At 51.4% G+C, this 69112-nt stretch overlaps 3 protein-coding genes across 18 annotated transcripts; 2 read left to right on the top strand and 1 right to left on the bottom strand.

Annotated features, from left to right (window-relative positions):
* Positions 1-3858: 3858 nt before the first annotated feature.
* On the top strand, positions 3859-7670 carry LOC309598893 (Krueppel-like factor 15; the record flags this gene model as incomplete). Its single annotated transcript, XM_082329920.1, has 2 exons — positions 3859-4839; positions 7493-7670. The coding sequence occupies exons 1-2, from the start codon at positions 3905-3907 to the stop codon at positions 7668-7670; spliced, it is 1113 nt and encodes a 370-aa protein (XP_082186046.1). The 5' UTR covers positions 3859-3904.
* Positions 7671-18559: 10889 nt separating this feature from the next.
* Positions 18560-40693, top strand: ELK4 (ETS transcription factor ELK4). Of its 16 annotated transcripts, none has more exons than XR_014230177.1 (8): positions 18570-18657; positions 20871-21101; positions 22325-23892; positions 27336-27551; positions 28964-29887; positions 31080-31196; positions 32375-32795; positions 33016-40693. XR_014230177.1 is itself a non-coding variant. In XM_082330204.1 (7 exons), the coding sequence occupies exons 4-7, from the start codon at positions 27345-27347 to the stop codon at positions 32471-32473; spliced, it is 1347 nt and encodes a 448-aa protein (XP_082186330.1). In that variant the 5' UTR covers positions 18570-18657; positions 20871-21101; positions 22485-23892; positions 27336-27344; the 3' UTR covers positions 32474-40693. The 16 variants fall into 16 exon arrangements, 9 of the variants coding, with proteins under 9 accessions (XP_082186332.1, XP_082186326.1, XP_082186330.1 ...); XR_014230178.1 differs by having other exon boundaries at positions 32375-32919; XR_014230179.1 differs by having other exon boundaries at positions 32375-34220; positions 34832-40693.
* A 1363-nt stretch (positions 40694-42056) lies between these two features.
* Positions 42057-62980, bottom strand: MFSD4A (major facilitator superfamily domain containing 4A). Its single transcript, XM_082330115.1, has 10 exons — positions 62705-62980; positions 55967-56165; positions 55595-55834; positions 49639-49807; positions 47825-47940; positions 46579-46752; positions 44541-44688; positions 43811-43881; positions 43491-43611; positions 42057-42800 (listed from the first exon to the last, which is right to left on the bottom strand). Exons 1-10 carry the CDS (start codon positions 62932-62934, stop codon positions 42736-42738), a joined length of 1533 nt encoding a protein of 510 aa, XP_082186241.1. The 5' UTR covers positions 62935-62980; the 3' UTR covers positions 42057-42735.
* Positions 62981-69112: the final 6132 nt, after the last annotated feature.

Below are 69112 nucleotides of genomic sequence, written 5' to 3'. Positions count from 1 at the left end.
ACTGTGAAGCTGAGGGACGGGGTAGGTGAGGCCCAGAGGCACAGCGGCGAGTCGGGGGAAGCTGTGGGTTGCCCTTTCCAAATGACCACGCACCTTCGTTGTTGGGGTTTTTTTGTTTGTTTTATTTCTGGTTTTCAAATGTGAAGCCTTGCTCTGGTCCAGGAGGTTTCGTTCAGACTCTCATGCCTCTAACAAAGCAGAGAAACTCTGCGCTCGCTCCCTTGGGTTCACGGGGCTCGCGGTGGCAGGTAAGAGAAGCTCCCTTTCCTGGAGGGGCACTGCCTGCCTCAAAATCGCCCTTCTGCTTGGCAATATTTAACCCCAAACCGCTGCCACCATCAAACCCTGCAAGCGGTTTGAGAGCGCAGAGGTAAACGCGATTCCTCTCCCTGATCCGTGTGTTTGCCCTGTGCGTGGGGCAGCACGCTGACGTTTTTGTTGCTCTCATGCTTTTTTCCGTTGCAGGGTGCGTGGCTCCCGTGATGCCGTCAGGAACACCGGGCGTTCTACGGTGACCCCGCGAGCCTGGAGAGCCACCGCTGCTGGCAGAGGATCGCTCCCAGGCGGCCTGCGAGTCTGCTCCTCTGCGGGGCTCGGTTTGGGTCTGCCAAAGGCAGCGTCTCAAGCTCAGCCTCGCAAGGTCCCTCGGGAAGCCCCAAGCTGCTTGCGAAGCCGCGGCGAGGACAGAAGACCTCGTGCTCCTCCTTATCACAGCAGCAGCATCCGAACGCTGTGGCCCTGCCAAGGCGGTTCCTCCTGAAATGAAAACCTGCGTCCAGGTGGATGCCAGCAGCAGCCACCATTGCGGCTGTCTGCTAGCGCTCGGCTTTTTCCCCTGAAACGTTGGGGAAATCTCGACTGTTGCCAGTGTAAATGAACAGGGAGAGGCAGCAAGGGCAACCTGCGGCAGGGTCCAAGGCGCCTCCTCGAGGGCCGGCTCCGGCAGCCGGGGCCCTGCGGCGGCCCGGGGCAGCGCGGATGCGGGCGGCCGCTGCGCCCTCCCCGGCCCGGGGGTCCCGGGGCCGCCCCGCCGGGCAGGCAGCGACCGGGGCCGGGCAGGCAGCGACCGGGGCCGGGCAGCGGCCGCCAATGGGGCCGGCGGCCGGAGCCGAGCCCTCGGCGGGGCGGGGCGGGCCGGGAGCCGCCCCCGCGCTGCGGGAGCCGCCGCGCCGGCATGGAGCGGAGCCCGGTAAGGGGCCGGGGGCGGCTCGGCGGGGCGGGGGCGGCCGGGGGCTGCTGTGGCTTTTCCCCCCGCCGGGGATGAAGGGAGTCGCCGGGCCAGGCTCGGGCTCCTCGGCCCCGGGGGGCTTCCAGCCCGCTCCGGGCTCGGTTCCCCGCGGCGGGGTCTGGGGGCAGCGGTGGCGCCAGGCTTTGCTCCCGCCGCCTTGTCCTCGGCCGGGTGGGAGCGTGGGGCACCCCGGTGTGGCTGGGGGACCTGCTGCACGGGGCGCTGGCTGCAGGTGTCTCGCTTGATTCGCGTGTCGGCGGCGGCTCGCAAGGTTTCGTGAGTCCGGGTTTGCACGGACGCTGAATGTAATTCACGGCTCTGAAGAGGTTACAGGTGTGTGTTTGTGCTGTGCAGTCACGAGAGCGGAGCCGTAACCCTCGGCTGCGTTCCCAGCTCCTGCTTGTTGGCTGACCTTGGGCAAATTACTTTTTCTCTGCGTGCTCAAACTGCACGTCTGCCGATTTCATACAGTAATTGACTGCTCTTAGGGACGAGGAAAACTACGGGAATAGAAAGGCGAAGTGAAGCTTGAAAACGGCATTGACCTTGTCTTGCAGTACGCTTCACTGAAGGCCAAAGTCAGGTCTCCATTTTCTTGCAGTAGCTTAGCTGGGATGATAGCACTGTTGACGTGCATTTTGCAAAAACGCGTTGGATTGGCAAGGCGCTGACATCTGTAACGGGCACCTGCAAAGTCTGTTAGTAATGAGGCATCCCCCCAGCTTACACATTTCCCCTTAGCACCGCTCTGCAAGGCAGGACGTTGCTATTGCCCCCACTTAGATGGGGCGCTGAGGCCCAGAGCACCCCAGCAGCTACCCTGAGGTTGCACGGGAAATCTGCAGCAGAGCAGGACGCCCATCTCGGCTCTCCTCAGTCCCAAGCTTAACCACCGGACCTGCCTGCCCTCCGGCTGTGCTTTTCTTCTGTAGTTCAACAGAACTGTTCACTCCGAATTTGCAAGATGTGTACTGAATGAGGCTCCTGAACCACAGAGTTCGTAGGTTAATTCAGTTGTCCTGGGGGCGTACTGAAGGGATGGAGGCTTCTGAGCTGCTCCGCAAGGAGACCTTGTTGGAAAATCAGGTTCTAAGGCTTTCTGGAAGAGGTAAACAGAAGTGTTCGGTAGCCAGAGGGGGAAGGCTTTTCTAGCCTCTGAAGCTTGTAGGAAGAGGAGACGAGAGGCAGAGAGGCAGAGATCAGAAAGAGATCATAAAATCAGTGGGGAGGAAGCAGTGGAATTGGGTGCTGCCTCGAAGGTGATGGTTCAGAGCATGAACTTGTGTTGTGATGAAAACTTGAAGCCTGAAGGTTGAGACTGGCCCCAACACCTTTCTTACCTCACACGCGAGCAGCGATGGTCTCTGCTCATCGTGAGCTGTTGATGCAGAGTTGTGCCACAGACAGGCTGCGGGCAGCAGCGCAAATGGCCCCGAGCAACGTGGCATCTTCGCTTAGAAGATTGTGAATGACGTGGGGGTTATTTCTTCTTAAGGGGAAGAGCCTTTATATTACATCCAGACTGCGCCTCAAAAATTCCCTTTCTCGGCACTCAGGACCCTGAGGAAGCACTGATAACAAGGACTGGCTTGACTGGTTTGCAGCTTTGCAGAAATTTCATGGACTCACTCTGGAAAAGGTTCATAAGGGACTTTGGCACAGGCTTTCTTTCTCTTGAAAACTCACTTTCTGCATTAAATGTAAAGAGTACCTGCCTTCTTGGGTGGCGGGGGTGCTGCAAGAGCAGGATGCGGTCTCCAGGGGCAGGGACGGTCTGGGGGTGCCCTGCGAGCCACAGCAGCGCCCGCGGGGTTTGACGCGTCGAATCGTGGGAGACCAGTCGCCTTCTGGAGACCGCGCAAGGCCTAACCTGGAGATGCTGTGATCTTTCTCGCCTGTTTTGAATCGCGGCGTTTGTGTCCTCAAGGGCCCCGTGAGCTGACCCCAGACAGTCTGTCTGCTGCTTTCTGGAGGTGTGACGGAGCTTGGGCAGACCTGCCTGAACGGGCTTTAAACTCGCTTGTTCAGGCACCGATAGCCGGCGTAACCACAGCAGCGTGGTTGCTGGTGATCACTCACCAGAGCCGCAGGCAGTTTGGCAGCACGCACTCTCGTAGCTGTCTTGTTATCTGCTCCCAAACCAGTTAGCTCTAATCCAGGCGGGATAGGTCTGCGTCAGGTTGTGGTTGTACCACCAGTTGCAGCGTGGAGAAACCAGCACCCTCTCTTGGATAGCAATTAACTCCTAGTTGTAAGCCACAAGCCATCCTCCCTGCCATCTAGCAGCACGTACCTGCCCTCTGGCGTAGGTGGAAGAGGGATGAAGTGTTGCATTGTGTGTTTTTACCTTAATAAACTCCCCGGAGAAGTTTGCTTCTGGGGGGAATCTAGCTCCTTGCAGCCTGTTGGCGTCCTGCATAGGAAAATGGTTAGCATGTGTTTTTGGCAACAGACTCTTTAAAAACAAAGGCCGCTGACTATTTTTGATGTTTTCTTTCTAACGCACGGTCCATTTTATTCAAAGGTTGAGGTTTTCTTGTTTGTTTTTTAATTTGGAAATAACCTTGGTGGTGTTCCCTTGCAGATGAAGGAAGACTGCCCCAGCTGAGCTCTTACAGAGGCTTCTGATCCAGCCCAGCCAAGAGCTTTGTGTGGGCAGAGGACCGGAGTCAACCAATGGTCTCTGTGAGCTGCCAGGAGCTGCTGCCCTCCTTGACCAGCTCTTCCCTGCTAGAGAGCTTTGCCAGCGCTCTGCAGCGCAGCATGCCGCCATCCCTTCTGCCGGGCCGCGGCAGCGAGAGGGCGTCCGGCCACCCAGAAGGCTCTGGCCACCTCCTCGCAGGCAGCACCAGCCACCAGGAAGGCACCGCGCTCCCCCTGCCCGGTGCAAAGGGGGAAGAGGCAAAGCCCCAGGTCGCTGTCTGCGAGGCTCCCCTCAGGCTGCCTGACTTCTGCAGCTGCCTCTCCCAGGACTTCATTCCCACCCTGGAGGAGATCGAGGAGTTCCTAAGGGAGAAGGCTGAGTTCCTCAAAGACGAAGCAAGCGAGCTTCACCCAGCTGGAGGGAAGGCGGAGATCAAATCTGAGATCAGCTTAGGTAGCTCTGGGGGACAGCCTGTCTCCAGTGTGGTTCAAGAAGACGTCTCAAACGCTGCTCAGCCTGGAGGGACAGCTGATGGTAGTGACCAGGCAGTAGCCGCTGGGAGCATTCCTGTTGTCCTCCAAATCCAGCCTCTCCGGATGGACAGTGGCAGCCCGCTAGCACAGACCGCTCCAAGCGGTGTCAGGGTGGCCCAGCTGGTTATCAGCTTGCAGGGCCAAAACCTGTCCCTCCTCCCTCAGGTCCAGCCCCCTGTGACCATCATGGACCAAAAGTATGTCAAAATTGCCCCCCTGCCAGTCGCCATGAGGCCAGGGGCACCGGGGGATGTGCAAGAGGTGGAGGCAACCCCCAAGTACCAGAAAGCTCCCCCTTCCCTCGTCCGCGTCCATAAGTGCTCGCACCCGGGCTGCGGCAAGATGTACACCAAGAGCTCCCACCTGAAGGCTCACTTTCGTCGGCACACCGGTGAGAAACCCTACACTTGTGCTTGGCCCAACTGTGGCTGGCGGTAAGTGGGAGCCGCGGGACTCTGCGGATGGGTGGCCCGCCAAAGGCCTGCCAAGATGCAGGAGAGCTCTCGGCTAGTGAAAATCCAGGATAAAATCACAAGTTTTCTTTCCCGAGTGAATTATAGGTGGGAGCTGGAAGGAGGCCTGGAGGAGTAAAGTTTGTTGAACGCTTTGGGTAGTTTTCACTTGGTCCAAAAGTGCTGAAAACCTCCCGCTGGGGAAGCGTAGCCGACACCCTCCCAACCCCCCAAATCCCCCTTGAACTGGATGCCGAAACACCCTCTGGCAATACAGCTTTTTCCAAGAGCCGACGTAATTTTGCAAGCTTTCTCTGTCTAGTTCAGGACAATTTCTGCAGTTGGGCTGCAAAAATGGCTTTTCCCATTAATTTCTGTCCCAGGAAATCGGAGTCTCGCTGCTTCTCAGGAGCCAGTGCGTGGTTCTGTGTTGGTTTAGCAACCCTTTGCTTTTGCTGGTTGCCTGCCCTGGCTGCTCGTATCCCTCAGACACCTGTGGGCCTGTAGCGTATCTCCGTGTTGCGTTTACTTTTGTTTGCTCTGCACATGATGGTGGTTGTCGTTTTCTTTCATCTGTGTTCCCTAAATTAACCCTGCTTTTTAATCGTGCTGCACTTCTCTGATTATTTTCCTGCTGTGGTGTTCTCTTCCTGGCACCGCGTACCTGTCCCGGGGGACGGGATGCTCCGTACAGCCTTTGGCAAGAAGGGCTAGTAGTCCTCAGGTCTTGCATAGCGCTTCTCACCAGCAGATCTCAAAGCAAATCACAAAGAAAACTGGTGCTGGCAGCACCGAGCTTTCCTGGTTTCTTATGCAATGCTTTGGCATACGCTCACTGCCTTGCTTCCCCGAACGGTGTGTTATGGCTTCTGTCTCAGGGTGGTGAAACTCCGGAAGGTCTGAGACCAGATCTGAATTTTGGGACTCCCTCTTGCCAAGCTGCTGTCCCTTTGCCATCAGCAATTGTCCCCCCGTTTCACCTACAACCACAGTACACGTTTATACACATCGGCTCCTTTTCCAGTACCAGCCAGTGCTGCTAAACCCTCCTGCACCTGGCGCTCGGAGCCTGGGGACTGAGGAAGGGGACGATGGCAACCGCACAAGCGTCACTTTTCCCGCTGGGAAGGAGGCGAGGGACGGTGCTAGCCTGTACGATAGCATCCTGCAGGCTCTCCCCCGAGCTGCCGTGCTCTGCTTCACTTGCTGCCCTGCCCTCCCGCTCCGTGGGAGCAGTTACACTATCGAGCGATGTGGGGCTCTCCGGGCCGTGCTCCCTTTTCTAGATGTGGCTCTAACTGTAAATATATACGTCATTTCTCCTGGCTCTGCTTTCCATGAGGAACTGAGACCTTGGAACTCGCTTCTCGCAATAAAGCTGGAGAAGAAGTCAGTGGTTTGCATGGAAGACCTGCGGGTGGCCTTGGGACGCGTTCGGTTGCCGCAGAGCCTTTTGTGAGCAGCGCGGTATTTACCGTACCAGGTGTGAGCTTGAAATCCTATCGCTGGGAGTCTGGGGCTGCATCTGAAGCGCCTTGCTTTGTGCTGCTTTGCGTGGGCATGTTTCAGCCAGATGGAAAAACCCTTCCATCCTAATGCTCCTGCCATCTGCGTTGGCTCCTTAGAGGCAGAACGGGAGTAAATCCTGTCCAGTCCTCCTCCCCAGCACGCCCCCGACGCTCGGGCGCGCAAGGCGCGCTGAAGGCACGCCAGCTCCCAGGCGGCACTCAGGAAACGGCTGCGGACCAGCGTGCTGCAGGTGCCCCCGGGTCTGGACCTGTGTGTGCCAGCTGGAAGAAAGGGTGCTGGAGAACGAAGCGGGGACACGCATGTGGTTACAGGGGCTTTCCAGGCTGTTCAGCTGATCGGCTCCAGGTGCGGGAATTACACAGAGAAGCAGTCTGAACATCCTCAGAACAGCAGTCAGATTGCTTCAGCATGGAAACCTCCGCGGCTGTGCTCCGGGCTGAGTGCGTTTGCTTTGCCTCCCTTGTGCTCGGTATTTAAACCAGCTCCCAGGCAGCTTCTCTCTCCCCAGCTCCCAGTCCAGCCCAGGCTGGCAGTGAGCACTCACTGCCGTTCTGAGAAACAAGGGGATGCACAGAGTTTGCCGGGAGAACCCCTTAGGAAAAACAAGCCTTCTCTCAACAGCAATGCTCTTCTCGGCTGGATGGGGGAGTTACAGTAAAGCCCTTCCACCCCGGCTTCTGAACGGTGTCCTTCAGTCGCTGCCAGCCTGGGCTGGTGCCCCGAAAAGCAATTTCTCTCAGCGTCTGGCCTTGGGGCTGTCAGCTCCCAAAAGGTTTCACCAAGTCTAAAACAAATGAGGGAAGTAGGTGGACGGTGTCCTTTAGGAGCAGTGGAAAGAAATGAAGATCTCAGTGGGTACATTTTTTTCCTCTTTCCTATCTCTAAATCACCCCTTGGAGGGGTTTCTGTCTTTCCATTCCTCCAGCAGGAGCTTGGGGTACCTGTGCCTGGCTGGTAGATTGGATGGAGCAGGGAAGCAACCTGTCGAGGGTCACCGCAGGGGGCTGTGGCAGAGGCAGACCGCAGCCTCCCACGGGCCGTGGGTCCTCGTGCTCCCCCGTCTCGCAGCGAAGGCTGGATCCACCATGCTTCCCTTCTCCTGCAGGTTTTCCCGGTCAGATGAGCTCTCCCGTCACAAGCGTTCCCACTCTGGTGTCAAGCCGTACCAGTGTGCCGCCTGCGAGAAGAAGTTTGCCCGCAGTGACCATTTAGCCAAACACGTGAAGATCCACCGGGGCCAGCCGTACAGCCAGCGGACACTTCAGGGCGGCAGCAGAAATTAAGTCTTGCTGCTCATCCTTGCGAGGCTGAGACCGGGAGGCCCTGAGGCCAGGCAAACGATGCAAAAAACCATGACGCTAATGAAGAGGGGGAAATGACGCTGTTTAACAAATTATAGGAGATCCGGTGTTATACCTCTGTTCAAGGGTGACCTATATTCACGGCCTGTTTCTGGTACTACTGTCCCTCTCTTAAATATACGTGATGGAAACCTAAGTTAACGCAGGGTGAGCGTGTGTGTGGGGGGAAGCGGGGCTGGGGTAGGGGACAGCTTTACAAGATGCCTTTGTGCAGCCCGTGGCTGTCACCCGTCTGCTGACGGCGGCTCACAGCCCTCCGGCCCCGCCGCGGGGCGGCCCCGGGGCTGCTGCAGCTGCGGGTCGCACCGGCATCCCAAGGCTCTGGGTCAGCAGCGTTTCGGAGGCAGCCGGAGAGGATTCGTTCTGGCTGGACTCGCTGAAACCCCTGTGCGTGAGCCCCCCTGGCAGGGCGGCACCCAGGCAGAACCGGGGATGGACGGGGGGTGTTGCTGTGTTGTGCGGCAGCTGCGGGGCTGAAGGCAGACGCTGGGGACGGCTTTTCTGGTGTGGGTGAGGTGGTGGTTGTGATGTCCCTAACTCTGCTTTCCTGTGTTGGTGGTTTTTCACCGGACCGGCGTTGGCTGGCATCCTTGGGGAGCGTGACGTTGCGGCTATGGTTTGAGGGAGGCGGGAGATGCATCCGTTCAGCCCGCTCGGTGGTGTGTGCTGAAAGGGGATCAGGAGAAACGCAGGCAGCACCAGCAAAGTCCTTTTATACGTGCTGGCATGAAAGAACAGCGGTATGGAGAGACACCGGTGTGCACAGACCCACGGCAGAGCCGTGGGCTCCGGTCGGGGGCAGCAGCGCAGCTCGCAGGTTGCTGACGTCCTTCTTGTATTTGACTTCTGGTTAATTAAAGGCCAACTCCTTGCTACTGTGCCAACTTGCTCAGCTTCTGCAAACATCTGGGAGGGAATTAGGTGCTTGTACAAACAAAGAATAAGCGTCAGGAGTTTGAGCTAGGCAGTGTGCCCTTTCTGTGTGGCTTTGCCAGCATGTCTCAAGCTGATATTCAGCGCCTGCAGGCTCTTTTCAACTCAGGTGTGCTCATGCCGTTCTGCTGTTACCCCGGTGCTCTTCCAGGATAGGACTTCACGCACTTGTCTCAAGCTGCCCTTGAGCTGGCTTTAGTGAGGGGTGTTGGGTTGTACCCAAAATAAGGACAGGAAAACAAGCTAAACTCTTTTCCCTGCCCTGTGGAGGGCATGTTTGTACAGCAAAGAGGTGGTTCTCTGGTCCCTGCAGCCCTTTTCGAGTGATGACTCTGGGGAAGGAAAAGGCCAGACTGGTGGGGATGGGTATGGGGCCCTGCTCTAAGGGCTGGTACAAGCACCTCTGGATGAGACACCAAACTTCGGTGCGAGAAACGCAAGCTTGGGAAGCAGCCCATCCTAGTGACAGCGTCGTGCGGCTGGAGATGTTTGCTGTTGGTGGCTGCTCCTTTCTTGGCGCGGTGACCAGAGCTCTTCCAGCTTTGTTGAGAAGCTACCGCAGTGTGACTTCAGGGGAAGAAGGAGCAAGGGAGCTGAAAATCCTTGATTTATTCTTAGTCTAGAATATTTGGGGATGCTTATGCTGCCCCTGAAGGAGATGCTGCTGCTGCGGAGATTGGAGACAGATGGGGTAGGGCACTTTCCACCACTGAGGCTCTCTGGTGCACTGAGGGTCCCCATGATGACCTTGTTTCTCCTGCTCTTTGCTGTTCCAGCGCTGCAGGGCCATGGTCCAGCCCAGGACCTGGCGGTGCAGGTCGCTATACAAGCACCAAAGAGAAGGGTCTGCTTCTCCCATGCCTTTGGCCCCTATAAACGGCAAAAGTTTCTCCTTCAGCGTGCAGAAATGATGTTTCCGCAGAGGAGAAACGTTCCTAAAGCTGGCCTGGGGTTTGGATTCTTTATTGTAAAAACAAGCAGGCCAGCAGCTGAAGGAAGGCTCGCTGGCCAGCTTCCAGCCCCAGCCTAGCGAGGAACCGACTCGTGGCTCACCCAGCTGCAAGGCTGCAGCAGGAGCCGCAGCTTATGGATCTGCTCTTAGGTTTCCGAAGAGCTGGCGTGCCCGGGATGCGTGTTTCTCGCAGAACACCTGCGTTGCTTGCTTTCCTAATCCCCAGGCGGGAGAGCAGGGTTCCCAACAGAAATAGCTGGAGCCACGCTGCTTGACCTGAGATCCAAGCTTTCCCCAAAGGTCTGGGAGGGCTGGTTTCTGGATCCCAGCTTAAACTCTTTCATCCTTAGCTCATAACTGGGTAGGTGTGGATAGGCTGAACGGAGAGTAGCTGCCTGCAGCGGGGTTTCTTTCCCGTGTGTGCAAGTGGAAGTGTGTAAGACCTGCAACCCTTGTGTTGGCTCTTTGGAGAGAGCTTTCCCCTCTGGGGAAGGAAGGCGGCTTTTGCAAGGACTAGCTGGAGATCTGGGCCTGTCCCAACGCCCCGTGAGTGCTCCCACCTCTGCGCTGGCCGAGCGTGACCAGATGCCAGCAAGAAACGCAGCCCGAGTTCGTGTGATGCTGAACCTTTAATGATGAGCCAGAGGAGACAGGTATGTGAGGGCCTATTTTGGGTTGCCTTTTGGTTTAGTGGATTTTTGCCTGACTAGGAATTTACTTCATACCCTCTTTGCTTGAGGGCTCTCTTTGGAGGCCATACGCCAACATGACTCATGCCCGTCTCGTGCTTTCATCTGTCCCCCTTTGCTCTTCTCCCTCGCTCCAGACTCTTTCACAGCTCATTTTGGACCTGCCCCATCCTGCCTCCCTCCGCTCTCAGCCGAAGGCGACCGGGGAGATTGCAAGTTTCAAACGGTGAAGCAAGGAGAGCTGTGCCTCATCGTTGCTCTGAGGCCCTTCTCTGCTCTCCAGCAGCTTATCCGCTGAGCAGCTCCCGCAGGGTCCGCACCGGTCCCGGGACGGGTCTGCCGTGCAAGACGGGGCTGGGAGCGCTGGCAGCGGTGACTTGCAGCTTCCCTGGTTTGTTTTGCCGTTCCTTTTAATAAACAAACTGCCAAGGGAGGGGAGAGATTTTTATAAAATGAAATACCCTAGATACGAATCTCTTGTGCAATGCGTATTACAGTCTCACCTGCTTCCCTCTGAGGACTTTGCATGAATGGCTTAAAAGGGTTACTGAAGGCTCTGTAATTACCTGTCCTTTGCTCCAGTGAGGGTATTACTCCGCAGCAGAAATGTGTGGAAGTACGATGAGATCTGTGGCATCGGGAGGGATGAGGACCCTTCTGTCTTCCCACAGACAAAAATAAAGCAGAGCTGCCAAGAGGTGACACAAACTGCCAGCGAGGCTGTGGGTTATAACCCTGGCTCCATCGCAGATGGTGCTGCGAAGCGAACGGGGATGCGTGCCTGCCAGCTCCCCGTTGGCGGAGCGGGAATGGGAGGAACTGGTTGCCCTGTGCTCAAAGTGAAAAGGCTGTCAGGTTGCTAAGCAGTGCTTTAAGAAATTAAATGCAAGCAGACAGGAGTTGTAGCAGGGCAGGACGTGGGAGAGCACAAAGAGAAATTCAGGCAATGTTTCTAAATTTGCAGCTGTGGCTCTGGAGATAGCAGTACGCAGTGCAGAGTCCTCCATCTTCCGCAGCCCAAGTGACAGCACTGACATCCCCAAGCTGCAGCCCACGTGCAGCTCGTGCTGGCTGCTCATCCTTTGAGATGAGATCAGGGCCAGTGCAAATCCACAGTTTGGTTTAAGGCCCCTTTGGAAATATATCTCCAAGATGGATCATAGCATTAGATTTTTCTTTTTTTTGTCCCACTAAAATCAGTACTGGATTTTTATTAACGATGCTCCCTTCCAGAGTCCAGTTTTATTTGGGGCAAATGCAATTCTTGGCGTAGTTTCTCTTTCTCCTGGTGGTTAAGCAGCAGAAGCTGGCTTGGGGCAGGGAGCAAACTGGAGCCTTGAGTTTTCTCAGAAGGCGGCTTTTGTGGGCATGGGACCGCAGAGGCTGGAAAACAGGCAAACATTTGCAGGAGCAAAGGGGGTCGGTTGAGGGTTCCTCAGCTGCCTCGCCAGCCACCAGCTGGGCCAGATCCTGGCCCTGAGTAGCAAAAGGTGGAGCTGGCAATGGGACAGGGGTGGAGAAGGTTTGCAGCCCTATCAGCAAGGCGTTAGCCCTCGGGTGACTCAACAGCACTTCTTGGGCCTGGAGCTGGAAGCAGAAGGGACAGGAGCCCCGTGTTGGTTTGCATGTGTCCCAGGACATGGTTCAAGCTCTTCTGGAGCTGTGGCTAAGCACAAAACACAACATTTTCTTGCAAAGAAGTGAGGTACATCATGGTCTGGAGCTGTAGCTGATGCAATAGCTCACACCTGATGCTCTGCTCTCCTCTCCGTCAGCTGGTGAGCGGGCTCTCGGGGAGCTCCCCAGAGCCACTGCCCTGGGGACAGAGGGGTTAAGGGCAACAGCAAAGCTTAATGAAGAAAAGAGGTAATTAAAACAGCTGGCTGGATTGACTTGGCCCAACCATGCTGGATGACTTACTGCTTCATAATCAGCTTTCTAAGTAGGCACAAGTGCACTCGCAGGGAGGCTGGAGCAGGGAAGAACATCTCTGGGTAGGAATAAGGCTAACGAGCGATTGGCTTTTGTTGGTCGCTTGCCCTGCAGGGCTCGGTGATCCCAACCCCAGGCTGGGTGCTTGTTTTTAGCATGGACTTCGGACAGGGTGTTTGCAGGGATGCACCTTTCCTAGAAGCTGCTCGCTGCTGCCTGTGCAGGTAAAACACTTTGCTTTCTGGTCTTTTGTCCAAGCTGCCTTGCTGGGGGAAGGTTCCCAGCTGATGTGATAAATTCCCTGGCTGGAGCCCGCAGGAGAGGACGGGGGTGACAGGATCTGGTCAGCCGTGCCGTTTCTTCTTTGATCTAGGAACTGGGCAGTGGTACAGAAAGGGCTTATCCTTCCCTGATTCCCTGGAAAATCCAGCCAGATAAAGCCTTTTTTGGCTTAGAAAGTATGTGGTGGGAGGGGGGGAATCAGATATGCAATTCGACATCCACGGATCTGTGTTTGTTTTTGGAAACGTCGGCTTTTCTCTGTGAATTACACCAATTTCTCCCCAACTGCAGTTTCACAGCTCCTTGCTAAGAGAGCTGAGCGCGCTGCAGTCTGCTTCTCACCTCTTCTATTTCAGACCTTGGGTTGTTTGCACAAACAACAGGCTCTGCAATGAAATTCTAGATGTCATTTAAATGGTCACGATGGGTCCTGGCTTTGCCCTGCCGGTACCAGCTGTGACGGTGCTGTTGGGTTGGGCCAGGAGGAGAAGCAGTGAGGTTTTTAAGAGTTGTATCCAGGATTTTGTTCAGGATGTGGGAACTTCACAAGGGGAATTGTGCTTTTAGTAGGAGAAGGGCTGTGTAGATAACGCAGTGGAAACGAGTTTGGCAACGTTGTGTAATAACCAGAGATCCTCTGGTGCGCAGCTTTAGGGCTTAACTTTCATAAGCACCTGCAACCACCTCCAAGCCTATCTGAGTCAGTGGAGGCTAGCCCTTCTGAAAAAAAAACAGCCTTTCTCCCACTGTATCTAGTTCCTCACTGTGTCGTGAAGTTCTGGTATAACTGGGTAATGCTGCTTTCTCCTGAAATGAAATATTGAGTGTACCTTTGACTATTAAGAGCTGGTGTGTGATCTAGGCATTGCATGTCCTGTCCAGCAAAGTATTTAACTCTGGAGCATTTCCCACGGCAGCGAGCTCCCCTGCACGGCTCTCTGCTCACAAGCCTCCGACGGGCCCCAGTCAAATATCTCCTGGGGGCGCGGAGCTGGGGGCTCGCGGGCTGGACTGGCCACCCTGCGCCTGCTGCAGGACACCGAGCTTCCTCCCTCCCTCTTATCTGCCCTGAGCATGCAAATTGCCCGGCCCTCAAGGCAGGGGCTCTTGCATTCGTAGGCTCAGAAATAACCAGGGTTTGAAACCAGCACAGATCTGTGGCTTTTTTGAGAGCATCAGCAAACACCAAAGCAGAGGCAGAGCTGCTCTCTGCAAAGGAAACCCAGAGAACTGAGTGCAAAAAGGCTTTATCGGGTCTGAGAAACACGAGATCGTTGGCAGCTTGGGCATGAAAGAACACGAGGATGGGAACCGAGTTACTTCTCCATCCTCTTCAAGGTGCTCCTTTTAGCTTCAGCAGAGGCAGCTGGTATCTGCGGACCCCTCTGTGCCCCGTAAGACTCCGTGGGCATCCTGCAGCATCTTCGGGAGCTCCGTGAAGCGATGACTTCCCGCGTGAGCGATTGCCACCGCATCCTGGGACGCTGGGGGTGGCATCTCTGCCAGGCGCGTGGTGTTTGCCTGGGTCGCAAAGCTGGGGCTTTGCTGTGGGTTGCGATGGTGGTGTGAAGCTGCTCTGAACCCCGTGACAGCACATTTCCTGCTGTAAAACTTGTCAGGTTGACGACTAGCACCATCTAGGCCTCGTAGGCAAACTAGCACTCGTGCCCACCTTTGGGTAGAGCTTCTGTAGGGTCAGGGGGCAGTTGGCGGCCCCAGAGCCGGGCCGTCCCGCTGCGCGTCCGCGCTGCGGCGTGACTTGGGCTGCTCCGGCCGCTCCTGTCCAGCAGCCCGGCTTTCCCACAGGGCGCTTCCGAGAGCGAGCGGGGGGCTCGCTTCCCCCCCTTTGACCTCCAAGGATGTCTTAGGAGCTGCGGTATGAGGCACTAACGTGGGCAACTGAAGCCTTCGTGATCCGAGAAGGCGTTAAACATGAAGCTTCCTGAGAGCATCTCTCTTGAGAGCGCCACGAGTGGATTTTCGTTGTGAAACTTTAAAAACCCACAAACAACCCTTCCCTGATCGAAAGGCTTTTCCCTTGTGAGCGTATCCTCTCGCTAATGAGGCATGGCACCTCTCGTAGCTGTTCTGCTTATTTCACGACTTTCAGATTCCCAGTGCTCTTGCAAAGCTTGGTCTCAGAGTTGGGAGCTGCATTAAGATAGCTCCTCCGAATCCTGGAACAAGGCCTCGTTAGGGTCCGATTACCTGTTGCATAGTTTTCTGGCTTTCCCAGTGCCTGTGCTTCCCCGCTCTCTCAAGCCAACGACCACGTGATGGCAAAGCCAGAACCTTGCCGTGAGAGAAGTCATTGCTTCTAGAAATCTCCGCTTTTCTGACTGGGTTGACCTGTGTTTTCCTAGAACTGGCAGTTACGTATCACGTCATGACTTTGTCCTTGCCTCAGAACTTGCAAAATCTATTTCTAGGTGCCGCCGTCTGACTAACCTTCACCAGAAATCCCGACTGAAACGTATTCGTTTGACTTCCTTTTTCTGCTGCCTCTTTAAAATGCTTTTTGCATGCGAGCTGCTTTTTAAAAGGTATTTACATATGAGCTTTTTCCAAACCCTGCCTTGTTGCCTGCTTTATTTTATTCCATCCCTTTGTCTGTCCTATATTTTTCCCCTTGTGATGTTGTCTAAGATAGGAACAAGCCCACGTTGGATTGCAAACCCACAGCAGGGGAAGCAGAACAAAGCGAGAGTTGCACAAAGTAGGAAATTTATTATCCCTCTAGAAAAGACACTTTGATTGATTGTCGGTGGAGTCCCCCCAGCCAATACAGCTGGAGCTGAAGCCCTTTGGGTCCCTTGGGTGCTCGGGCGGAGCGGAGTTGATTTTTTGTGTGTGCTGTTGCTCTTCCACAGCAGCCTGCGCCGTCTTTTTGGGTGCAGCTCAGGCATTGTTTCCTAACTGAGTGCTAAGGAAATAGGAAATTTTGGGGTGTGCTGGTAGATTTTGCTGATGGCAAGTGAAAACAAAGCCAGGGAAGAATCTGGAGTTGTGGTGGCGTGCTCAGAGATGGAGCTCTGCTGTTTGCCTTGCAAAATGTGTTCGGACCCTACTTGAGTCTGGCATGCGTGCTGAAACACCGGGTTTGTGTGATCGCGTATCTTGTGAAATGTTCCTTTCCGGAGCTCTATCATTCTCCCACTTAGCAAGTAAGTGATGCTCGGTGCCAAATGAGGGAAAGATACTCAGAGAAGCGGCATGGCGTGTGCCAGTCCCGTCGGTTGTTCATCACCGCAAAGGCTACGGGAGCTCTCGGAGAGACCAGCTGGTCTCGGGAGCGCTCCCTGAGCGAGATGTGCGATCCCAGGTGCTGGTCCTTTCCCACAGAAATGGATTTAGCTCTGTTGGAGGTACACACATGCAGATGTTGGCAAACCTCCCACCTGTGACTCTACAGGAAGAGTCTGAGAGAGCACAGGGCTCCTCTTTGTTTTCTTCTTTGTTTTTTGACTCGGTGTGGGAGAAGGAGTCCAAGCTCTAAAGAGAGCAAGAGGTTAGGATGGAGCACAGCAGAGAAGAGGGACGGGCGCAGGGAAATGCTTGACCAAAGCCTCGTGGTGTTTGTTAGCAAGTCTGGCTCACCCCTGGGGTTGTATTTGAGTCATCTGCAGCGCCGGAGACCAGGTGGAGGTGAGGAGGCTACGGCTCAGTGCCATGGGAAGGGGCCTCCTGAGCTCCAGACCTTTGTTCCTGGGTCAGTGCTTCCTGGCTTGGGCATTCCCAAGGGAAAAGCGGTACCGATAACGTGAAGTGCTCTGTGGAAATAATGACCGATGCTTTCCATGGGAAAAAGAAAAGAAAAACAGCACATATTTTCATTTGAAAGGGGCTTTAATTATTTTGAAAGCTGAAGAAACTGCCTCTGGAGTTTTGTGGGGGATTTTCTTGTCCTTTTTCCTTACCTTTTTCTTTTCTTCCCCTCCCTGCCCAGTCTCTCTCACATTTTTTTTTTAATAATTGAAAGTGGTGGTGGGAAAAATGGAAACCATTCTCTTAACCACTGCATTTTAAAATAGAATTAACTTCTGTAAATAAATAAATAATGGTCAGCTTGGTTGAAAACTTCCCCTCTCCCCATGAGACAAAGCACGCGTTAGGGGAAAACCCTCTACTTCTTCCCTGTCGTTAAAGACATCTCGATTCCCTAAACTTTCTTTCTCTGCTTTCATCTCTCTTCTGATCCCCTGTGACTGTGCAGTAAGTGCTGATAAAGGGTTATTTAAAGGTATTGTGAAATACAGCGCTGTGCTCCCTGTCTTGCTCCCGAGTTTACAAACCTCCTTTCACTTCATTTGGTTATCAGTTATCAGCTGGCTTGAGACGGGACCAGCTGAGGATGACCTGGTAAGGATACAGAATTTGCCTTTGTAGGAACAGCATTAATTGCAGCTGGAGCTGCTCAGGCTTAACTGGGATCTGAGCTACAGCTTGTGCGTTTGGGGATGATGGTGCTTCCCCAACAAAAAGGCACCCGGCGGTGCGGTGCTTCGGCTTGCGCCCGCGTATCGAGCAGGGCGCGAGTTTGTGAGGAGGCAGCTGGGTGAAATGTGCCGAGAAGACTTTGTACGAACGCAGCTAACCTTTTGCCGGCATGTGTCTAGGAAACGGAAAGCTGCGTGTTTTGGCATGTGCAGTGTTTGACGGTGAAGCGCTGCTTAGATTTTTTTTCTTCTCTGCCAATGGGTGGGAATCGGATGGCGAGGCAGCGAGGGCTGTTTGCTCATCGGAGGAAAGTGGGAGAGCGCTGCCTTCTCGGTGCTTCACCTTCTGCTCCCGGTGCCTGATCCAATGGAAAATAACTCAGCGCTCAAACTGGTATGGAGAGTGCTTTTTTAGTAGGTAGCTCAGGACCGAGACTGCTCATCCGCAGGCCACGGCAGCGCACCTGGGCCATAACCAGTCCCTGGCGGTGGCAGAGCAGTTTGCTGGGGACTTGAGCGCGAGTTTAACGAGCTTCAGCGTGATTAAGGCTCCTGCTGGGTCTGCAGCCTCCCGTGGCGAGCCCGGCATCGCCTCTGCCTTCGCTCGCCCTGGGGAGCGCGACGGCGGCATGCCTTTGCCACCGGCGCCTTGGGATGGGGTGAGCCACGGAACAGATCCGGGAAGGGGGAACGTCCCCAAAGCCCCGGCTGATCCCCGCAGCCTCCTGCCAGGAATGATCCAGGTGGGTTCCTTCAACCGAGTGCCCTGGTGCCGCCGTGGTCCCCGGGGAGGACTCAAGCGGGTGGAAGAGCCTTTCTCCCGGGCAGAAATATTTTTATGTGCGAGTGTCTCGGCATAGGGAAAAGCAGAGAGCTCTGCTTACGGGAGCGCAAAGAGCGGCTGCCTTAGGGCATCCCCTCTCCTTCACCTCCCTTTGCCTGATAACCTCCCCCGTTTTGCGGGATTTCTCTTTTTATTTATACTTTTAAAATTTTAAAAAATATTTTTTAAAATTCTTTTAAATATTTTAATCTCCTGCAGCTCGCTCCAGCCTGAGCCTCTTCCCCTCTCTTCCCCATGGGTGCGCAGCCCAGCGCGGGCGGGGGGTTCCGTCTTATTCGTGACAGGCGAGGCCAACGCCTCGCAGGGAGCTGCCCACGCCGCGGGCTCCCGGCAGGAGGCCGGGGCCGCCTGCACCGGGCCGCGGGGGCCAGCGGCGGCGGGGCCGGGCCGGGCCGCGGGCACATGGCTGCGAGCGGCCCGGGCGGGCGCTAGGCCCCCGCGGACTACACTCCCCAGCGGGCTTTGCGAGCGGTGGGCGGGTAGCGCCAGCTCATTGGTCGGCGGCGCCCCCGATCCGCGCGGGGATTGGGCGCCGCGGGCGGGCGCCCCGCGTCCCTGCGGGGCCGTGGGCGGAAGTGTGGGGTACGGCGGCCGCGGAGGCTCGGCGGCGGAGGGACGGGCGCTCCGCGTCCCGCCATGTAACGCGCCGCCGCCGCCGCCGCTCCCCTCGCCCCGCCGCCGCACCGCTGCCCTTCGCTGCTCGCCTGGCTCCTCCCGCCCGGGATGGGGGCCCGGCGCCCGGCGGGCGCCCGGCCATGAAGGGCGGCGGGGGAAGCCGCTCCCAGCACCTGCCCGCCGCGAGGGGACCGCGACGCCCGGGGACCGGCGGGGCTCCTCCTCGGTGAGTGGGGGCGGCCCGGCCCGACCGCGGCGGCCGGGCACAGCGGGGCGGCTTCCGGGCCGGGAGCGAACGGGCTCCGTCCTGCGCGGGGGAGGGAGCGGCGGGGGCTGAGGAGGCCCGGGGCGGGCGGGCGGGGGCCGCAGCCGGGGCCGGCGGTCTGTGAGGGGACGGGAGAGGCGGGGGCTGGCGGCGCCGCCGGGAAGTCGCCGCCTCGGGGGGCTCCTCTCGGCGGAGCGGCCGGGCCGGGGCTGCGGGGGCCCCCCCCGTGCTGCTGCCTGGGGCCGGGGGGTGCCCGTGTGGGCGGGGGTCGGGGTGCGAGGGGGCCCGGGGTCCCCTCGGGAAGCCGGGAATCGAAAGCGACGGCTTCGACGGGCGGCAGCCGCCTCGGGACTTTGATCTGCGGGTGCCCGGGGCCCTTCCCCGCCGCTGCTCCGCTCCGGAGCCGCTGCTGGCGGCGGGGGCAGCCTCCCCCGGGCCCCTCGCCTGTGCCGGGCTCGGGTCTGAGCTCCGCGCCGGGGGCAGCTCGGGGGGCTCGGCCCTCGCCGCCGGATCAGAGGCCGGGAGCGAGCCGTTGCTTTGCGTTTTGTTTTGGTTTTTTTTTGTTGTTTTTTTTTTTTTTTTTCTTCTTCCTGACTCTTCTACTACTTTTTTCTTAATACTTATGTACTCATCTCTCTGTGAAATGGGTGGATGCCTACCCACATCAATAAGTGAGTCCATGGAGAAAGTATGCAAATACATGCTGTTACACTTTTATTATTTTGTATGCATATATACATACACACACACACATATATACGTGTACGTGTGTATTACTTCCACAATACTCGCCTTATTTTCGCAGTCAAACTTCTAACAATCTCCGTGGTTCTGCTGCCCGTGTGTGGGGGGAATCCAGAGTCCTGGCTTTGGCGGCGTCGGTTTTAAGTAGCAGCTCCTGAGAAATACAGGAATCGCTTTGTAGGCGAGTGCTCCCTTCAGTGGGTGCAGAATCTAGTCATTAGCATTTCTTTATCTTCATCACATTCAGAACAAACACGATCCCTGCACCAGGCACAGCCTGCCTGACAAAGCTGCGTGTTCGTGATTTTTGTCGGCCTGTTTATTTTTAGGGTTTTAGCGCCTGTTTGTAGAGAATAGTTGTTCCATCGTCATAGCAACCAGGCTGAGTGTATTATAAACATTATTAAAGGAAACCTTTTCCATCTTAAATGAGACTTCCTTTTCATAATAAAGTTAGGATCAACATAAAGCATTTAACCTTTTGTTCGGGGTTTACTCCGCAGCGTGATGGGGAGACCCGACCCCTTACTTTTAAACAGGGATGCTTTTACTTTCAGCAGACACACTGTGCCTGTTGAAGCTAATTTAATCCGCTGTTGGTAAACATTCCCCTCGGCCCATTGTGGTGGCAGATAAGGAGGAAGCGAGGGTAATCTACTTAAAGAGGAGCTTCCACAGAAATAGGTATTGTTATGGCTTACTCGGAAACAATCACATCAGCGTCAGAAACAAACCAAGTAACTGATCAAAGGCGTTTCATTTTTGAAGTTTACCGTTCTCTCTATTTGTCCTAAAGCTTCCTATGTTCTTTTTGGTCTCTTACCCTATAAAAGGAGAGGTAGGAAAGGGAGATTCTTCATCAAAGTACGGTAAAGCAGGGAAATGAGGTCTGCTGTCCGTAAAAGCAGCTACGCTGGGGTGTCAGTCATCCTTACCCAGGGATGGGGGATCGAATGATGGCAGCAACTGCAGCAAGTACAAAGACTGTGCTTTGAAGTCCCCCTTACTGGCCATGGTCAAACAGGTTAAAACATTTTTAAGTGTCAGGGCGTCCTGGTCAAAACCGTATTAAATAATAAAGCAGGCACCATTGTCTCTGTGTCGAGATTTAAAAAACCCAAAAAGCAGTTTGGCTCATCTGCTTCTACCAACTTAAGTCTGCAGCTGTAAGTACGATGGGAATCCTGATGGCACGGTTCTCCCTCGGGGCTTGTCTTCTGTTGCTTTTCTGCTAGTACAGAAAGGTTTTCTCAGGCATCTGAAAGGTGGAGAATACTAGAAAATACTTACTTGAAAATGAAATAATCTTTTCTCCGATAGACGTTAAGAAGCTGGAACAAATTGTTCCTAAAACCCCACATATTTGCTAACACCTTAATTTCATGTAAAGTAACTTAATTTTTGAGCCAAGAACCCAAAATTTATTGCAGCGTCTGTTTTAAGTAAATACAACTGTCAAACTTGGAGTGGGATTGGGCAATTAGAACTCTGGAGCAGCTCTTATCACGAGGACATCCTCCAGCATTTCCTTCCAAGGAGCTTCCTGCCTCCGTAACCACGGCTTCTCCTTCAGAACAAGCTGATTTTCCTGGCGGGGTTGGGAACAACGGTGCAGTGAATGCCAGAGCCAAGGGGAAGACAAGAATTTCTTGGAGTCTAGGGTGGGGTTTTTTTCTTATTCTTACCTGATTTTAGTATTTATTAGAGAAGGTATAATTTCATTACTACTTGGAAAGCTGCCAGGGTTTGGAATTTTTTAACAATGGTGTTGCAGATGTATCTGCAACAAGTCTGCGTCTCTAGTTTAGTTTCTTGTAAATAGTAACTTTATTTTACACATATAACAGGCTTTTAACTGGCAATTCACCTGTCTTTGGGATGTGAGCTAACAAAACGAGCGATAGTGACAGGAGTAGTTAAAGTGCTTTTACAACGCTCTGTGTATTCTGGAAAAGGACCGAATACCTTACACGCTTCCCACCCCATCAGAGTATGTCAGTAGCTAGATACTAGCACCCTGAAGAGGCGGGTTTTTGGACAGTAGGTTTCATACGTGTTGGGCAGCAGGTTCTTTCTAAAATGAATCAAAACTGATAAAATCCTAAAAGTACTAGTTCAGGTGAATCACAGTCTCAGGAGCTTGACAATGTTTTGTGAAAGGTTTATTAGTAATGGGATATTTTAAGTGCTGTGCTAATGAAATTGTTGCTTGGTTATGTGTTGATAACCACTTAATTAGATACTTCATCAGCAATGTTACAGCTCTTTGTTCCTTTACTAAAATGAAAGGAATAGGGCAGCCATTTAGTTAGTTAGTTGGCTGGACAAAGACACTGCAAACCTGATCTCACTTTGAAGTTAACCCTGTTTTGAACAAGAAGTTGGGCCTGTGACCTCCAAAAACCTCCTTCAGCCAAAGTTATTCTGTTTATTTTCCTGGAACAACTGTCTAAGGCCTTGTGTCCACAGGAGTATTGCACAACATTGCAGGAGTTATTGTCTACAAATTCCCGCTGTTCACACACCGTGGCCATCTTAAACTATTCAGAAACCATGGGCATAGTTTTGCACGGTCAAGTCTTAACAGTTCAGCTTTGCTGCGCATGTGCGGAGCGCGCGTGTGCTGTATACACAGCAAGTCCGGCTTTCCTGGAATTGTGTAAAGAAAATTTAAAGAAAATTGTGTAAGAAAAATTAAGATTTGCTCACCTGCTGGCCCGCTGAACATCTGACTTGCGTCATTAAGTGTGAGGTGCCCAAGACCATCTCTAAGTTACTGTTGCTGCCTTTTTTTGTTTCTTTTTTTTTTAACGACGTGTTTGTGATCTGGGAAGAGGTTTCTGTGTCACCCTGTGCGTTTACCTCTGCTCTGTGCTGCTTCCAGAGTCATCTTTTGAGACATCGCTTCTGTGTAAATACCCGGACAGCTGTAACTTGCCATTTAAATACGTGGTAGTGATGATTTTGTCCTCGCTGTGTAATGCCTGTGTGACATCCTTTCTTTCCTTTGCACCGTCCGTCGTTTCTGTGTGGGTTCCGACAAGGCCGTAGACCTGACTGCTTCATTCAGTCCATCTGGAGAAGTCATCAGGCTGCAGATGCTTACAAGAGGCTGTTGGAGCAAATGGAGGTGAAGGATGACTTGAGCTGTTCTTGGTGTTGAGTCAAAGCAGAGGAAACCTGCCAGAAGACCTTGAAGACAGAGCCCCCCGGTCCTGCCTCTGCTGCCCTCGCAGGGCCTGGCTGGCTCCTGCCTCGCTGGGGCATCGCCAGGTGTCCCTCTCCTTGAGCACAGAGGGATGAACACTCGAGTTTGTTTTGCAATCGTTAAGTATAGCTGCTGGCCACGGGAGAGATTCCCGTATGGCACTTCCTAAACCGTTCCTCCCGTCTGCTGTGCCACCCAGCGATTGCGCACGCTCCTTCCGCAGCAGATGCAAAGCCTTGAGGCTCTGTAATCAAATGGATTGCGTGGAGCACGTTGTGGCACAGGTGCATGAGAAGAAGTCACCAGGGAAGATACCTATCTCGTGTCCTCGTGTTTTTTGTAAACTCGAGGCTTTGTAAAGTCAAGGCCTCAAACAAAGCTACAGCAACCTCAAACGAAGCTGCAGCAACATGAGAAAGCTCAAGTTTGCAGCGCTGGTATTTAGAGTACTGCAGCCAAATTCTGTCAGCTACTCAGTATACTTCAAGGGTCATCCGTAGGCGTCAGAGAAGATCTCAAGACAATAATAGTGCTCTATTTTAGCATACTCATTACAAAGTATAACTGCCCTCTGCCTCTAGCAACTATTTTTTCCTCATACTCAAATGGTGCAGAAGTGAAAAGGCCGTCGTCATAAGCAGCAGTGTTGCCTCTGCCTAATTCCCTCATTGTCTTTTCAAATGAGACCTTTTTCTTTCTCCATGGACTCTTATAAGGAAAATAACCTTCAGCAAGAAGACAGTTTGTAGTGGTGTGCTTGTAATTATTGGTGTATTCATCTTGAAGAAAAAGCAATCAATCTACTAGGCTTTTTGTGCTGACGGGGAGATTGATGCCTTTTCATGAAGAGAGACGTAGTTTTGGAAGAAGTTGAAATGCTATTTACAAATCACGGGAGAAGTAACATCTCACCGTTGTTAGTGTAGAGTAGGAGCGGGACAGCGGGTTCCTGTCCTCATCCTGATTTCTTTAGTTTCTCTCACTAATGGGCCTGTGACATCTCTGGAGAGTGTGGGTTTTGCTGTATGTCGGAATAAAAAGGACAAGAGGATCTGCTGAATTCCTTCCAGCATCAGTGCAGGAGGGGAACACTGAGTACGTGGCCCTGCCGATGTCTGTGGCGTGGACGGGAGCCTCTCTAACAGCTGGTCCCCCCGTGCCAGCTGCTGCACAGCAGCCGAAGACGCTCTGCGAAACACGGATAGCAGGAGCCCGAATTGCTGCGCAGTCCCTGTGGTTGCAAGGTAAAGGCTTGTGAAAGGCGTCAGCCGCCTTCTGCCCCAGGTGCTGAAGAAGGAAGAACCTTTTTAACGTGCTAGTTGGTTCTTCGTAAACAAACAGACGTGCTCATCTCGCCTATACTGGTTTTAATTTTACATCTTGTGTGATGTTTTTTTTTATTCTGCTTTTTCCTGAAGAAGCAACAGTTCTTTGATGTATTCTTATGCTGTTTCAAAGCAACTTTAATAAAAAAGTTAAATGAGATGTCTTGATTCATAATACAACGTTGTCTCCCATATACATATTATCCTTTCCCAGTTACAGCTTACTTCTGGACTCTGAAGGGGCAAGATCCACCTGTGATCCCATTGCTTTGACCGATTTGGAGGGTTATTTTCTGGCCTTCCCTTTGTCTGTATATAATCTTCAGAAAAACTCTATACTCCCAGTTCCGCTGAGGTATCTCTCCGTTGTTTCCTGTAGATGCGCGCAATAAATACTTAATAAAGGGAGGTTCATACTCTCATATGCAATATAACCTATCCATTAACAATTCCAAAGCGCGCTCTGCTCCTGTTCTACAACAGCCAAGGAAAAAGTAAAACTCCTCCGCCTCGTCGTTAATGTGTCTAACGTAATACTTTTTTAGAGTAGAGGGTGCTGAGGCTATGCAGTGTATCCTCCGTATGATGGACGGAATCATGACAACCCTAAAGCCTGTAAATGCCAGAAACATCAGTGCTAACCTGATCAATCTAACACCCCAGTACAGTCTGTAGCTCTGCCCCTGGGAGAAGGATCCTTCCAGCTGGAAGGCTGCAGTATTTGGGATTTAGGCAGCATGAACTCTTTTTTTTTATTTTGGTAAATGCTCCTCAGAACAACGTAGCTCATCACTGGGAAAGGTGATTTTTTTTTTTTTTTAAAAAAATCTTGTTTCTTCCATTATTTCGGTCACTCCATGTGTACTCTGCATTGCTGAACTCTGTGCTGTCAGAGTGCCAGTCTGTCAGCGTTGTGTGTCTCCAGCTGGATTCAAACCCAGCCCTGACCTAGGCAATAACGCTGGGCTGTGGTAGAGGTTGGTGGGCTTGGAGATGATGGCAAGGTACTTCTTACTAAAGGGAAGCAGCCCAGTGAAATAATAGCATTTAAATTCTGGGATGAGATCTGCATGGATTTTTAGGAGGAGAAAAAAAAGCCTTTGCCACTCTGAAATTCTGCTGCTAATCTAATTTCTACGTGATTGCCTCCCATTGCATCAGTCAGCGCTATTTGGTGCAGTGCTGCTTATGGGTTTTGAAAGTGCTGTAGATAAATGTAGCGTGGGAATAATCACTCCACTTCATTTTCCTGCTCTTTCTCTGTTAACACATATCACTAGTATTGACAGCTCTGCAGAACGGTAGAATCAAGTCCTTATGTCTACACAACACCCCATGCATGTGCATCATCCTGACAGGATAATGAGGCTCCGCTTGCGATGCTCCGCAGCGTGCGCGTCCTCTGCGTTGCCAGTAGGCAGATATGAAATGTTATTGGCAAATGCGAATACAAGTTGGAGGAGAAGTCCTGGAAGAGTTTTAATGTGGTTGCCTGGCCCGGAGTTCCCGTACGGTTCAGCTGGCATGCCAGGGTGCAATGTGGGACGAGTCTCAAAGCAGAGTGTTCAGCAGCTGATATTTTCTTAGAGTACCAAGCAATTAATTTGGGCAAGCATGGAGTTGTATGCATACAGTAATTAACAAGGAAAGCACCTTAGGCCAGCATAACAAGGTGGTGTGGGTGTCCTTCATTTTGAGATTGTTCCTTGTAATTGCAGCAATTTAACTGACTTGATCAATGTAGCATCCCTGTGTAGTCATGTAAGCGTGCCATTAGGCAGGTATTCTTAAAAATAGGTTAAATGCAGTGGGCTGTGCCCAAAAAAGTACCTGCCCCAGGGCACCTTATTTCAGTAAGAATGTGTAGTCCTGTGTAAACTGTCAGCAGTAATCCTTTTACAGGGCTGACTAAATTCTGAAGCTCTGACATGTAGACTGTTCTCTTCCTTATATAGGGCTGGATAAGTGCTGGGCAGTAATGAGATTGGAATAAAAAGGCTTTGGTAACAAAGATGAACTGGCAGTCCCCAACGAATCTTAAACTTATCCCTGCGTGTACACGGACATCAAACAATACGGGCGTGAGTCCTGCCTGCTGAAGTTGGACTTGATGCCTCTGTTTTGCAGCTTCTGCTTGTGGATAGTGTTTAGTCACTCAGGCTGCAGATGCACCCAGATGGAAACCCCTCTTCTCTTTAGGTTTGCCTTTGTTGTGGTTTAACTGCGCGGAGGGGAAAAAAATATCCAGCAGTTACGCACATCAAAACATTTTTAGTGTAATTCATCATGATGGTTCTTATTCCAGAGTGGCTGGGTTTGTTTTTATTTCATCGGAAGAAGTTTAAGCTGCATTAATAGAAGCCATTCTGTTCTGGAATAAGAGAATCTGTATGGGATACTGAATTAGTATAATTTTATCTGGTTTAATTCACAGTGTGACTTACACTTTCCTTGTGCAGGCAGGATTACTAGTGTTCTGCCTGAAAACCTCTGTGGAAGTACTGTTTCATGTGGTCAGATACGGTCAAGGAAAAACGTCACCTCTTCTGCCTTGTATGTCCTTGATGAATTTATACATCGACAGCTTCAGTGCTAGAAAACCGGGCTGGAAGCGCGTGAATTAACTGGCAGATACTAGGCCTAGAAAGTCTCAGGATAAATGACTGATGTAGGTAAGACATGGCAGGAATCAAAAGAAAAGCAAAGGCAGCGTTTGAAATCGTTTTACTTATGTTCTTGTTTATTCTCTTAGAAAAGACAGGGATGAAATTTGGAAAAGAAAGGAGTTTTGGAAGAGAGGAGGCTGGGGGTTGATTGAGCAGGCTGCTTACAAAGAGGCAGTAAAAATGTGAACTGAAGGAAAATTGCGTTGTTCTGCACTCTGGCATCTTCAGGTAACTTAAGCAGTTACTTGATCTGCAATCTGTTTTCTTAAAGATAGCGAGGTTGGAGGTGGGTGCAGGTAAGGAAAGGAGGAGGCGAGGGGGTGGTTTGATTTTTACCTGGGTGCACCTGAGCTGTTTCTCATCAAGCAGTACAAGTCAGAGTGGGTGAACATGGAACAACTTAGAAAAATTTTTTTTGGATAGTGACTCATTGCAACTTACCCAAAGTGACCTGATTTAGTTAAATGAGGCTAAATATAACCCATGTGAAAAGTACTGACATGTGGGAGGAGACGACAGCAGTTGGCTCTCAGCCTCTCTGTTCTGCAGAGAACATCTTTCATGACTGGTGACTAATAATTTTTACTCTTGCTGGCTTTGGAAATAACATCTCTGCTCCATTGCCCCCTTCTAGGGAGACGAAGAAAATGCGCTGTTGCTAATCTGTTGCCTCTTATCTGCCTTTCTGAATTTCAGCTTACTGCTATGGACAGTGCTATCACTCTGTGGCAGTTCCTCCTCCAGCTCCTCCAAGAGCCTCAGAACAAGAATATCATCTGTTGGACCTCCAACGACGGGGAGTTCAAACTGCTGCAGGCAGAGGAGGTGGCCAGACTCTGGGGAATCCGCAAGAACAAGCCCAGTATGAACTATGATAAACTCAGCCGTGCTCTCAGATACTATTATGTGAAGGTAACAAAGTCCGTAAATCCACCTCAAATCCTTATCCATCTTACCAGCTTCTGCCTAATGAGCTTTGTTTCCTTTTTCGTTCTCTTCAAGGGGATAGGTGTCACTTCTGTCTCCCAGACTTAAGTAAGGTGTACTAGTTTATGTTTCGAGGGCTTTTTTCTTTTGTTTATCATTGTGCTGCATTTCCTCCCCAGTGGTTATTTTATAAGGTTCTGGATAGCTTTGTGCAAAATGTTATCTTCTTTGATTTATGTCTTTGCTAATACAAATTTGTCGTTGAATACTAATCCCCCTTCCAAAAATACGCACCCCAGCAGGGGTTAAAATCCTCAACACTCCAGTTAAGCAACAAAGTGATTATGGTGATGGAGATGGTGAATATTGCACCACCTCGGGATCTTTGCTGCAATTGTCTCTACAAAGGGGCTGTCAAAATAAGGATTTCCAGTGAAGCAGCCCAAAGTATTTTTCTTTTTCTCCGTGTATTCAGAATTGCACCTCTAATGTGGTCAGTGAGTTTAGTCCAGCAGAGTAAGATGCTTCTCTTGTTTAGCTAATGTCTTCTAACGATTTGCAGGAGTCTTTCATTAGCGCACAGGTAGTGTCAAAAAGCTGAGCTAGAACCACAGTGTGGGAGTCTTACCTTCGTTTCAAGAAGCCATTTATCCCACAACTGTTATTGTGTGAGTGTATGAGATAAAAAATAAAACACAGTTTCTGAGGAGCCTGTCAGTGGTGGTATGTTGCTTGGAGTTTATTTTTGCGTAGCACAAATCTGGCTTTGTACTGAGACGTCTTAGTAATAACAATTGTATGATAAATAAGAATCTTCGTAGGTCCAAACTGTGTGTGGCATTTCACTTAGGAGCAAAACAAGTTCGACATATGCAATTTTGTGGTGTTGAAATAGCTGATTAGCCTACATTCTGCTGACTAGTTCAGCTACTTATTTTCTTTTATAATCACCTTATTAAGAATAAAGGTGGTTTGATTTGAAGTATTAGCTCTCAATTCTGCAAACCTATAAGCTTTAATTCTGCAGGTTCTCCTGTTAGATTACACTTACTGTACCCAGGTCAGTGGTCTTTGATGGGGGCAATGTGTATTTTTTTGTTTCTTGGCTGATGTTTTAAAGTATGTTCAACAGAATTGCTTGGCAGTTCTAAGGCTGTTGTTAGTATATTTAATGGCAGGTTAAGCTCACCTGTTTTAGTGTTTTGTCTGTGAGCTCTGGAAATGATATTTTGGGAGCATAACTGAATTGCAAGAATTGCAGTGTGTTTTTAAAAAAAAGAAACGATTTTTGATGAAAGATTACAGACTATCTAATGCCTCAGTCTATTTTAGGCAGTGTTTGTAGGAAGAAAATTAATCTGAAGAAGGCCTAAATATATATATCTTCTTACCCACAGAATATCATTAAAAAAGTGAATGGTAAGAAGTTTGTGTACAAGTTTGTTTCTTATCCGGAGATTTTAAATATGGATCCACTTGTCGTGGGCCGTATAGAAGGAGACCCTGAAATGACTGGTTTTGCGGAAGTTAGCAGTGCTCCAAAGGATGTGGAAAACTGTGGGAAGGAGAAGTCTCAGTCATGTGCTAAATCCTCCAGCCGCAATGACTATATCCACTCAGGCTTGTACTCCTCTTTTACTCTGAACTCCCTGAACTCTTCCAGCGTAAAACTCTTCAGGTCCATCAAGATTGAGAATCCAGCCGAGAAACTGACCGAGAAGAAACCTGCTCAGGATCCAACACCCTCTGTCATCAAGTTTGTAACCATGCCCTCCAAAAAGCCTTCATCTGTCCCCCTGGTCTCTACCACTTCAGCAGTCCCTGCCACTTCCACTGCTTCTGCCACTTCGACCGCATCCTCTCTTCCCATGGGATCGGAAGAAACTCTCCAGACCTTGGAGACGCTTGTTCTACCCAAGTTAACTGTCCCTGAAGCTCCAGCACCTTTGCCAAACTTAACCACCAGCTTCACCCCAACTCCACCCATATCCTCAGTTTCTCCCACGCTGCAAGTTCCTTCCACGCCCCCGTCGCCGCCGCTGAGCTCTAATCCTGACCTGGACATTGACACGGACATAGAGTCCGTGGCTTCTCAGCAGCTGGAGCAGGCTCAGAGCCTTCAGCATCAATCCCCAGAGCCCAAAGAGCAGGATTCATCTGTGCTGGAGAAGGAGTTTGCCAATCACCTCTCCAGATCTAAAAAACCCAAAGGGCTGGAGTTGGCTCCTACTCTCGTCATTACAGGCAGCGATCCAAGTCCACTGGGGATTCTGAGTCCTTCTCTCCCAACTGCTTCTCTTACTCCAGCACTTTTCTCTCAGGTAACCTAATTACTTTCCTGTTGTTTTTTGGTTTGGTTTGGTTTGGTTTTTTTTAGTAACAATAGTGGTTATGTTATATTTTAAAACAGTAAGGGAAGGCAGGTGGAAAATGAATAGTTAGTAGATTGTATTTGGAGTTCTGAAACTCAGGATGTCACTCCCGTTTTTCTTATAAAACAGAAACTTTATTCGTAATCGGTATTAGCTTCCACCCCAAAGTGTGCCCAAGTGGTATGTCAGCCGTACCTGCCTGTACGGTGTCAGCGTGTGCAGGCAAAACCCAAGCCAGCACCAGCAGGTTCCTTTGTAAATCTTGCCAGGGTGATATTGAATTATTTCAAAAAGTCTAAACCCTGCCCTTACCCTTCAGGCTGATTCTGAAAGTGCTTTAAAAATAGAGACCCACGGAGGTGTCTGTTTAGCAGCTTTCTTTTGCTTCATTTAGTAGCCATTTACTTAAGACCAGAGTATTGTGACTTAACAGCAATAAGAACTGCTGCTTAATTTGGTTGTTATCTTTGTGTGGGAGAGGAAAGCTTTTATGCCTCATGGAAAATTTGGAAGAGAACTGAATCCAACTAGGCTGTTAAATTGTTCTGTATATATTTAATCTCTTTCCCACAATAAATTGGAATTAGAGTGAAACTGTAAGGAAACTGCTGATTGAAAACTGCAATGGCTGAAGACAGAAAAAAAATCAAGTGCAGCTGCTCTTTTGGCACCCTTCGAAGTGTTTGGCCGGTGAACCTGGAACATCCAGAATATTCAGAAGCTGGATGTAAATGTCTTTTGTTGTGGCTCACATTGTCAGTGTCGCCCAGACCACGCGTGTGCCCACGGTCTGCTCTTTCTAAATTCATGGACTGAGTTGTCCAAGGCCACTTGCAGGTGCTGTATGCTGAATTGCAGGAGGAGCCAATTTGCTGTAGGTTACAGCAGGATTTGGCAGCTGTTGGGAAAAGAGGGCCAATTGCTCAGCACGGGGAGGGAGCGCCGGATGGCTGCTGCTGCGGGGTTTGAAGAGAGGGGAAGGAGGTGGGAGGAGGCGGAAGGAGGGAATGGGAGTTCCTGAAATTGGGACCCAGCCCTCTGCAGCTGTAGGAGCTGAGATTATTGCGGCTGGATTTACATGTGCTCTGCGTTACTCACAGTGCAGGCTTCGCGCAGCTGACTGTCTTCTGGTGTTTTGCAGACTCCCATCTTGCTGACCCCAAGTCCCTTGCTCTCCAGTATTCACTTCTGGAGTACGCTAAGCCCAGTCGCTCCTCTCAGTCCTGCAAGGTTGCAAGGTGCTAATACGCTCTTTCAGGTAAGTTCCAGCAAGTTTAGCCAACCTCTCCCTTGGAGCCACGCTTGCCAGTACCTTCCTCAGAGACCTGCAGGGATCAGTTAGCCCAAATATCTGATGTAGAAACAAAATACATCTCATCTTTCTGTTTTCTATCCCCTATGTTAGCTTTTGAGAGCGTTTAATTTTAGTGTTTACCCAGTTTTATTTCAGTATATTGTAAATGTTGGTATTTCAGAAATGTTTTAAATTAACAGCAGTCTGTGCTGTAGTTAGAAATAGATATATTTTTTTTTTAGGTCTGTCCTTTCTGTAAAACTTGCCTCCCTGTGACTTTACTGGCTGAGATGTTCCTGGAAATTGAATTTTGCTACTCCATTGGTTGTTTTGTTAACAGTCGCTTCTGTTGAAAGACGTTAATTAAATCTCACCACTAGTAAGAAGGGAGACTGTGCGTGTGATCTCTGGGGCAATATGTAGCACAGTTCTTTATGATCTCTATATTCTGCTGTCTTCTGTTGTTTGGAAATTCTCAGCTTCACTGTTTTTAATAAATATTTTTGTTTAACTAATATATAGGAAAAAAATCCCCTATATTAAAAAAAAAAAATCCTTTAGTTGTAATCACTCATGCTCTTCCTTCACCTTCCGCTTTGGAACTGGAATAACCACATCTGTTGCCCGAGTCTGCTTAGGCAAAGGGTAAAATTTAACTAGTTGTCTTTTGGGTTTATATCTGTCATCTCCATGGAGATGAAGGAAGTAGCTTCTATGTGCCGTGAGGATAGGGAATAAACAAGTAGGTCTGAAAATGCATTGGGCGTTTTTCTCTATAAATAGCTGATAATTAACTGAGGAACAATTTAGACCCCGGTTTCCCAACAACCTGTTTTAAAGTCACTTATTAGTTTAGGACATAGGCGGAGCTCAGCGCAGAGGTTACAGACTGGGTCCTCCTGGCGGCACTGGTTGTGATAGCTGGATTGGTGCAGTCTGTGATGCGGTGGCATTTAAAAAGTAAATTACCTGGGGGAAGCCAAGAAGATTCTTTGAAAGTTTTGGGTGGTTTTTTTTGTTGTTGTGTTTTGGGTTTGTATTTGTTCTTTTTTTTCCCTGGGGGAGCTTCTACATGCACAGGTATGAGAGGAACAGTAAATTAAAATGGCCTCTTCCCTAATAATTTTTGTTTTGTCTCTTAGTTTCCATCAGTGCTGAACAGTCATGGCCCATTTACTCTGTCTGGACTGGATGGACCCTCTACCCCTGGCCCGTTTTCCCCTGATCTACAGAAGACATAGCACACGAACTCATGGAAGGGACATATTGGCAAGCAAGGGAAAGATATGACACTTATATTTAACCATGTTTTTTTAAATGAGCAATTTATAATTCCACAGAGATTATCAACAATCATAGTTTTTGCCATTCCCAAATAAAATGCCTTTTTTTGCAAAATTCCCTTTTTTGAAGACCCAGGTTGGGAATGTATATGCAAACGCCTTAATAGGAGCTGAAGCTCCGTCTCGTCTCTTCCCTCCTTGGTTTGGAAGACTTCGCTATGGTTAAAGGCAGTTTCGGTTGGTGTTGCAGTAACTGAGTCTGCACTGATCGCAGTAAACGGTATCGGAGAAGTCTTTTCTCTGTGACTCTTGGAAAAACCCTCTATTCTTCTGCTTCCTGTGCTTGGCAAGAAGAAATCTAATCGTGATCGAAGCTGGCATTCCAGGAAATGCTTGGGAAAGGGGTGTGTGCATCGGCTTTGCCTTGGGGCCCGATAACTTCTGCAGCAACAAAACAGCCCGCGTCTTTTCTGCTGTAAAACCATCTTGTCTTTTTGCAGGGAGAAATTTTCAAGGAATATTCAATGATTGTGTTGCTGAGACACGGACAATTTTTGAATGGCATTTTATACCGACAGTCCAGCCCCTCGGAGAAGTGGTCTGGCTAGCTTCTGGATGCTTCCCTGCCCTCCCTTCGGTGAGGAGGCAAGGTCTGGAGACGAATGGTGGGATTAGTTCCTTTCAGTTCTCAGAAAGTTTGAATGCTGAAGTCCAAACATTTCTTGTGCCAGAGACCTGTTACAAAGCCTGTAATCTCACTGCTAGAAGATTAGCAGGACGGTGGATTTTACATGAGGTTTTGAGGGTGTGTCTGCATTTGGTGAGGTTGCTGCCTGATGCTAGAGTTTCAGACCCAAACGGTGGGTGAGAACACTAACGTCTGAGCATTAACGTTACTGCTCTTTTCCCACAGTTGAAGTGGAGAAGCTCCTCTTCTACCAGCTCTTATCTCAAGCTTTGCTTACATCTATTGCTTTTTTTATTTGAGGAAGCACTCAGACCCAAAGTAAGTTAGGCTGAGTGTGTGCAGCGAGCTGAGAGGGGTACCATGGCCTATCAACTTTATTGTAAATTTGCGCTCGCATTGCTTTTCTTGGTGGCCGTGCGTATGGATTAATATAAGATTAGTTTCCAGAGCCATTTGAAACACTGATGAAATGAAATTTGTAGTTAGATTTTTACACCTCAGGAGGCCTTTTAAGAGAACTGAGGAATGAAAGAGGAGAGGCTCTCCTCTCACAGCCCCTCCGAGCCTGGATGTCTTGGTCCGTTGGTGCTGGGCGGCGTGCCCTTCCACTTGGGCATCTCATGTCAGGCAGCAACTTCTGTTTGCTACTGCGTACGTTGAGTTGGTGACGTAAGATAATCTCCGTAAAAAGCCCACTAGAAAACAGATGGAGACCATCTCTTTCCTTTGGCATCCTCACTGGCTGTCTTCAAAGTTGTAATGAGCAGAGGAAGATTGTACCTTTACAGCAAGAGGAGCTGACGGTGTACGCTGTATATATTGCACCTGTCTTACGGATAAGTGGTGAACTCGAGCTTTCCAGAGTTTCCCTTTTGCCACTTTTGCAGACTCTGAATTCACTTTAAAGCGTATGACAATACCCAAGACTTAATTTACTGCAGCGACGTTATCTTTCTGTATTCTAGCGTTGAAATATGTAAACCACTTAGTATGTTCCTGACATGACGCCCGAGCCAGGTGGGTGTAATGGAGTTGCTTTTTGGGCATTGTTCATCCAGAAAGTCCCCTGCCCGGTGGGAGAACAGAGTATGCCTGTCTTTAGGTGGAGATCGCAGGGAGCGAGCTCACGTAGCGAACTGTCTTCCTGTGCGGTTACGCCAGAGGCACGATACTGCTTCGCGTTTTAGACATCAGCAGATGCAGGATAAAGTTCCTGTGCCAGCAGCTCTTAAAAATGACAATGTGCAATATTGACTTTTTTTTTTTTTTTTTTTTTTTAAATGCAGAAAGCAAGCTGCAGATCATAATTAAGAGCAGGCATCTGGAATTTTCTGGTTTGCATGACGGCTTATGAGTCTGCTCTAGAAAATATATATAGCTATATATAAATAGCAGCACTTTTAATGGTTGTTTTAGCTTGGCCGATTTTATGCCCACCAAGTGTGTGGACTTGAGAGCAACGTTGCAGACTAGGATTAGAACTTAAAAATAATTAATAAGCACTAAAGACTTGCAATTTAATTGCTTCCCTTTCCTTGTCCCCTATGGAGAAAAGCCAAGTTTATTTGTTTAAAAGTTGTGTATGTGCACACATGCACTTAATTTTTTGTAAACTGTATCACTTTCAGCATAGGTATGCAAGAGAACCAAACGCTAACACAGCTTGCCAGTTGTGCTCGGCCCAGTTTCATGCTCTTCTCCGGGTAGCTTCGTACGATTGCACTGCCATAGCTGGCTGATGAGACACACGTTCACCCTCGGGAACGCCTTCTTCGGAGAAAGTTAATATGCAAATGCAGCCTGTATGTGTTGGTTTCAATCCGGTAATATCCAACGTCCTGACAGAGAGCACTGAGAAGAGGATTGCTTTTGCTTCTTAAGCACCTGCCTAGGAAAATAAAAGTCCCGTGTAGGATTATAATCTCAGGAGGCAGTTGGGAAGGCAAGCTGAGAGGGGGAGGCGGTGGGAGAGGAGAGGCTTGCTCACCTTTTCTCCATTACAACTTTCAGGTCACTTAAGGTAATATTATCTTGTATATATGCTGCCTCATTAAACAGACATTTACTAACGAGTATGTAACTGCCAGCTTTTTTGGATCACATTCCTGACAGAGCACAGTGTCGCTGTGACTTCTTGGAGCTTGGTTATGTGAATTGCTGGTACTTTTACTAACTCGCTTCAGGAGCAGTTTGCAGCTTGTCGCAACTTGTTTTTAACTTAGTGTAGGGAAGGTGGGGGTTAATATAGGCTCTCTTTTAATTATCATGTTAGCAGTCTGTAATATGGGTATAGTACCGTGTTGGTTTAAAAAAATAATAATGCAGCATTACAGAAACGTTTTATTACATTACAATTCATGTTGCTGAAGTAGCCATGGTATTGTTGAATGCTTGATAATATTTACATCGGTTAATTCATAGATGGTGGTAGAATTAGACTGGATGAGCATGGAAGCTGAACATCTGTCCTGCTTCTGGAAATCTCTTTTACATGTCACTGCTGCTGTATAATAGTACTGCAGAGTTGAAAAGCTTGCACTGCTGTTGCTGTGTGTGCTACGTCTGGCTTTTTTTGAGATCCTGAACCGTCAGGATGCCACTAGCAACACGTGCTGCTAGCAGAAACAATCCATGGAAGCAGAAACGTGTTAATAATACCCTGCGGTTATAGAACCATACTTGTTCTGTCTTACCTGTTTTCAGAGAATGTGATCCTAGCAATGAGGGTGATGGAGGAAAGTGTGTGGTTTTTTTTTTTCTTAGCAGCAGCTTAAGTCTAGGTCCTTGTTTCAGAACTCGGTCTTCAGCAGGGACGGCTGAATGTAATTCCTATGCACTGTCTTTGGCACATTCAAGTTGCGTTTTGCAATAGGTCAGGAAGTGATAAAATTCCTTGAATTTGAGAATTCCTTGTTTTAACTTAGAGCATCCTAAGACTTCGGTATCCATGCAATCTTTGGTATAATGGAGCATGCATTATAGCAGGAAAGGCTTTGGCTGTTCAGTGGTTTGTTTGGGATAATTTCTCCCTCTGATACGTTTTCAAACCTCAGACATCTAGCAAATAGATTCTTCTTGGGTTTTGTAGTGTTCCTTTTAACCACAGTGAAGGCTGCTTATGTGCATATCTTCCCTTACACAGCTTCTCAAAATGCAGTGAGATGCATTAATGTCAGATTCCCTCATGACTTCAACTTTCACGCGAGAACTTCTGCAGGTCGAGAGCGGGTGAAAGCGCTAGCCCAGCGCGTTGATGCAGCGTCTCAGGTGAGCACAGGCGCAGAGTTCTGATCCACTTCTGTAGCATTTTTCTAGCGCTGAGGTCAGAACCTGCGGTTCTGACGGTCCGTTGGCTACCCATGGTTTATTCATATATCTTTTAGTTACTTTTTGCAACTGTTTTATAGCATTTTTGTATGTACTCATGTTTTACTATACAATTTAACCTCTTCCATTTTTAATGCGTATTTGTTTACAAGGCACATCTCAGTGTTGTATCAAGAGGATATCTTGGTATTGTCAGCTATGAAAATAAACTACATCAGTAGTTAAGGAACATTGTCAAAGTTGACAGGTATTTTAAAACTTGATGTTTGAGTTTTGGGTGTCCATAACAATTCTGTTCTGTTTCGTTCCTTAGTTCTGTGTAAGAAATACACGTACCTTCTGGCCTCTGAGGTCGAGGGTATGGATAGTTTAGTTTGTCTTAATAATCACGGAGCATGGCATTGCAAACAAACAGCCCAAGCCCCAGAGGATCTTACACCCGGCAGAGAAGTTGAAAATCCATTAGAATTGTAATCACGTTGCTTAGAAGCTATTCGGGATGTTTTAGTAAGGTATAGTATGTCTTGCCTAAACAGGAATTTTTATGGCTTGATTTGTCTTTAATTAAACAGTAATTGGCAATGGCTGCTGTTTAGTCTGAACAGTATTAGCAAATCTGCTTCGTGTGGAAGCCGTTGGCCATTGCCATCAAGTTGAGTGGTGGTTAATATGTGACATGCTAACGCTGATCTGCTGAAATCAGAGGCTGTCAGATGAAGATTAAAAGATAAAATGCAGTGTCAGTTGTTTTACGCAGTCCGTCAGGGCCATTACTGCGAAAGGCTTCGTCTTGGATCAACATCTGTGGACATGGCGTTCCCCTTCGCTTGCGCGTATTGACCGTGCTGGGAGCCCTTCGTAAAAGCTGATTCTGGGCAGAGGAGAATTTTTGAAAAAAGAACCAGATCTTTTCTCCATAGCCCGCGTTTAGTCCTAAGGATATGTAGTATAGGAGCTGCAAAGCTGCAGTAACGGCAGCGCTGCCATATTTCTGTTCTCTGCGTCTATCATCAACAGACCTTCTGTCGAAATTCCCTGGCTGTCTTGGTGCCATCTAAAGCAGAAAGGTTACGCTTTGGGTTTGGGTGTCTGGTCGATCTTGAACTGAGGAATATTATTCTTGCCTTTGTACAAAGAACAAACAAAAAGAAGGGAGAATATGTTCACTGCAGAAGGTTGATTCTTTCTGGAGGATGCAGCTTTGCTGACCATAACCATGCTTTGCAAAAAAAATGTGACCTGCAAGGTAAGAAAACTGGGCAGGGCCCAATGTTTCTTCTTGAATGTGTATGCTAATGTATTTCCCTTTCAGGATAGCAAGGTAAATTATTCTACAAAGAAAGTAGAACTGACTAGAATTTATTTTTGTTTACCCCCTCCCAAAGAATGTAGTAGAAGACTTTGACCGTGGAGCTATTCCAGACATCTGGAAAAAAGCATACTTTGAGAGCTGAAAACTTGGTTTTAGATGCATCGTTTCCCCGAGACTGGGATAGCTCTCTCCGTGTGAACATGCGTGTGTTCGCGTGCTCGCTGCCTGGGAGGCTGTGTGTTCATTACACGGAGTCTGGCTTCCAGATTTGTATAAATAACGCTTACCGCGTACACGCAAAGCAAATACTGCACTACGCAGGTGCCACTTTTAAATGGTTTGCACACGCTGGTGAGGTTTTTTGGGGCTTTTTTTTTTTTTTTTTTTTAGTATTCATCCATTTTACTATAGTGTGGACTAATTAGTTGCCAAAGGTTATTTTTAAATGCATCTTTGACATTGTTGTATGCCACATCTTCTAAAAAAAAGTGTCTTAAATGTGTCTTTGAATAGTTTTATGTTCACGGAACAAAAGTTTGGACTTCTTTTTTTACCTAAAACACTTGCTTCTCTGTTGAGACCATGCGTTGCAGAAGGTTTTCATCTCAAAGTAGGGGTTTTGGCAGGGGGTGTAGCAGGATAATCGTGAACCTTCGGAAAACAGGGGTCTTTTAATGGAGATGCGGAACGAACTGTAAGCAGTGCAGCGAGGGGAGGGTGGAAGGCGTTGTGTTCGGAGCCCGTTTCAGTCCTTGAGCAGTACATGCAGCAGTGCTGTACTAATAACTGGAAGCTGTTGTTTTTGATATTTTTTTTTTGTTTGGGGTTATTTTTTTTCCTTTTTTTTTTTTTTTTGAACACAGGAAGGCTTTGAGGGCGGCCTCTGCATGGTTCCTAGTGTGTGCTGTGTGCTGGGGGCGGGGGGGTTACAATACCTGGGTTTGCTCTAGGCTCCTTGAGATGTGTTGTGGTTTTTTTGGCTAGCATGTCTTAAATCTTCAGGCTTTGAAACTGCTTTATAGAATTGTGTTGACTTTTTGTTCTGCTGTTGTTCAGTTGCACAGAGTTTTATATATATGATGTACTAGTTTTAACGTTAATTCTCTGTGAACAGGGTTGAGATTATTCATTGTAGTTTAAAAAAAAAAAAAAAAAAAGTTGTATTCTAAAACTCCCTTTTAAAATCGTTTGTATTCTGTTGCAGTGTTACCAGATGGCCTTATGTACGTCACAGTGTTTTGTGATAAGTACAGTAGCACATTTAATGCTTATCTCCCTCCCCTCTGTTTTTATAGCTGAGAAGTATATTCTGAATAATAGAGCTGAATAAATGGGAAAATTTTAGCAGAATGTCTGGTAAGGATAGCGGTTGTCTCCCCTAATGTATATTAGGACAGCTGGAATTAATCTGGGACTGAAACGACTCTGAATAGGGATCGTTAACCAGCATGAGGCTTTGTCTTGGGAATTCTGAGAACCTCGGAGCGAGCTGATGGCAGATTGGAATCGTATGCTGGTAAATGGGCATGGATCTGTCGGCTTCACCGCAGCTGCTCGGACCGACGCTGGCTGAGGATCTGGCCCTTGCAGCTTTTTGTCTAGGGCTCAGATGGAGGGAAGTTTAAGTTAAATTTTAGAGAACTTAAGAACCTAATCAGCTGTGGTAAGGTGTGACAGTTGTTCTGTTTATTTTTAAAGTGCACATCTGTTTTGGAAAGCGACTTTAGCGTTTGCTCCACAACTGAGTTGTTAGGTTAACCTGGGTCCTTTGCAAATTGGCAGGATGATGGCTGCGGCGCTCTTTCTGCTAGCGCAGCTCTGACCTCTCCGCTTGGGGCAGGCTGAGCAGACAAGCGTGTCGCTTAACTTACCGACTCTTTTTAACTTTGCAATGGATTCCATTTTACTTTCCTGTAATTTTAGTAGAACCATCAGTGGTAAAAATTACATTGAAAGCCGCAGAGATAACGTTTTCAGTTACTCTTTCCAGAACAGAATTGCATTTAATATATATACATGCATAGTACCAAGTCCAGAGACAAAGCAAGTTATGTTGTAGTGAGTGTCTACCTTCCTACACTGGAGACTTCTTCTCGACACGGTCTTTCAGAGACAACTGTCATCTTACACCGCTTTGGTGCTCTCGTTACAGTTGGGTAAACTTGCCTGGGAGAGAATAGCTTCTCAGTCTAACTTTTTTTGAAAATAATACCTTATAATAAGAGTATCTTAATGCCATTGTGTTTAAAAAAAAAAAAAAAAAAAGCTGGTATGTAATGCAAGTACATAAATAGCCAAAGTTTTCAGCAATTGTTCAGTGTTACTAAATTTGCTTTTATTTAACCTTCCAAGATAACATATTAGGAAGACCTTCGTCATGTTGCTATCGTATTGAAAAAAAAGTCTGATCAACTTGATTATAGCAGATACGCAGTTATTTGAACACATTTCAGGTTTGAATACAATTTGGAGGCAAAGTCCCAAAACTTACTTTGGAGGAAGCACACTGTAATGACACTTCAAAGTAACAAATGCTGCTTTTAAAGAGTGGCGTATTGGCAGTTGTTATTCAAACATAATGAAGGTCTTTCCTGAGAAATCAGGTGACTTTTCTATTGCTTCAGTTTTTGTGCAAAAAGAAAAAAAAAAAAATAATCAATGTATTGCAATCTTTTTTAAAAATGGGGTGGGAATAGTTAAAGAAAACTATTTTATGTAAGAACTGACAGAGGGATTTGCTTTGTATAATGCAAGCTGGCTTTAAAAAAAGCATTGTAGCAAATTATTCAAGTCAATCATATGTTAATAGTTATGTGCAACCAGACATGCAAAACAATTGTATTTTTTTAAATAAATATTTTTAACAAAGTTTCTGATCTTTTGACTGGTTTTTTCAGTAGGGGAAATTGAAAGTTACAGCTGCGGGGCAGCTCGCCCTGTGATACCCAGGGCGTTCAGCAGACCCTGAGCTCGCCCGGGCGCTCCCATCTTGCTCGAACGGGGACGGAGGCGGAGCTGCTGGTGCTAGCTTTGTAGTGCTGCGCAGTCTTTTTGCCAAATCAGGTACTATTCTCCTCTGGTGAAAATTTCCTTTCCCGTTCTCTCTATCTCTAGTGCTGATAGCAAAGCACAGATTTCAGTTGCCAACTACACTTTTTAACGGAAGAAATGCCGTAGCATTTAGCTACGTATTATCAGTCTGCAAGGACATAAGAAGATACTATTTTTTTTTTTAGTAGCTGACAGTCCCTGGTGTGATATATGTGTAATCTGAGTAGATGTCTTTCAAAATAAACTCCCTCATTGTATTGTTTCGCACTCATTTCCTCTGTGCAGGGATGGAGAGAATGCTGTCATGGTGGGAAGGGCTCTATTCAGCGGAGTTGTTTTGCTGCAAATGGGGTTTGCAGTACAGCGCTTTTCCTTCTGGGTATCATCTCAGGGAGAGTAGCAGTGGCATCCTGTGGTGCTAGGGAAGAATTACAGCACGTCCTGCACTGGCTGTGAAGCAGGAGGGCTCCTGAAGGCCAGGGATGAGCTAAGCCCAAAATTCAACTGCATTTACCTCCTTCCCGCCTTGGCCTGACGTGCACTCGGCTTTAGCTAGACCAACTCAATTCAACAAGCCTGCTCTTTGGGGAGTCTTCCTGCAGCCCCAGCCCTGGGAGCTTGTGAAGATACTTTATGGAAGGTAAGATCTACTGCTTGGAAGAAACAGAAACGCTAAAAACAATTGAATTTAAACAGCTGTCAGGTTCAGTCCGAGATCGAAAGCCAGAACGTCATGCTGAGAATCTAGCAATCAATCACCTTTAATTAAACACTGCTTTATATACACACATACATATGTACATCCACATACAGCAGTTAAAGCCAAAAGTACATGTCCAATCACTCACTGAAGAAATAGGTGTATGTAGCTTTACACTCTTCTAAAGCCAGTCCTTTCTTCGTAGCTTGTAATAGGTCATGCGTGGGTTATGAGAGTACCTTACGGAAGGCACCTGTTTAGTAAGTATTGCACAGATTAAGCAGCTGGAGGCTGGCTCCCAAATACCTCTGTTGAAGCTTCAACTGGAAGCTAGAAATAAAACCACCCTAGGAGACACTGCAACTGTAGCAGCTAAACTAGTGACTTAAAGCAAAAAAAAAAAACCAAACAAAAAAAAACCCCCCAAAAAAAAAGAAAAAAAAAAAATCACAATCTTGACTCACTCAAAAAAAAGCTAATGATTTTAATAATCAAGAGGCCCTAGCATGCTGAATAAGACACTGTCTTAGTGAACACGTCTGGTACTGTGTGATATACAAGAATCAACTGTGCAAATATAGATAGGTCCTGCTACCACGGTGCCCTTGGTGGGTTCTACCAGTTGGGTAATTCTTCCCCTTTGGAAGCATACATGGAGGTGGCATCTACTCGAGTCAGTGTTGCACAAAAATGAATTCAAATCCAGTATTGTGCTGTACATTGTAGGGGCTTCTGGACGTTACAGGCCAAAAGAAAAATCTGGTAAGTAAGTGCAACGGTTAAGCCAGGAGCTATTCAGCCTTACACACGGAGCAGAGCGAGCCCCTTCCTTCCCCCCCCTCCATCCTGAACGGGTAAAAAAGTTCATTTGCAGGAGTAACCGTGCTCCCCTCGCCCCTGCCGCAGCCTTTCGGACACGGGGTCGGACGCTTACAGGCTGCTTTTTGGTGCACGCGACAGGGCAACTTGTGCTTGGCTTGAGGCAGTGTTTTAGGATGTTTTCTTGATTCTGACTTACCCAATCTAATGTGCTTTTGATTGCAGAAAACTTGCGTGATTCAGTCATTAAATGTGAAATCATCCTTAATAGTAATGCTTAATTGTGTGTTGTTTTATTGCTTGTCTGGGGCTCGGCCACTTCTTCAGCGCTGATACTGTCCAGTGTCATCCATTACTGCTGGTTTGTCGGGCGAGGCATCATCCGTATCTGCAAAAGCGACATTAGATACTTCACCTGAAGGTACCGAGCCCACCGAGCTTTAAGGGAACGTGCACGAGCTCTCCCACCCATGGATGTTGCTGTTCCATCTCCCACCACGCTACCTTCTGTACTTTGCTGGCCAAAGGCCTCCATTTCCAGTAACCTGGAGAAGTTTTTTGCCTGTCATGCAGCGCTCCTTCTACAAAAGGTGCTTGTAAGAGTGAGCAGTGTGTGCAGACCGAGGCAATGCCTAAGAGAAATCCTTTATCATCAGGCTTTTCTCAAGCGCCTGACAGCTGCCTTCGGATGGCAGGCCCGCTTGTTCCCTGGATTTTAGCCAGGGAACAGCGTGGGGAGGCTCGTGCAGTCCCTAGGAGGAGGACTTACTCCTGCGAGCTCTGCAGCAGCACGGCAGCGCTTCCACAGCTCGCGTCCTATGCGTGCCTTACAGCTCCTCTGTGATCCACAGACCGTTCCTACTTTTTCCCTTGCTTCTCCAACAGAAAAGCAAGCAAAACCCTGAGCTGCGGCTGCCAAGGCTCTGTGGGCAAGTCAAGCAGGAAGAGGGGGAGGAAGCAGCAGTAAAATAAACATTTCCTTGCATTTTGCTGAAGTGCTGCACCCTGGTTACGTATTGATGCATGTGCCCCTCTTCCTCTCATTACAAAGCAGGGCTGAGGGCTGGGGCTTTCTTACCTGATGAGGGCTTGGGGTACATCCTGTGGAAAAACAGGAGGAAAGCGTAGAAGGTAAAGGCCAAGCCTCCAAAGATCATCCCGCAGACCAGGAAACTGTAGCTGCCCTGATCGTGTATAATCTGCAATTGGAAGGGGGGAAAAAAAAAAAAAAAAGGAGCAGGCGTCATCGTAGCCCTCAGATACCTGATCAGCATTCAGTAAGAGCGTTACTATTTGGTAGCTCCAGGGTTACGCAGGGCTTTTTCCCAGCAGCTGTCCAAAACCAGGTTTCTACTTGGAAGTTCCCGGCCGTTTTTGGCAGGCCTTGTCTACACTTACCGATCCCACCAGTAACTGCAGCACCATCTCGCCAATTCCAGCTCCCGTCACTAACACGGTCGTGGCACAGCCTGCAAAGAAACAGCGCAAGCCATGTTGGCAGGGAACAGGCGAAACGGGCAGCAGGATCGGCCCATAGCTTCTTCACACTGCCCTTTCGTGGATCTCCATACAAGATTTACCAATACTTAATGTATGTTCCCATCTAGCGCTGCAAATGCCTCTCCTAACCTGTGGTGGTGCAGAAAGGTTGAAGTTTAAGCCAAAAACCCCATCTCCTGTCGCTTGTCTCTGTTGGCAGAGGTGATGTTGCTTCTTGCTGGAAGGATTTTCATTCTGTATCACTGCCCCAGAGACAGAAGCTGGCAGAGACCTCCTGTAAGAGCTGGCCAAACTCAAGGATTTTCAGTTCACTGATAATCTGGATGATGTTTTCCAAACCAGCTCCCTGGAAGCCTCTAAAGCCTCTCGTGTCCGTCCCCGAGAGCCCTACAGCTGCAGGAAACTACGAACCAGTCTAGATCCCTGCCTGGAGAATTTATTAGTACAACAAAGCCAGGATTTGTGCAGTCTGCTTTTCCGACTACGAGCTTGAATAAACATTGTATGCAAAAGTAGATCTTTCTTCCAGGCCCCCTAGGCTTCCCTGAGGCGGGAGGGAGCTGCTGGGTGTGCCGGTACCCGAGCTCCAGTCCCGCACGCCCAGCCGCGTTCAAAGCCTGCTGCTCACCTTTGTACTGCAGGATGTCCTCGGTGTAGGCGAGCATGCTGGGGAAGGCGCTGCTGAGAAACAGCCCCAGCGACGCCGTCCCCACAAACAAGAAGACAACGCTGTAGGAGAAAATCAGGAGCAGGAGGAAGGTTATCAGGACTCCAACCTGTGAGCAACACACGCACAGTCAGTAGGAAGGTAAATGCTGAGTTGCAATAGGCTCTAGAGTTTCTTTTTTTGTAGAGAACAGTCCGGAAAAGAAAATAAACGGATACTGAAAAAAGATCACAAGCTCTGAAAAACTGAAGTAACTGGCCAAATAAAATCCATCTACCTTTACAGTGAAGAATTTGGTACTTCTTATAACAGGACTTTACAACATGACTTGGTACTTAACTCTCAACTTCATTAGGTAGAGACTTAAGATCGCATCTGAAACAATACTTTTGCTCTGCAGCTTTAAATACAATATTACTGCTACTTCCATAATATTTACATGTCTCAATCACTAACAAGTGATTCAGCGGGTTAAAGAATTAACTCCCTCTCAGCAACCGCTCAGAAACCAGCCACAGCAGTAAAGCCGAAGAGCTGACTAAATTTAAATAAACTTGCCCCCACCTCTGGCTCGCTGCGGCGTCCGAGCAATCACAGACCCCCCCGAGCAATCGCAGACCCCCCCGAGCTCGCCCCGGCACAGGGAGCTCTGCAACGCCCGCTCCAGTTATTTTTTTGTGAAGTGTTTGGGCGCGTGCGTGTGCACAGGAGCAATCTGGACTCTAAAGAAACTGAATTCAAGCTGCAGTTTGCTACGATGCCGAAGGGACTCCAGGAGCTGCGTATCTGACTGCAGACAGCAGCACCAGCCAGCAAGCACCGCACGAAGCGCTCGGGGTCTGCCGAGCGCGTTTTTGTCCTCGGGCGGTGCGGCTACCCTTGCCTGTAAGGGGAAGCGAGGCGGCTGCCATTCGAGGCTGGAGGCTATTCCCTCTTCTCTCCAAATAGCAGCAGCAGCTAAGGCAGAAGTCCTGTCCTCAGGTTTGTTAAAAGAGCAGTCGTGCAGTGCGGACAAGCGATTAAGTCGGTAGCACGCACCGAGGACGGGACTGTTCATATCAGACACCCGAGGTGGAGCTGCTGATGCTGAGCTTTCCCTGCTCCCGTGTAAGTAGTGACGATGTGCTGAAGTAAGAGATTACACTCATTTTTAAAACGACCGCATTTCATTTGGCTGTATCTGTCGGGATCTAAGCTCAGTTTTCAAAGCCAGCCGCAGCAAGGTGCCGAGCCGGCCGCCTCACCTGCCCCCCTGCAGCAGAGATCCGCCCAAACCTTCCGAACCTCCCAACGGGAACAGTCACTCCTCTTCTCCCACCACCCTCTTACATATTCTTGGCCTCGCAACATTAACTGTGAAACTTGCTACCAAAATAATTCTGGTTTCAATAAATTGTAAATTAACTGCCTTCGCACTTGTTTTGGTTTTTTTTTTTTTTTAAGAAGTGCGAATGGGAACAACTCCCTCCCTGTTGTCTGCCACATCCTTACATGCACCTTTCTTACGTATCCTGAAAGGATTCCTTCCCCTTCCTTCAAGTGAATGTGTTTTATTAATTTAAGCAACCTCACATCACATTGGTTTCTTTGACAGCTGCTACAGTCTAAGTAGAGAATTTACTGAACTATCTGGCTTCCCTTTCCCACGGCTAACGCGGGCATTAACGCCCCTGTAGAGGCCAGAGAAGACACCGTGCAAAGTAAGCAAAGCTGGCAGACACTTTACTAGGTGCTTTCACACATCTAACGTTAGATTAACCGAGAAGCAAGCTCAGAAAAGCAGCGCAATCAAGTTGTAAGTCTCAGCTACCTCCTGCATCGGCTGCGAACGCGCAGGGACAGCGACGCGGAGGGAGGCGAAGGCAGCTCGCCCGGCTGCCGCCGGCGCAAACCTGCCCTGGGTACGGCACGAGCGCGGCGGCGGCTCTGCGCGGCGGAACCAGAACTGGACGGCGTCCTGGAGGCAAGCAGGATTAAAACACAGTAAAAGCGGCCTTACCACATTGATGAAGACCATAGTTGCCGGCTTCATTCGGTAGGACACAGGGATGGAGATGAGCCTGCCCAGTGTGATGAATCCCCAGAAGAGGCTGGGCAGGTAGCCGGCCACCTTATGTACTACAGAGAGAGGCTCTTCCACCGCGTAGCTGTAAACGAAGCCCGAGTACTCTCCCTGCAGGGAAAACAAAACACCATGTCACACCGATGGGCGACTTATAGGCTTGGCAACTTTAACTTCAACCTGTCCCTCAATTATTCACGATATTGTGACAGTGCTGGAGAGCCCACCTCTGGATTTGCTACCAAGTCTCCATGAACCTTGTTCCCAAGGGTTTGCAGCTGGAGACAGGCTTCCACCAGAAGTAGAACACAGGACTTAAGCTCTCCTAAAAGGGCAAGACTTAACAGCATTACTAGGTAAAATGCATGCTTAGCTCTTATCTGTAGAGATACTCTCTTCCCTAGGGACTGTCTTGTCCTTCTAGAATTACATACTCTCAAAACGTGTCACATTAAGAACCTGGAGTTGATCATCCTTGAAGATGGAGGCCCTGGAAAGTTCCCGTATCTGGCAGCTGCTTTGCGCAACCCCGCTCATCTTTCAAGACCCTATTTAATGCCCTAGTAAGACCCAGCAGTATTTTACCATGAGGGGACCGAGACAAAAGTGTTGAAAGAAAAAGAAGAGCAACTTGGCAGCCAAGAGCGAGCCTTCCTCGCCCGGACAGAAGCACTACACAGCGAGCCCCGTGCGACTGCGCCGGCCGGGGACGTGCTGCCAGGCCACTGCAGAGACACCGCACCATCCCCGCGTGCTCTCGTCTTGGGTTTTGGGGGCTCAGGAGACCCATCAAACAAAGAGCCACCATGTCTTAGGAAATAATAAAACGAAGCCGTGCTTGCCTCTTGGCTGAAGTGAGAAGAGACCTCCGCTGCGTACAAGTAGACACCATCACAACTCCAGCTCTAAACTGGCTAGGTTAGTAGCAGTAGCAATCTAGCTGCAACAACGGAGAGCCTAGGAGAAGCCACAAAACCCTCCCAAGAAGCAGGGCACGTATCAGCCTGACCGATTAGCTTTGAATGAGCTACCTCGGGAACCAGCCTGCTGCACCGGCAGACCCTCAGGTCCAGCCCACTGCACGCGGAGGACATGTGCTGGGTTTGGGCTGTTACAAGTGATTTGGAAGGAAGAAAGCCATATAGCTTTGCTCAGACAAGATCCCTCTATCAGCTGAACTCACCACAATCCCATCAGTCATGAAGAGAACAAGAGCCCCAGTGATGTGGACTGCGAAGTAGGCGTAAGAAGCCCCTCTGAAGTTTTTGCTTTGGCAGCAGCTAAATAAGTCATCATGACCTGGTGAAAAACAATGCAAAGCAAACTTAGCTGGAACGTCCCCCCGGGGCTGGGTGGTTGCCAGCCCGCAATGGGGATTTGTTTTGTGCTCAGCTGCAAGACAGAGATTCATAGAGGACGGTGAACAACGCGGAGCACTGCTAACCTCTGCTGGCACAACTTCTTTCTTTACCTACCTCTACGCTTTCAGAAGGAAGACGGATACGCTTTTGGGCTGCTGTCCACAGACTGGGATCCTAGCTCTCCAGGATACTTACTACTTCTCTTACTGTAGCTGCTTGTGCTCCTCTTCCCATTTAGGAGCAACACATTGCTGGCCCCGCTCTTACAGTCAATAGAAGCAAGCCCAGTCGACCATAGCGCTCGTGCTCAGAGCCCTTGGTACCACCACACAGCAGAGTCCAGCCCAGGACAGCTCATCTTCCTCAGCTAAATGATAGTTAACCAAACAAGCCAACTTCGGGAAAGCGAGCGATAAACACACAGCTCGTGTCGCCTCCCCTGACCAGACCACAGCCTGCCAAAGCCGGGGGTCAGGACCCCAGGAATTCCCGACTCTCCCATCCTCATGCTTGTGTCACACCACTCTGGGACGTGCAAAGGGCTGGTGTCACGGTAACGGCACCTGGAGACAGTTGCTGTGCATGGCAAAGATGAAATTCTCACTGCTTCTATGGGGAAGGAGGGATTTTGCCAGCACAGACGTGTCTGCCAAAGATCACGGCAGTCAGCATACAGCCCTCCTGCTTCTCTAAGGATTCATCTCAACTGCCTCAAAGAGGAAGATGGAGATCTGAAGAACATGAAGCTCCAATGGGTTGTATGAAACCGGGCAGCTGGGTTGAGGAAAGAAACCATCAGTGTCTCAGCTAAGGGAAATGCTATCAGATGAGCACAACCTTATCGGACACCAGAGAACCCACTCCGTTCGGGACACCTGCGATCCCTCCCTGCAGCACCTCACCGCATCTCTAACTGCCTCCACCTTCAAGCATTCCCTAAAATTGCCTTTTATTGTTCAGGTAAAGCCACCTCTTCTGTAATAACAGCACTACACGCTCCTCTGATAACCCTAAAATATGATTACTTCTGGAGATTCACTATTTAGCTGAAGGATTTACTTCGATACGTTTCTCTTGGGTAGCAAAGAACAATGTTACTATTGTCCCCAAAGCTGGGTGTAGTCACAAGTTCAAGAGCAAACTATTGCTGGAGTTTAACTTTCCCCTCAAACAAGGGCGCTGTCCTTATTCCTTTCAGATTTATAAAAATCAGCGTTCTGCAGCACGATGACCACTTTTAAACTGAACAGTCAGCAGAGCCAGCTCAAAACCTGACCAAAAACCAGAAGGAAACGAAGGGGCACAACTCTCACGTGTGCTTAAACCACTCGGGAGCCCAGGTGTAGTTTTAGGACGGCTTGGAGAAAAGCAGCCCGGAGTCCCAACAGCAGGACACTCATCTCTGTTCAGGGGCTGTGGTCCCGCCTAATTCGAGGGCAACTGGGCACTGAATTGTCAGTTTGGATTGTTTGGGCACTTCTGGATTACATTCACGTGTACGTTTTGGCAAGTTTCCTCCTTAGACAACAGCGATGGATCTCACTTGTTAAACAAAATGGAGACACTCAGAAATAGGGCTTTTTCTCCCCCTGCTCGCTCCCCGTTCCCCCCCATCAGAGCGGTGCCCCCAGCTCACCTCCTGCTGCCCGGGGCCTCTGCACAGCGGTGGAGAGATCGTCCTTCTCCGCGGGCCGCGCTTCCATCGCCAGCTCGTCGGCCGACAGCAGCGGGTGGCTGCTGTTGTTGAAGCACGGCACCATCCGCTCCTTGTAGAGCAAGAAAAACACCGCGATGGGGACCGGCAGCTGGGGAGGAACGGAGAGGGGCAGGTCAGCACGACACAAGTCTCGCACAAAACACGGTCCCGTTCCCCAGTCGCGAGGGCCTTTTAGGAAGCCGCGCTCGGCGTCTGCAATAGATGTGCCTGAATTAACCTCCGAGAGCAGCCTCACGCTGCCCTGACGGGGCAAGGACGGGCTGGCAGCGGGGTAAGGAGCCACTGCAGGAGGGATGGAGGCTGGCTAGGAGAGCTGGCAGGGAAGGAGAAAAAAAAGCCAGTTGAAAGCAAAGACTCCCTATCTGGAGCACGGCTGGGGCATCTCCTGCCAGTCCCTGTGGGATGCCAGGTGGGCTGGGGACCATTCACCTGGGATGGGGGACAGGGAGACGGGAACACAAGGCACCTAAATACAAACCTCATGAAGCACCGTGCCAGCCCTTCAAAACCAAAATGTTTTGGTTTCCAAGCATTTGGCCACTTCTGCCCAAAGAATAAAATAATAAAGTAGCTTTTGCCTGTGGAGAGCAGAACAGTTTTAACGGGAGACCTTCTGTCGCTGAAATTCTTTGTGAGGGAAGAGCAAGCTGCTCCAAGACCTGCTTTGCCCATCTCCAGCCGTTAGCAGAGGTTGCTCAGCATCTCATGAGAGATGAGCTCGTGGTTCCCAGGCCAACAACACCAGCACCGCCACAGCCGAGCCGCTTCAAACAGCCCTCGGTACAGCCTCTGCTGAAGAACCTGGGGCTGAAGAGCAGCGAGCCATCGCCCTCTCGGCTGTCGCTGCCTTAGAGACCTCCGCACATCCCGGGATGCCGCTGCGCTGGCTCCCAACACCCAGCGTTCCCACCGGCACCGTTCCCTGCAGTCAGGGCTTTCTGCCTGGTGCTAACGCACACAGGCACCGTGGGCTTGTACCTGCCCGCTGGGTCCATCACACGGCAGCCGCAGCGTCGGGCCCCCGGCACCGTGCTTCCTCGCTGCCACGTGCCTGGGGACGAGCCCGCTCCCTGCGCACACCCCCGACTCCGTGGTGCCTCCAAGCCCAGAGGGACTTGCCTTTTTTTTTTTCTTTTGCAGAGAAACCAGAGGGAAGCAAATGAAGCTGGGTCTGCCCCTCGCCAGCCCTCCCTTCTCCTCCCGCCGCAACCCAGTGGTGTTTATTCTGCAACAAACTGGGGGAGAAAGCCAGGAAATCCTAAGTGACAGCTCACTCTCCAGCCACCGAGCGCTTGTTTTCTACATGTCTGCGAGCAAGTGCGAGCTCCAGCTCCAAATTTCCTGCCTTTTGTTGGCTCGTGGCATGATTTAAATGTATGGAGAATTCCCCCCCCCACCCCGCCTCTCTTGCCTGAATTCATTTATGAGGACTTCATTGTTCTGGGAACAATGGGAATAGGAACAGTTAGTTCGGTCCCATGGAAGAAAAACGCATTTGCTTGATAGTTCTAATCCTTCCGGAGGTCAGGACCAGATTTTATTCTTCTAAATTGCAGATTTTGCAAAAAAAATACCCATGCAGGGGGACTGGCTGTACAGATAACGTCTCTGGACACTTCCAGCCTGAAGGAGCACTCGGTGCCTATGCAGAAAAGAGCCCCAGCTCCGGACTCCCACGATTCCCAATCAAACCATAGGCACATCCCTGCTCCCCAGATCCTCATCTCTAAAGCAAGCGGATCCCTTTTGCTTTATCCAGACTGAGCCATCTTGCAGCTGGCAGCGCCTCGGGTGCACGAGCACTCTGACCCCATCGCCGTGAGCTGCTCGCCAGCGCTGGGCTTTTCTGGTAGGGAATGCCCAAAGGCCGGAGACTCACCCACGGACAAGCGCAGCCCGCGCCCGTGGGCTGCCACCGCACCAGAGCAAGCTCAGGAAAGTGCGGAAAAGCAAAGGATCAAGAGAAAGCAGGTTCCCAGGGCTCCACCCTGAGCCAGCCCTGTGTGCTGTACGCTGGCTGGCAAACCGCCCGGGGGACAGTCATCTGTGGCCACCTGGCCCACAGAGGGGCCAGCCATAAACCCGGGGTGTGTACAGGGGACGGAGCATGCACGAAAGCAGTTCAGTTATTACACGGGCAGATGGAGAGGAGCAAACAGAGCCGCAACACCAGAGCCCTGCCAGGGCATGTTTCACCAAGCAAAGGGACAAATCCATCCCGGAGGAGCAGCCCACCCTGACCACAGGACGAGGACAGCTCAAGGACCGTCCCTTCCCCTGCCCACATGAGCATGGCCACCGCCACGAGCTGCCGGGCAGGCGCCGAGCCCCTCTCCCCATCCGCAGCTCCCACGTGCCCCAGCTGGAGGGGTCGGGTGGCGACGACGAGCCTCGCTGGCCCCTGAGCCAGGACACGTGCCAAGACACACAGGGGCAGGGCCACCGTGCTTACGACAGGATCTTGCTACTCAGCTCCTCGGTTTTCTTGGGGCCAACACATCGGCTGCCTGGGATGCTTGGCGTGAGGCAAAGAGCTATCAAAGCCTCCCCACCCCACGGGGAGCCCAAACAGCGAGAACCAGAGAGGAGCCGCAGACACAGCCCCTAAAATAAGGACAGTGGTCCTCAAAGCACTGCCCTGCCCCACGCCAGCCTCCCCGCAGCGTGACCGCACCGAGCTGGACACCTCCAGGCCCCGTCTCCCCCCAGCCCTCCCTCCTGAGCAGGCAGAGATTTTGGTGCGATAACCATTTGCTCATGGGCTTCCTTCCCAGGGCAACTCTGCTTCCCCTTATTCAGCAGCGGGCTTTTCTTTTTCCAAGGGGCACCTGAGCATCCCGCTGGGAGCCTGCACGGGCTGAAGGGCAAAGCGGGCAGCCTGGACCCGGCGCTCCAGCTCCGCTCGCCGCATCACCGGGATCGTTCCCCCCGCCCCCTGGCAGCTTTTAACCATTAGTATAAACTCAACAAGTTGCTGCATCACACAGTTAAGCACGGGTATAATCCAGGCTCCTTCCCTCCAGTTTCTATTTCGGTCTCTCCCCCCAGGAGCACGGGACCGTTCCCTGCTATTGTATCCAGGCTACTTTTAAGCAACCTAAGCACAATGGAGCGTCCCGCACTTCCCCTGGGAAACCACCTTCCAGATAAACACATCCCTCTCGGAGGAACATTTTCCTGATTTCCAGCCCCTTGGAATGGGCTGGATGATGAAATTTCCGTTCTGTGGGAAACTGAATTTTGAAATATGTTTTTGTTCCAAATCTGGATGAAAAGCCAAAATTTTCCTCTTAGAATGAAAAATTTTGGCCGGGAGTCATCCAAGCACTTCATTTTGATAATGTTGAACCACTTAACTTTACTAAAGCAAAAACATTTTGCTTCAATAGCATCGAAACAACTATTCAGTCAGCTTTACATGTTGCATTTAGGCCAAAGTCAAATTGAGACATTTCCACTTCAAACAAAGCAAGAAATTGAAATGAATCATTTCAGCTTGCGTCTCGTCAGAATACACGCAGCCCTGTGAAAACCGGGACGGAAATGTGTTTTTGACCATTTTATAACAAAGTTGCTGGTCCTCGTTTCCATTTCTACAGCTTACTCATTTCATCCCCTTCCCTGGGGCTTTAAATACCAATGATCATCATCTTTCTCTGACGTTTACACCCTAAAGCAGGGTCAGCAGTTTTGGAGCGGAGCTACTCTCAGTATCTCCAGCCAGCGGGTTGGGTTATTTAGTTTAAACAAGGAATCAAGTCGGCTCCCTCAGCGAGGCTTTGGGAAAGACAATAACAGCTCGGCTTTGGCAAGGGGACACGCTCAAGGGCTGTGTGCGCAGCGTACGTCCGACTCCCCGCTCCTCTTCTCTTTGTTACCCAACCCTCAGCTCAAAACCACCATCACATCCCATATCCCGGCACCCCGGGACTCCCTGCCGCGTTCCCGTGATCCTACCCAGTGTGCACACACTTGAGCGTGCAGCGACGCACAAGCCCAGCTCACGACCTGCTATAAATGAGCTGCTGGGCACAGCAGGACTCAGCTGAGGGTCCCATCCTGCTCCCAAAACGTCCATGGGACGCTGCCGGGAACAGAGAGGGGGGTCTGGCAACCACCCTCCCACCAGTGCTCCAGATAGCAGACACATCGCATATTCAAAGCGGATATCAAACGCTGCCTGCAAAACTACATTAGTTTGGTCAGGATTGACTGACAAAATAGATAACGCGCCGGTGTAATTAAAAGCACATTTCCCATGGCATATGCAGAGTCAGAGGTAATTAAAGCTGGCTTCTCCTCCTAGGCAGAGAGCATTCTTTTCGGTACTTCTGCAAAGCAGCTTATTACAGCACCTGCCCAGCTGTTTTGGTTGCCTGTTCTCGCATCAGCAAGCTGCGCAGGCCTCGGGCTAACGAAAGCCCCTGGATTAGGTGCGCTGGGATGCGTCTTAGTTATTCAGCAAATGGGAAGACCAAGAGCACAAAGAAACCTGTTCCCTTTGCCTAGTGCAGACGGAGTGGTGGAAGACCAAGGGCTGCTCGGTGGCCTGGGACAGGGAGGAGGACCACCGTCGCATCCCTACGTTTTGGCAGAGGGGCAATGGCGAAACTTGCACGGGGCCGGGGCAGCAGGGGCCGGGGCTGCAGGGCAGGCAGAGGTCCTTCTGGCAGGATCACCCTTCGCTTCTGCTACAGGAGGTCTGCAGGGGAGCAAAGCAGGCACCAGCTTGGCAGTCCCCACCCTGGGACGCTCTTTATAAAGAGACACCAGAGCACCTTACAGCAAGGGCTACGCAGGCTGGGCTCTGCTCTGCGACAGAGGGGATCCCAGCACCCCTGCCAGCGGGAATTCCCATGCACGCAGCATAACCGGGCACTCCGCAGCTTTTGATGCCCTCGGCATCAATCCCGGCACGAACAGCACCACTCAGCCGGGCCGACGCTCACTGCAACAACACGCTCCGCTCTTATCGCTCCAGATCTACATGGACAATTACACACAGGCTCGCAGGGCCCCTGCCGCCAGGGAAATGACAGCGGCAGCTTAGCTAGCTCTGCCGCAGAGGGACCGGGGAGGGCACGACGATGGCCACAGCTCAGCGAGGCTGTGCAAGGGACCGGCTGTATTCAACCATGCTGGGATTCGGGTATTAACTGGGGGGTAAGGAACAGGGGCACACTTCAAAGAGAGCCCACAGCCTGCAGGCAAGAGCAGCTTGCTGGAGATCAGCTTTGGGACTGAGCAGGGCAGAGAAAGAGGACGGGCGCTAAACCCCATCTCTCTCACAAAGGAAGGGCCACGGGGCTTTTACATCTGCTGCCAGTCACCAGGGAGACATGACAAATGGCACAGACGCCCCAATCAAGCTTTCAGCCCCAGTAATTCAGTTCATCGATAGGTACTTTCCCATGAATAAAGATGCTGCAAATCACCCTGCTGCCAAGCCATCCCCACCATCACCAGGCTGCTCCCCAGACCGACCGAGGAGGAAGAGCTTGCGGCTCTGAGCGCAGTTAACTGATATAACTGCTGCACTGGGGGAGGCTGGAGGTGCAACCTGCTTTCAGAGAGATCAGACAAATCCCACAGGACGGCACATCGACCCTACCGCATCTGATGGTGCAGTCACCACTGGTTCAGCTTCGCAGAGTCGTGCCCTCCTGCCCCAGGCACCTGCTCCTGGCTGGGAAACCGGGCACTTGGCAAACCCCAAACCTTTGCTGTGGACCAGCACAACCATCCTCACACCTCCTTCCATCACTGGGACCCCCTAACAGGCACCAACACCCCCCAAACACCACAGCCACTGGCAAAGCCGAGAAGCAGAGACATCCCCAGCAACAGCTTGGACCACTCCGGCTGCAGCACTTACATTGATGAGGGCCATGATCCAGAAGGCGTAGGAGACGCGCGTGACCACCATGCCTTTCATCGGCAGGTCGTAATGAGACAGGTTGCCTGGATGGTGCGGGACCAGGGACTTGCGGATGTGAGGGAGGTTGCTGGAGGCATTGGCCGTGGAGTTTGAGAGGATGCAGTTGGTGTCCGAGAGGAAGGGGTCAGCTATCAACGGGCTTAGCAGCGCTCCAAAGCCCACGAAGAAATGAAGGGCCTGCAAGAGATGAGATGTGCAAGTAGAGCAGGGAGGTTTACTGCTCTTCTCTGCAGGGAGGCTGGCCAAGCCCCTCACTCCTCTTCCTCAGAGGAAGAAGCACAGCCAGAGGGGACGCGGCTCCGTGCTCACCTGCAGGAAGATGGCCGAGTCCTTCTGGTAGATCTTCACCAGCTGCATGTTGGAGATGGTGTCGATGCAACCCATGGCCAGTCCTGCCACAGCCATGACCACAGCCAGGACCACCACATTGTGGCACAGAGGGATGATGGCAAAGACCAAGGAGATCGCTAGTGACGAGGCGAAGAGCGCAAACAAGGACTGAGCCAACCTGAGACGGGGAAAGAGGATAGACAGGACAGAATTACTACCACGAGAGCAGTATCCGCACCACGGCCTCCCGCTTTCAGCCCCAGGTCGGCGAGTGGCATAGGCATTCGCAGGAGATGCACCCACAGGCTGTAGCTCCAACTAACACAGCTCCAGCACATGCTCTTCTGACGAGACGAGGGAAATGCTGCACACCCTGCACCTCCACGTCCCAGCCATAGCCAGCCTAGGGCACTGGCATCTCCTGCGTGGAGGGCGATGCCCTGAAGAGGCAGATCTTCCACCCAGCTTTCGTGGAGAAGAGTAACCACCCCTTCAAACCCACGTTCTGCCCATTTCAAGGCAGAATAGGGCCCGAGAACCTTCCCTTGTTAACTGGGCAGATCTGGGAACGGAAAGGAACATGGGTACGTGCAGGCGAGGCCACGTCGTGACTTCTGAGCAGCTCCAGGGCATTTCTCATGCAGGGCTGTACGGCACGAGCAGGCTGAGCAGGCATGAGAGCTGCTGCGCAAGCCCAGTTCCCAGCAGGGAGAGAGCTGCTGGCATCCACATCACCGTGTCACCCCGGACCTGCCTGCAGGTGCTGCCCGGTCTCACGGGGAGCACTGGGGAGCTGCTGCCGTTCCCCTTCCATGCTCTGCTCTGGCAGCATCATCCCTTCCCCCAGCACGGCAGGGCGGGATGCAGCGCTGCCGCCGTTCCCAGTGCAGGCAGCCACTTTCCAACCCACACGGTCATTCAGAGAAGCCCAAGGGATGTGCGGGGTAGAGGTAAAGCTGGTGCATTACATCTCGAGTCTGGCAGCAGCGCAGGCAGGCCTGCCTGGCTGAGCGGGGAGGCTGCTCTCGGTGCGAGCCGGGCGCTAGCCAGCTCGCTGGAGAACGGCGCCCAGGCTGGCACCGCGCTGCTCCAGAGCTGCCAAGTCGAAAGGCAGGAAGGAAGGAAGGAAGGAAACAGGGACCAGACAGCAAAGCACTGAAACTAGCAGAAAGATGGGACTACAAAGGCACAGCAGAGTAGCACAGGCACCTCCCCTCCCCACCCTGGGCTCCCAAACCCTGGTAGAAGCCCCTTGCAGTGGCCAGCAACTTGCTACAATGAGTTGCTAATTAGCAACTGGGGCCTGCTGCTGGGGCATGTGGGGCACAGCCATCTGTCCACAGCAAAGGACTGGCAATGCACAGCTATGTCCCTAGTATGGACATGCAACCAGCAAGCAAAACGCCTACGGCTCGCTCCTGCGGGCTGCCTGACCCCCCGTCTGCTTCGCACCCTGCCCAAAGAGGGAAGGGAAGGCTACGAGGAGGCACAGGCTGAACCCGCCGCAGAGAGCCTCCGCGGCTGCCGGGCACCACGCTACCAGCCCTCCTGCCCTGACCGCTCGCCCAGAACGGCCTGGCCTTGGGCATGTCACTGCGTTTCTGCGTGGCCCTCATTCATCTGCAAGCCCAGAGCGATTTGGCCTTCCACATCCTGCTTGTTGCTTACACTGCACTCCAACAGCACCGGGGAGAAAAACGGGCCAAGGACACGTCTCCTTTATTCTCCCGCCCAGTGGCACAAACCCGGCTGCACCAGCGCCTCGGTGCGCTCCCGTCTCCCAGCCCAGCCTCGCTCACCCATCAGCCAGATCACCTTGGAGGAGCCGACGTTTTGCAAAGCCGTAACTACTGATCTTCCTTTGACAGCAAAACGGGGAGCCAGCGTGGGATTTCTGGGGGAGGGAGGGAGCAAAGCGAGATGTGCACAGTCACGGCAGGAAAAACAACTAGCAAATGAGAGAGAAGCAGCTTCGAGCCTGGAGAAATGAGGCAGCACTCTCCAGGGTACAGCAGGAGCCCAGCAGGAGGGAGAGAGGCAGAGGCACCAGCAGCTGGCAAATCCGAGGCCGGGAGCGATGGGGAAACGGGGAAACGCACACCAAGACATCCCAGAAACGCCTCTTCTCTTCTGCAGCCCTAGCAAAACAACCACAGCACCGCTTGTGCTTGGCTAGGGAGTACGCTCATTACTAGAGTTAAACATTAATTGCAGATGATGTTAGGTCCTTAAAAAGATCACCTCACTTTTCCCCGATGAGCAAAAATCCCTGCCTCCAGCCATAAGATGTTAATAACACAATTGCACCCCGCTGCAAACACCAGCAGCCCACGGCCCAGGGCAGCACGCAGCCCTGCTGCCCCCTTCCCTGGCTCTGGCATCGGGGGACCAAGACATTGCTGGCTTCTCATGCCAGATCCCCAAGATGTGGTCAAAGGACACTGCTCAGCACCCAGGGAGGCACCGAACAACCTCAGCACCCAGGGAGGCACCGAACAACCTCAGCACCCAGGGAGGCACCGAACAACCTCAGCACCCAGGGAGGCACCGAACAACCAGCTGGGAGATTTCTTTAGAACCAAACCTCTTTGAAAGCATCCCTAACTGAGGTATCCCACGGCTTTCAGAGGGGGTATGAACTCCGTGTCTGGATGATACGAAACAAATGCACCCCTCCAAAGGGCTTAAAAAGCCACGCTGACGTAACACCATGGCCCGGTTTCTGACATCGCTGCCCTCCCCATCGCTGACCGGTCCCCATGTCCCCGCCTGAGCGGGTGCGCAGCTCAGCTCTGCACCAGCTGCGGCTGTCCCCAGGGCAGGCTCCGCTGCAGCACATGAAGCAAGTCTTGTAATGCCATGGACTGTGTTTCAGGAGCACCCAGCACACGGCCTGGCTCCATCACAAGGCTTGAGGGAAGGTCTGCAGCTCCCCCCCAAAACATTTCGGTTGTTCTCCTCTGTAGGATTAGGGCAGTCAATGCTATCCTGTAGGCACAGCCAGCAAAGCTTGCCCTCTCCTTCCCACGCAGCGTATGTAACCCCCCACCTCGGTGTCCCTGTTGCAGCAGGCACTCTTCAACTTCGAGGATGTTTTTCCCCACCCCAGGGAACATTTTCTAAGTCCTTCACATCAAGAAGAAAAATGATAATCAGGCTAATTCAGACTTGCAAAACTGATAATTAAAAACCCAAAGCCCTAAGGGGACGAGGTGAGGACGCAGAGGAAGAGGAGGGCACGGATTATCCCACACCTGCCCTCAGGTGCCCTCGTTTCCAGCTGGAAGCACCAGCCAGGCTCGGGGAGCGTTGCCTCCCCCGAGGAGCTCGCGCTCAAGTCACCGTGCTCTCTGCTCTCAGCAACAAAAGGCTTTACTTTCCTTTGCGGTGAGAAGCATCCTCTGCACCAGCCAGAGGCTTGAACAGAAACCTTCAGAAGATGGGAGCCTGAGGGGCAGGGCGAGAACAGGGTCACCCACTCCCCGCTGACGTGCTGTGACATGCACGGGTGCCCAGGGGTAAAGATGAAAGAAGGGTCCCATCTCACCAGCCCCCCAGGTCCTGGTGTGAATCACTTCGAGCAGAGCCTGCTCAGGGCTCCAACACAGCCGCAGACCTCCCAGCCCCCTCCTCTCCTCTGCGAACACCAGCGGGACTGGCTCAGGGCTGACCCGAACGCTGGGAGCAAAAGCAGAAAATAAGGTCCTTCTATAAGGACACAAAAATGCACTTTCTGAATGAAAACAACCAAACTGGGGCACGGGCGCTCAGTTACGCTGCTGCTCCTGTCACAAACGTGTAGCCCAGCAGCACAGAGGCAGCGTGACTTTAACTTCACAGTGCAAGCTTAAAACCCAACAAAATGGGAAAGGAAAAGGGGAAGGCAAGGGAAGCAGGAGGGGGAGCGGCGGGGGATGCAGGTGCGCAGAGCTCACCCCGGAGTCTGCAGCGCCAGGCGCTCGGGGCTGGATTTACCAAGGAGCTCCCTCCCACTCGGGTTTCCGAGGCTGGGGAGGGTTTCAAGCCCTCCCAGCACTCCCACCCCAGCGCTGCTGGCCGGGTTCGCAGTCTCACAACGTGTCGGGCACTCCCAAGAACCCAGTCCCGGTAATACCAGGAAACAAGAGTCTTCAGCGTGCTCCACGCAAAGGGGCCCAGGGCTCCTGATGGAGGGCATCAGCTGCTGCCAGGGCTGACGCTGCTCGAGGAACCTCTGCCAACACCACGGCAGCACCAGGGTTTGAGCCAGGGCACGCACTCCACCTAAACCCCAACCCCACTCATGCAATACCCTGGAAAAAACTGTATTCTTCCGAAGCAGAGCTTGTAATTACAACCCAGCAAACGCCAAGCGAGCTCAAACAACGCGCCGCGCAGCTCCGCGGGAGCTGCTCTTCCCGCAGCTCCGGCTTTGCGCTCCCGAGAAGCCCGGGAAGGGGCCGCGCAGCAAACCCGGGCCCCAGCGCGGAGCCCCGCAGGCAACCGTGGCGTTCCTACATCGCTCGGGGAAACTCGCAATGGCAAACTTTCTTCTTCCTTGAAATCTCGCAGGAGAGGGAATTCTGGAGCTGGTTCTGGCAGTCCAGGCTCACTCCGAGTTACAGAAGGGATGATGCCATCGTTACGCTCTGTCCTCCCAGTGCTCCAGGACTCCAGCTGCGCCCAGAGAGCAGAGACCACGGCCCAGCATTCAGCAGCTTCTCTGGCAAGAGGAACCAAACCATTATTTAGGTCCCACCACCCACTTCTGCTGCAGAATCCAGTAACAACACTGCTTTCCCTCACAAGTCCATCATTCAGAGAGCTCAGACCAATACATATTTTAATTGAAAGCAAGCAGCGAAGTCTATGTTCTTCAGGCATTAGAAATTAAACACAGCTTGCAGCCAGACCTCGGCACGCATGGCTTGCAGGCAGGCGATGCTTTGGGACCCTCTACGAGCAGCTATCCATCCCCTAACTGGAAAAGACGATCTGTCCAGCGCTCCTCCCTGCCCCGCACCGAGGCCAGGATAATTTGATTTATAAACCCGCAGCATGGCCCAGAGGGAGGACTCCTTAGCAGGACAGCTCAATCTGTCCATCCCTGAAGAGGGCATAGTACAGGAGCTCTCAGGGTCTGAACAGTTAACGTTCTCATCCAAACCCACGCGTCTGCACGCCGCACCGCTCCGAGCAACCCCCCGCAACGCTCGCAAGCTACAACTATCCGAAACATGCCCTCCTGCCCGGCAGGGCTGCCGCTCCTGGGGGGCTGGCGGACACTTTGCAAAAGCCGGTTGCTCCAAGAAGCTGCGATCGCAAACGCATCCTGGTTCGTAACCGCAGCAAGCAACAGCCACGCTCTTTCCCGCCACGTGCTGCTGCAGAGTTAAGAGTTTGGGAGTCTCTGAGCACGAAACCCCGATCGGGTCTGCGTAACCTGCCGGCCACGGGCAGGAGCTCTGGGTAGGAAGCTGACAGCGGGAAACAATTCTGCATTTTCCTTCGCTGCTCCTTCCAACATATGTGAAGCAGACTGGGGGCTGGCAAAGGCACTGCCTGCTGACCCAGCAGCCTCGGAGCCGTGTCAGACCCAGGGCAAGGTTCCCACGTGCCGCCCCCGTTCCCGTGCACCCCCCCTCGCACCTCCTCTCCCGGCACAGCCCGACGGAGAGCAGCTCCTGCTGCCCCGGGAAGCCTTTGGGCTCTGTGGGACAGGGGCAGCAGGACAGGTCCATGGACCAGGATGGCAGCTTAACAGGTGCTCTAATGCCATCTTCCTTAGCCAACGCTCCACAATTCACAATACAAGAGGTTAACAACACGTTTTAAAACAGGCATTTTAAAGCAGCGAAGGATTCATGCAAAATTCCCTCATATACACGTTAAACACATACATACATATGACGTGTACATCAGAGACGTACACGGAGCCGACACGTTACATCACTGCCTGAAGAATTAGTGACAATGTAAACGATCAGCTGATTCTCAGCAGAGCATAGCTGTCATCAAGCCTCAAATCAAATGCCTGTTTGGCGATCTTTAGGGTTGAGCCATCACGTTATTATTTATTTTAAACACATCCTGGACAGAAGGCTCAGTGCAAATCCCCGCTGGGCTGTGCCCGGGTTTCTCGCTGGCCCACGAAGCCCACCGCTGGCCCACGAAGCCCACACCGCCTCCGCCCTCGTCCCCCGCAGCAGCGAGACCGTGAGGACCGCTCGCATCTCGCCTCGTGTTTGCCCAAACTCCTGAGGAGCACGACAATGCCCTGATTTCTGACACCGAGGTTATTAAAACAGGCTTGCAATAATATTTTTGTAATAAACAATCAGGTTAAGGAAAATACCCTCCAGGAAGTTCTGGCTGTAACTTCACGCCAAGGCGCTCTCTGTCCCGAGCTCCAGGGGAACCGGCAGCTTCTCGCCAGGGGTACGAAAACGTGCAGGAGAGGAGAGCAGCGGCCCCCAAAGCGGCTCCCGCCCCGCACCTCCCGGGAAGCCCCCTCCCTCCGAGGCGCTGGGCTGAGAGGGCTGCGGGCCCTCTGGGACAGGGTTTTTCCCCCCGCGGACCCCAGCATCCCAGCTCAGCCATGCAAACCCGGCGGGAGAATGTGGGAGGGAGGCGAAGCCCGGGGTGGGCTGCCCACCCCCGGCCCGGGAGGAAAGCGGAGGGGCTGCGGAGAGCTAAGCCCACCCGCAGGAGGTGCGATGAGTTTGCCAGGCGCCTTACGTCCTCTTGAAGACCCCTCCGAGGCAGCTGCCGAGCAGGAGGCAGAACTGCTGGGAGAAGAAGACCCAGGTGATCTGGGAGAGGGAGCTCTGGGTCTGACAGCGCAGGTCCAGCAGCGTGGGCCCCAGGAAGGCGATGCAGAGGCCGAAGCTGAAGAAGACGCTCCAGTAGGTGAGGGTGGGCTGCAGGTTCCTCCGGAACCGCGCCGACACCCGCTCGTCCCACCACATCCTGGGCGGCGGCGCGGGGCGGCCCCGGCGATGCGGCTCCCGGCCGCCCGGCCCCGCTCGCTGCCGCTGCCCCGGCCCCGCTCCCGGCCCCGCTCCGCTCCCGCTCCTCCTTTGCAGGATGTGGCTCCGGAGCCCCGCCGGGCGCTGGCTCCGCCTCCGGGGCCGGGGGCCGCCGCCGCCGCCTCCCGGGGCCGGGGCGGTGCGGGGCCGGGCCGGGGCGGGGCCCCTCTGCATCGCCCCACCGCCCCGAAGCCGGGCCCCGCTCCGCATCCCTCCCGGGGCCCGCAGGAGCCCCCGAGCACCCCCCCACCCCCCGCATCCCCCCGGGGTTTGCGGCACCTTGCCGAGAGCGGGGCAGCCCCCCCGGCCGCGCCCCCGCTGCGTGGTCCGCACCCCACGGCACGAACGGCACCGAGCTACGGCCGCAGCAGCGAAGCCGATGCAACAGAGAGCGCGGCCAAGCGAGGAAGCCCAGCAATCCCCTTTTTCTGCTGCGGACCGTCTCTGCGGTCTCCGTACCCGTAAATAGGTGCAACCGTTCCAGACAAATGCAATTAAAGTTGCCCCTTCTCTGGATGAGAAGCACAAGATGGCTCGGGGGGGTGCATGTTTTAAAGTTGGAGTGGTTGATGCTTACGCAAAAGGTCTCCTCTAGAGGATGGATTTATAAATATTTCACCTACTTTATCTGGGAAAGACTAGCAATTTTTAGAACACTCTTTCCAGGCAAACCAGAATCGATGGAGCTCAGCCATGGCAGAGGGCTGGCTCCAGGCCTGCACACCAGCTCCCTTCCCGTGCCAGCGGACCCCGCACACGTACTCACGCCTCCTGTGACCCGTGCCTCAGGAATGCTGTTCTGGGGCTGCAGGTGCTCGTTTCCACCTGGACATAGCTTAATGTTTAGCTAACCCAAATTGCATCCGAGTCCTTGTTCTTCCCTCTCTGTGGCATCTGCTGGAGTCTTCCCAGAGCGAGGAGGAGAGGATCGTGCCCTCTTCCACCACCGGAGTGAACAAAGCACAGAACAGGTGGGCAATAAACCCCTGATTGCCCCAAAGGGAGAACTCCTGTGGCCGGCTGCACCTCCACCTGAAGCCATTGAGCAATCAAAGAAACAGCTCAGCTGCCTGGAGGGATGGAGCAATGTTGTTATCCTGTTTTACTGATGGGGAAACTGAGGGCCAGAAAGGAATGAAGCGGTTTGCTTACGGACACGGAATGAGTCAACAGCATGGCCGGAAATCGGGCTTTATCATGACATGATAAACCGTCTTCCTTAATAGCGTGGACGGCAGGACGGGGAGGAGGGGGAGGCTGATGCACAGGCCTGTGAGCCACAGCCTGGGGCTCTCCCTGCCAGGCAACAGCTGGCTTTGAAGGGCCACGCCACTGCAGCCTGCCTCCGCTTCTCTCTCCCCATCTGCAAGTGGGGACAAAACAGCACGAGGGAGGAAGGATTGCGACTATAAAGGCCTTTCCATCAGAATGCTGCTGGGAGGGTTATCTCCTGCCCCTCTTCGTCCACCCATCTCCTTGTGCATGGGGCTGGAGTCACTTGATGGAACAGCAGATCCTTGTCTTTCACATACTGGGTGCCGTGCCCCAAGAAAAGGGCTGATGGGGCTTCACCCGTGGTTCCTCTGGACCACGTTCTTGATCTCAATATTGATCTTGGTTCTCCCTTTACCGGACAGGGAGTCAGGAGCCCTGCACTCTGCTCCTGGCTTCCATTACTGCATCACCATCACTTGATAGCATCAGCTCTCTGGGCCTTGACTTCCCCAACTATAAAATGGCTGAGCCATGCTTTCCCCACCTTTGCACATTCACTGCATCTACTCCCAGATGAAAAGGCAGCATCCACCTACCAGAGGTTACAAATGTTAGCACAGCCCCTACCCCAGCTGCAACAGCTGACCCCGCTTTGCTAAGCAATGGCCTAAGTGCCGGTACACTTGCTTCCAGGAATATCAGGCCATTTCATCAGGGATAACACAAGTCACGCAAGATATGCTTGCAAATAAGAAACGAAGCGTAGGTGGGTTAGTCAGCATAAGAACACACAGATCCTTTCTGGCTCCACATATTGAAACCCAGATCCTCAGAGGTAGCTCATAAAAATGCAAGCCACAGGACTGTGAGTATATGCAATACCAGAATTAGCTTCACGAGGAGGCACTTTAGGCTGTTTTCCAAACTGAAATCAATGTTGTACTTGCAATGAATTAAACACCCACATTTTTGCGCTTGCTGCAAGCTGCAAAGTGAAATCATGAATGAAGGAAGAGCAGAGCAGCCTTACAGAGAGCAGCGTCAGTCGGTGCGTGCCATTGCTGCTCAAAAAGATCCCGCAAGCGTCTGAGAAACACCTTCCTTTTGCTTCCCCTGCCCTCGCACGTTCTTCCTGGGGCAGCAAGAGGCACAGCAGGGGTTTTTCACATTCTAGCAGTTAATCTTTTCAGCCAGTGGAGCAATTACTTCTTTAACTGCTTTGCAGTGACTGCTCTATAGAGCTTCCACCCAGAAGCCAGATTTTTGTTCAGATTTGCTCTTGTGATGCCGGCATCACTTCTCTTAGCCCAGTCTCAATACAGTGGGAAAATTAAACTCTAGTAATAGATTTTCTAAAGGTTTCCTCGGGGTGGAACCAGCTGAGGCCCCATGGGTGGGCTTGGGAGAGCAGGCGCCCGGGGAGGGGCTCCTTCAAGGCTTTCGCCGGTGTCTGGGTTGGCAGCTGGGGCCAAGGGCCTGGGGCTGAGATACTCTTGAAGAGTTTTCCCCCCGTCCCCCTTTTGCCAAGAGACCACAAAGGGCAAATCTGGGCTGACGCCCTCAGAAACCCCAACGCGTTATCCCAGCAACCACGCGTGCCGGTGCGACGGGCCAAAATGCTGCATGCGATTTGGAAACGGGAGCGCCGATGCCTTTCAGCAGCTGAAACTCAGCCCAAAAAACCCACCACCAAGCAAGCTTGAGCAGATAAGAAAATAACCACCCAGAATCACCGAACCTTACTGAGAAAAGATGTGATGCTTCTTACAGCACGGGGTAAACTCTCCATACGATGGGTTGAATTATTCCAGGCTGCATGTAAGATGCTCAGCAACCCAGCATGAACGGGCCGGGCAGCTGGAGCAGCAGCACGCGAGAGAGGTGTTCGCCTCATGTATTTCAGGGCCAAGAGTTTCAAACCACGGCGTGTGATTTGGAAAGCTCAGCTCCACTTCTAGGTCAAACGTTAGCCTGAGATGTTGGCCCAGTTCTTACAGATCCTGTAACACTTATCTAAAAGGAGGAAGCGCTCACCTACACGTTCTCCTATTGTCCAACTTAAATAATTCACACACCCACTCCGGTTTAGCTGGAATCGATGTGCTTCCTCCTTTACTGTACTAAAACTGTGGCAGAGGAGGGCGGGCTGCCATGGAACGACCAGGCTGAGCCTCCTGAAACGCACCCGTAATTTAATGACACACAAATAATCTTGTTGAGGGCAGCAGGTATCGCCCCCGCTTTGCAGATACGCTGAGAGACCCGGGGAGCGATGGGTGACCTGGCTTGAGCATCCTTGTGAGGCAGGAGGACGCCCTAAGGGACACGGAGCGGGGAGGTCACGGCTATTTGGGCGGCCGGGAACATCCAGAGGCCGGCTGGGTCCGCGGGCGGAGGATGCGGGCTGGGGCCGCTCGGCAGCATTCCCCTGGATCCAGCGCCGGCAGCTGCCGCCGCAGTGAGACTGGAGGAATGAGAGCGGCAGATGGAGCAACTGGTTTCACAAACAGCTTGTTACTGGGGCTCTGCCCACGCCAGTGCCTGAGCGTGACTCAGGCAGGCTGGGCGCTGGCCTGAGGTGCAGCCCGGGGAGGGGAAGGGCATTGCCCCCTTCCCTAAACCAGCCGCCCATCGTCCGCGGGCTCACACCACAGGTCTGGCCCTAAAGATCCCACAGGTCCCCCCGTACTCCATCTCTGGCTCTTCCCAGGTCCCCCGGAGCCGGGTGGCTGTAGCTTCTCTTCAGCCCTGATGGGCCAGAGAGCAGGAATATGTAAAGGGCACTGCCGTGCTGAATAGCTCTGGTCTCAGGGAGATTTTTAGCTGCTAGCGCTGCGGGAAGCAGGGCTCCCCTGTCCCTTCCCCAGCTCTGCCCTTCAGCTGCTTTGCAGCCACGGGCTGGGCACGTCAGCTCTGTGCGTTATTTGCCTGATAGGCTTATGGCAATATTTGTTCAGGGCCTTAGGATCCACGCAAGGGACCACAGAAAGATTTTCCTATTGCGCTCAAGTTCTTAAGGTCTTGTGTTTTAGTCCCCTGCAAAGGTCAGGTAGTGGGCAACTCCTTTTGCACTAAGTCTGTGTCTGGGAGTTTACCACAGCCAGCCAAAAAATGCCCTGCTAGCAGGAGTGAAAAGGAAAGGTGTCCTGGAGCCGCAGAGAAAGCAGCTGTGGGGAAAGACTCTGCGGGAAGGCACAAAGACGGCACGGCACGGCACGGCACGGCACGGCCGCGGTCCGGCAGCCTGCCTCCCCTGCGTGCCCACCACGGAGCAACTCACCGCTCGGGAGCCTGCCAAGGGACCTGCGCGCCTGAGACGTCGGTGCTACCTAGCTGAAATTCAAAAACAAAGCGGATCCTTCTCCTACCAAAAAAAGAGAAAAGAGAAAAATTATATCCTGTACAAAACTGTCCTGTATTCAATGAAGTTTATTGTCCAATCTTGGCTTTGGAGCATTCACAATACAACTGTAATATAAGCCTTAGCAAGAAAATGAGCACATCCACAAAATAGTCCATGTCACATCTGAAATACAAAAATTGAAATACTCTTATAAAACAGACACAAGACTGATAGATGGATACAATCTTTTATTCTTTTTATTTTTTTTTCTTTTTGTACCTTTCCATTTATTCCAGAAAAACTTTCTATAAAAAAATCATTGCTTCTTTTGGAATAAATCTTTAAAATAATTTCTTTTAAAATGCATGTTTCATTTGTACAACACTAGTTAAATATATTATTGGTATTCTGCAAATGAATCACACCAGAGAACATTCACAGTATGTGTATCCTGGCCGCTTGGATCTATTTTTCCTGCTGTAGGACAAGCATGATGCTGAGGATGAAAGAAGGCAATGAAGAAACCAGAAAGGGGGTTTCATAGTGTTTGTGGCCAGACGTGGCTAGCGGGGCGTGCTGCGGGGACATCCAAACGCGTCCCTTACAGGATGGAGCGTACAGAGACTGGAGAGCGGCGCAGCCAGGCAGGGAGCCGCAGCTCTTGGCAGGTGAGATCGTGCCGCTTTTAACCTCACGTATTTCAGGATCAAGACCCGATGGCCCTTGAGGACCCGCTCGGCTCTGAGCAAACCCGGGCCTGCGTGGCTGCGAGACGCCAGATTTAGACTGGTGAAAGCAGAGTTTGGCCACCTAAGGCTGGGCAGGCTCCCACCCCCAGGTCCGGTCCCTTCCCCGTGCCCGGGGACACACACACTAAACCTTTCGCGTTACTCAGCCCGGCGGGTTAGGCTCTTTCTCTCATGTTTTTCCACCTGCCTGTTCCTAGCCTGCTCCTGAGAGCTCTGGGCTTCCACTTTATGCTAGCCTCATTTCGACCGAAGATAAGTCATGGGAAAAAAACAAACAAAACATTTGAGAAGCTTGGGAAAATGGCCTTCTAATATATTTTTTTTTTTGGTCATGTGTAAGGGAGAGGAAAAAATCCACTTATTTTGTCCTTAGTCTCCAAGAGACAATGTAGTTTTGTTATTTAAAATCTTAACATAGATCTGGCAATGGGTTGGGCCAGGAAAGGCGTGTGCATGTGTGTACGGAGAGGGTGAAATTAAATAGCTCTGCCTGTAAGTTTTATAGTTGTCCCATAACACGGACCTTGCTTTACACATTATTTACTTACATTTCTTTAACTAGCCATCAGCTGGAGGCGAAAGAATACAGCCTTTCCTGAGGGCACAGCCAAAACTCCATTTTCCACCCAAACTGGTAAAAAAAAATAAAATGCAAGAAAAATGTCTGGAAGACAAAGCAACAGTTTCCTTTTGTCAGAACTCCCCATCTGTGGGGAGTGCCAGCTACTCCGCAAAGCGGCGGATGGGAGAACCCACAAAACAAAAAAAAATGCCGGAGAGCCACAGACATTCCCAGCATTTTCATTAGTGC

The sequence above is a fragment of the Platalea leucorodia genome (genome assembly GCF_965183815.1).
Source record: "Platalea leucorodia genome assembly, chromosome: 19".
Classification (NCBI taxonomy): domain Eukaryota; kingdom Metazoa; phylum Chordata; class Aves; order Pelecaniformes; family Threskiornithidae; genus Platalea; species Platalea leucorodia.
This window is presented reverse-complemented; position numbering and strand designations above follow the sequence as displayed.

Excerpts from the sequence above, each read along its gene's own strand:
- ELK4 (XM_082330206.1), top strand. The coding sequence starts at position 27,345 with ATGGACAGTGCTATCACTCTGTGGCAGTTCCTCCTCCAGCTCCTCCAA. Across the intron at positions 29,888-31,079 it reads CTCCAGCACTTTTCTCTCAG|ACTCCCATCTTGCTGACCCC; the intron begins GTAACCTAATTA and ends GGTGTTTTGCAG. Across the intron at positions 31,197-32,374 it reads GTGCTAATACGCTCTTTCAG|TTTCCATCAGTGCTGAACAG; the intron begins GTAAGTTCCAGC and ends TTTGTCTCTTAG.
- MFSD4A (XM_082330115.1), bottom strand. The coding sequence starts at position 62,934 with ATGTGGTGGGACGAGCGGGTGTCGGCGCGGTTCCGGAGGAACCTGCAG. Across the intron at positions 55,835-55,966 it reads ACTCGGCCATCTTCCTGCAG|GCCCTTCATTTCTTCGTGGG; the intron begins GTGAGCACGGAG and ends CATCTCTTGCAG. Across the intron at positions 43,612-43,810 it reads TGCAGTTACTGGTGGGATCG|ATTATACACGATCAGGGCAG; the intron begins GTAAGTGTAGAC and ends TTCCAATTGCAG.